This window comes from Thermobia domestica, chromosome 11 (genome assembly GCF_964235325.1).
Source record: "Thermobia domestica chromosome 11, izTheDome1.hap1.1, whole genome shotgun sequence".
NCBI classification, from domain to species: Eukaryota; Metazoa; Arthropoda; class Insecta; order Zygentoma; family Lepismatidae; genus Thermobia; species Thermobia domestica.
This window is the reverse complement of record NC_137464.1, coordinates 161,965,127-162,037,215: the sequence shown is the minus strand read 5'-3', so window position 1 is coordinate 162,037,215 and position 72,089 is coordinate 161,965,127.

The following is a 72,089-nucleotide window of genomic DNA, read 5'->3' as shown; positions in this document are numbered from 1 at the left end:
CATGTTCATCACTTACTGCTCCACAATCTTCGGGAAAGAAGTCTAAATGTGAATGAAGAAAGTGGAGTTTCAGAGACATATTGCAACCAAGATTTTCGTAGCACAATAACAACTTTGCTACCAGTTGTTTGTAATTTGTTGCTCGGTGTCTTCCCAAGAACTGTGAACAAACACTCTTCAAGGAGAATTTCGTCGAACTTGTGATCTTTGAATAGTTGCCTAATCTGTGGCCCTATGAAAACACCCTCTTTAACTTTGGCATAACTTAATCGAGGGAATTGTCCTCTTAGGTACTTATAGGCCTCAACCTCTTGGCTCATGCTCTTAACAAAACTTTTCATAAGACCTAATTTAATATGTAGAGGGGGAAGCAAAATTCGGTTACGATCTACCAGTGGTTTATGCTGCACATTTTTCACTCCCGGCTGAAGAGTTTCTCTGGTACTCCAATCACTTTTGCGGTAATGAGATCCACGATCTCTACTGTCCCATTCACATATAAAGCAACAATACTTTGTATACCCTAACTGCATACCTAGCAACAGTGCTATTACTTTAAGGTCACCACAAATGAGCCACTGAAAATCGTAATATTTAATGGCTTGAAGTAAACGTTTCAAGTGTTCATAAGATTCCTTCATATGAACTGCGTAACCTACAGGAATTGAAGGAAGTTCATATCCAATATGTAAAAGCACTGCCTTCAAACTCACCTTGGACGAATCTATAAAGAGCCTCCACTCCGTAGGTTCGTAATTAATTTTAAGTGCCCTCATGAGACCATTTACATCTGTACATGCCACAAGTGTGTCTTCCATAGTAAAAAATGAAGTGAGCATCTTCTCCCTATTCCGATACACTGAAATATTTACTTTTTCCTGCAATAAATTCCATTGCTTTAAGCGTGACGCTAAAATTTCGGCTTTGCTTTTCGAAAGGTCCAAGTTTCTGATTAGATCACTTAGTTCCTCTTGAGTAAGTCTATGTGGTTCACATGGAGGTTCTTCTACAACAAACGTAGGGTCCTTCGAAGTACTTAATTCAGGAGCTTCAACTTCTTGATCATCATCAGAAAAAAGATCTTATTCTTTAGGTGGGTCAGGAACAGGTAGTCCTTCTCCATGTGGAACAGGGCACATTGCAGAAGGAATGTTAGGATAGATCAAGGCCCGCTTCTTCTTCGTGGAAATTCCCCTCTTGACGGAAGGAACCGTACAAAAATAACAGTCTCTGATGTGGTCGCTTGGCTCCCTCCAAATCATGGGCACTGCAAAAGGCATTGAGCGCCCCTTCCCATTAATCCAATTTCTTAGATTGCTGGCACAAGTGTTACACACAATGTGCGGTGCCCAAGATTTATCTTGGTCTCCAATTTTACAACCAAAGTAATATTGATAGGCTTTTCTTATTAGTGGTGTTATAGTCTGCTTTTGTGAGGAAAATGTCACTTCCCCACACACGTAGCAGAAGCTATCCGCACTGTTTACACAATTTCGCGGCATTTTTATTATTATTGAAATCCTCAAAATGTCACTTGAAATAGTTCCGACAACTATTTAAAAATAAACATTCGAAATACCAGTATTTTTGCGTACTTGTAGTTGTATTTTTATGTCCTGCACTATACAAACGTCACACCCAAAACGCTGATAACTGCACTAAACCTGTCTTTTCTAACAATAGCAGAACACTACTGAGATAAGGAACACAATGAAACCAAGCGTTCATATAGTCTCTCCAGTGTTGCCGGATCAGTGTAACATTTTACCCCAAACGAAGCAAATATATTTATTTTTAAAGCGTTATTATTAGACATGCCTGTAAAACGAAAAGTAGAGCTAATATTCAAAAATAACTTTCAAATTCGTGATCAGCACCATAAAATCAATAAGAATTAACTGATTTTGTTCAATTTATATTTTCGTTGTTGAACAGTGTAATTTATTCTGACGATTCATCGTATATAAAGCCTTGATTGATTTTGCATTGAATTAATTTCTTCTTTCTATGTGAATTCTATTTCGGGAAGCATTTGTACATATCTGATTATATGACAGTTTATACATACCATCTAATAACAATTAACCTAATATATCTAATCTTTTGATTCCTACATAATAAACGCAATGGCGTATTCTGTGGGCTACCGGCGGTAGCCCTAGAATAATACAAAATAAAGGTATTATAATAAAAACTAATTTATATTGATAATATTATACTTTAGTATTTTCTGTCAATGATACAAATTTGTGAGAACTTTTTGAATTTAGAAATATCCGCTAGTTTCTTTGCAGGGAGTCTGTTTCGCTTCTTAAGAAATCTTCGACTTGGCAACACAACAGGAAGCAAACCTTCTCTTTCAGCAAGAATCATGTAACAAGAATCAGCGCATTCTTCGCTCCACCTCCCACCAAAGCTTACGAACGGGCTGCCAGGTAATCGGTTTCTTGGGCGTGCGCGAATGGTAAAGGGAAGTTATACGAGTAATGACAGTGCATTTTGGGGGTCGATTGCAATTGTCACGGACATTGTGAGCCCCTTTCCGTAGCGGTTTGCGCCAACGCAAAACAACTTTTGTTGTACAGTATTTTGCGTTAGTGGGTTGTGGACATACCTGTTATAATTACACTAGTCAACAAAATTTTGGCACAAAAATGAAAATACCTGAATAGAACTTTTCACGTAGAATTCGAATCTGCAATCAGTTTTTCTCCATCACCTTCAGTTTTCCCGTGACAGAGGGATTTTCGGGAAATTTCACCTCAAATTTCCTTTTTTTTTAAAAAAAACAATTTTTGTACCTGTAGCTCGGGTACCCTTATGTATATAAACACACAAATTATATTGTATGTTAGCTTGATTTATACTTAGTAAACCCTCTAAGTTTCATAAGAATCGCATTATCTTTCTAGAGAAATAAACATATTTATATAAAAATATGCTATGTGTACTGTTCATTTTACCATATTCATTAGTGCAGATAAAATCGCATATAACTTCCACGAAAATTACAATATAGACACGGTTTATACCTCATTGGACTTCCAATAAAACATATTTTCAATAATGTGTACACCATGTCGCCATTTTTGTATAAGGGAATTTCTAGAAGGACTTTGTGGGAAATTCCCTGCAAAAAATAGTTTATAAATTTTTTTGTCTCAACTTGCTATTTGTATATAGTGATACAGAAACAGGAACTGCACTAAAACATAGTTTTATGTCTACTTAATAAATAATGTTAATTTCATGTGAATCGCATTATTCTGTCTAGAAATATAAACTATTGTGTCTATTTATAGGTAAGAAAGAATATACTATGCAAGACTTTTACTAAACACAAAAACCTAACCTTGACGTATTATTGTCGGCACATAGATGAATACTCAAATACAAGCACAAATACACGCATGCTTTCTGTGGAAAATAAGTCACTTTTTAATATTTTGATCTGGAAACAATGCATAAAAAAATTGATGACTCACTTAGCCTGATGACTGTTAGTAGTGTTGAGTGACGGTCCAAGCTGGACGTGTTGTAGATGTGGCCGCGTGTAAGTTGAAGTGTTTGTGCATTGTGGAGTTCGAATAGATTGTGTTGTGTGGTGATGCACTGAGTTAGATTACGTTTGTGCTACTTCATGATTGATGGAGTGTAGATTCGTGTGTGTGTGTGTGATACCTTACAGGATACAAGATGCCGAGAAAGTGTGTAAATCACCCGGACAATTTCTGTTATGTATGTGGGGAGCTGACATTTAAATCGCAATGTCGATGTTTTACTCCACTTGTGAGGAAGTGTTATCAGTTATATTTTGGTTGCTGTGTAGGAGACCAAGATAATAATTGGGCTCCTCACTACATTTGTTGTACTTGCGTGAAACGTCTGACTGGGTGGGCAAATGGTGAACGACACATACCGATGATCTGGAGGGAACCCAAAGACCATTCTTCAGACTCCTACTTTTGTACGACACAGATAAAAGGAATAACTAGTAAATCTAAGGACACAGTACAGTACCATAATTTGCCATCAGCAATTAGGCCAGTTCCACACAGTGCAAAATTACCTGTACCAGTACCTCCTGCTCATCTTACGGTAAATGAGGATTACGTACTTGAGGGAACTACTGAAGTTCCAAATGAAGAAGATGTTATGTAGGAAGGACATCTACATTGGGTCCCCATCTGATAACACAGGGTGAACTAAATGACCTTCTAGACTTAAAGGCTGGAATCTGCTCAATCGTGACACTAAAATGTGTATTTTTCGAAACCGTCATACAATTTCAAAACTACTATTCTCAAGAAAATGATTTAGTGTATTGTAATAATGTCTGTGCTGTGATGGATACACTCGGATATGCACATAAAGTACAGAGTGGAGATTGTTTATTGACTCTTCCAAAACTAGTATGAAGGCTGTCCTTTTGCACAATGGCAACAAATTTCCTTCAGTGCCTTTGGCTTATGCAACTAATATGAAGGAAACCTATGAAAACATAAAAATAGTGTTAGAAAGAATTCAGTATGAGAAATACAAGTGGACCATTTGCTGTGATTTAAAAGTTATTTCTTTGTTAATGGGTTTGCAGCTTGGTTATATGAGATATTGTTGTTTCCTCTGCGAATGGGACAGCAGGAACAAAGCGGAACATTACATCAAGAAGGAATGGCCAAAGCGTGTATTTACTCCTGGACAGAAGAATGTTGTTTATTCCTCACTGGTGAGCCCTGATAAGATAATTCTACCTCCTCTTCACATAAAGTTGGGGCTTTTCAAAAACTTTGTTAAGGCAATGGACAAAAGTAATGCAGGATTTTGTTATCTCAAGGAAAAATTTCCTCGGGTTAGTGACGCTAAAATCAAGGAAGGGATTTTTGTAGACCCCAAATAAGATGTTTGATTCGTGACCAAAAATTTGAGGATCTCTTAACTCCGGTTGAGAAAGCAGCTTGATGTTCATTTAAATGTTTAACAGAGAATTTTTAGGGGACCAGAAAGTCCCAAATTACCGTGAAATTGTGAGTGATTTCCTGCAATCATTTAAAGAAATGGGTTGCAAAATGCCCCTTAAAGTACACTTTCTAGAATCCCACCTGGATTTCTTTCCTGAAAACCTTGGTGCTGTTAGTGATGAGCATGGGGAACGTTTTCATCAGGACATTTCCTCCATGGAGAAGAGATAGCAGGGACAGTGGAGTTTACAAATGCTAGGTGATTACTGTTGGACACTCAAAAGAAATGTTCCAGAGGCCAAACACAGAAGAAAGTCGACAACTAAAACATTTTAGTTAAGGTAAGTAAGTGTTCATTTATTATGAAGATACCACTCACTGCTTTTGTATTATTTATTAAGTAGACATAAAATGGTGACACGGTATATACATAATTGAAAATATGTTTTATTTCAAATCCAATGAGGTAATTTTCGTGGAAGTTATATGTGATTTTATCTGCACTAATGAATATGGTAAAATGAAGAGTACACATAGCATATTTTTATATAAATATGTTTATTTCTCCAGAAAGAACAATGCGATTCTTATGAAACTTAGAGGGCTTACTAAGTATAAATCAAGCTCACATACAATACAATTTGTGTGTTTATATACCCAAGGGTACCCGAGCTACAGGTATAAAAATTGTAAAAAAAAAAAAAAAAAAAAAAAAGAGAGAGAGAGAAAGAAAGAAATTTGAGGTGAAATTTCCCGAAAATCGCTCTGTCACTGCAAAACTGAAGGTGATGGAGAAAACTGATTGCAGATTCGAATTCTACGTGAAAAGTTCTACGTTAGAATCAAGTATTTCCTTCCGTGTGCCAGAGAAAAAGTATTTTTTCTGTCGACTAGTGTTATCTGTTGCTTATTTGCATTACGTTGCGAAGGCTTACAAACTGAGACTCCTTCGTTGGCTAATCACCTATTTCAGCGTTCTTTTGCACAACTTTCATTTACTCTGATGGGTAGAGTTACCACCTATCCAAAGCAAAATATAGGGACACTAAATGCAGCACATGAAGGTAGACATGTATGATCTTTTTTCGTAATAGCCAATGAGATAACATAAGTCTTTCTAAAGACCAAATCTTATTTATCTACTTGATAAAAGGAAAGTATGTTCTAAGGTTTTCTGTTATTTTGAAGACTGTATAATAGCGTGGAAACTAAACTCCAATAATAATAATAATAATAATAATAATAATAATAATAATAATAATAATAATAATAATAATAATAATAATAATAATAATAATAATAATAATAATAATAAGTATTATTAATGTAGAGGTATTATAAAGGTTGGTGGTAGCCCAAGCCATCAAACCAATATACGCCACTGAATAAACGCGCACACAAATATACGTAAATTCAACTAACAATTAAGAGATAAAAAGAAGCAAACACTGCAAAATCTCTTTTGGCTTCAACAGTTTCAAACTAGCGTTGTCATATTCAGATATTGCAATTAAACAAAATTTGAACCTGAATTGTAAAATATTTATACCAATTACTGGTATCTATAAAACTTTCAGAAATTTTATAGAAGTAAAATGCACACTGCATTTAAAAATGGCACGATAGTGCTAAGTGTTTTAATGGTAATATTGTTGAGATATTTCTCCAAATATATCTCATCGAAATAGTTCCAGCAAGTGAAAAATTCTTAGTTTTCCTCACATGTTGCTTTGAAGCAACAGCTCCACTATTTTTATTTCAGCCGTATTAAGATGTGCTCCTCTATATATTGTTTCATAGAGTTACAACTTCTCTTCCCCAAATTTTCAAAAGTGAAACTACAGTATTTATAAATTTGATTACTATTGTTGATTCAAATGCTGATGTGTTTCTACAATTTAACACGAAAATATCTTGTTGAAAGGAAAATATGACATTTCTGAATATGTGCAGTTTGTTCAGTAAAAGTACCAAAAAGGAGAGGAGCAATAAACGTAGAGAATGTTGAATCACAAGCAGGGTTGGAAAAATATTTTTTTAAAAAAGAACAAAACATGTGTTTATAACATGAAAAAGGTGTTCAAAATGTTTTAAACATGTTTTAAAACACACACGAAAAAAAGTTTTAAACGTTTTGAACAGTTTAAAACATGTTTTTAAACATATTTCAAAATCGTGTAATAACGTGTTTATTAAGACTTTTTTGCTCTTGCAACCGATCTTTTCATTTATTTTATTCTCGTTAAGACTACACTGTGTTGGGTACAGAATATTTTAGTATAGATTAGTAATTCTCAACTAATTTCATATCACGACCCTCTTTTAGTACACCAGTGACTCTCGTAAGTACTTTCTTGGTTATAATAAGCTTTTTAGATAGATTTTAAAATCTACCTACTATAGTGATTTCACACAATATATTAATACAAATGGCAAAACAAAAGTCCTCATCATCCTTGAGCGTTGAGAACTGGTTGAGGGAAAATGATGGAACTTGGAAGTGGTCTGACACATCAGATAATGCTATCAAGCATCATGGCGAACGTCTTGATTTGGTATTCGAAATTTCAAATGCAAAGAGAGTAATGTTACATGTTTCAAGGCTAGAATTTTACCAGAATTACGGTTGTGCGGAAATTTTAGCCCTAAAGTAGGTCATTTCAGAGTTACCGCTTCTGAAAGTTTTCTAGTTATGCCTTTAGAGGCTAAGCTCGCGTTTCATGAAGACGGGTGAGATTTTTGTTGCAAAATTTGATTACTATTTCAGAACACTGATGCTAATAAAATTATTTTAAAATAATAACTTTTCGATAAGTAATGCTTGAAGCACATTTAATGTTGTGCTAACTTTAGAATATTTTCTGCAAGCCTATGTAATTGATTGTTTTTCGAGCCAATAACTTATTGAAGAAAGGTTATATTTGGTCCGTTCAGAGCATAATGGATCCAAATCCGTTTTCTGGGAATTCTGTGGCTCAGTGGTAGAGCGTTCACCTCCGTGCTAGGGTCCCGGGTTCGATCCCACCTCGCGACTTTGTGGGGAATAAACACTGTCCTCGTGGATTTTCTCGGGGTTCTCCCGTTTCCTCCCACTTTCTTCATACCACCATTTAATTCATTTCTCATCTTCACCGTCTCCATTAGCCTAACCGGCATAATCGTGGGACGTAAAACTTAAAGACTTCATTTCATTTTCCAAATCCGTTTTCAATAAAGTTCAGCTTGGCTCAGCAAATGAATTTTATTTCCAAACGTAATATCTTCGCAGTCAAGAGTCCTCAACAAATGTAACTAAAACCACGCGAAAAGGCGTCGAATAGTTTCATATGACAGCCTCTAGACAGGGGGCATCAGTGGGACAGGAGGCCAACCGCTTCCATCCCCATCCTGAATTTTTGATTTTGGAGGCAGTAAGGCAGTTTTAGAAATCTTTTGATAAGCAAAGGTCAACAGAACAGGCCTGAGGTCCTTACACCGAATAAATACGAAGAACATACAGATGATTAAACCTGGAAAGTTGCTTAGGCCCAATTTTCAGAATTTTAAGCAGGCCTGAAACTCGAAAGTAGAGGCACCTTTCGAATCTTTGGGCCAAATATATACAAGAGAGCAAAATAGGCCTATAGCTCCTTACGGCCAATGGAAACTGATCAAAATCGGTATTACGTTGGACTTCGCTCAGCAAAAGATTTCTAAATCTGCATAACTGCCCCCAAAATCTGAAATTCAGAGTAGGGGGCGGATGACCTTTAAACGAGCGCCCCTCTCTAGAGACAATCATATTAAATTCTAGATTGCATCTTGTCATGTAGTTTTTCTTTCATCTCGGATTCGTAGTTGTGAAAATATGACTTTTCCGTTGGTGTATTCTTTTTGACACACCCTTCATTTATTTAACGTATTTATACATCACTGACTATGGCATTCGGAGCTTGACTTGTTAATCAATCCCACGCTGCAGCGCACAAAATATAATGTTAATATCTTAAACTTATGAGCAAGGAGGGGGAAATTGGCCCTCCTTCCCCGTTCCATGAAACTCTAGTCCACAAACTTTCACGTGGTTTTTGTTTAATTTATTTCGTACCCTCGGCTACGAAGATATTACGTTTGCTGAGCAAAAGTGAACCTTTCTGAAAATGGACTTGGATCCCTTTTGCTCTGAACGCTTCATATCTAAAAATATTTTATAAAAACTGAGTTGGAGCCAAATTTATCGTGCAACCCAAGTTTGTTCGAAACGCATAAAATGAGTTTGTTTAGTTTGATTGATTATAGTCTTGCATCAGTAGGAAGGCAATATGAGACAGGGCTTTTTGTTTGAATTTGAATTCGAACCACTAATTTTGAATTTTACGTCGGGTCGCAGTCAAAATCTATACAGCAGGTTACGACGTCTCATGCCTCTACCCTCAAAATTTAATGTTAAATACTGAAAACTGCGCCCTGCAGCGTGGTGCATACATACAGACAGACAAACAAACTGAGGCCAAATTTTCCCAGACACTGATGTTAGGCACTGATGTTACAATAAGTATCACGTTTTAATGGTTTGTTATGCGGGAGACTGTCATACCTTGCACTTTCCTCCTTGTACTTCTCTCCTGGTCTCTTCATACAAGCTATGCCAGGGTGTAAAGTTTTTAAGAAAATTTAGGAAGTGGTGAAGAGAGACGAAATACAATTATCATAATATAATGAAAAAGAAATTGGTGATACAAAATTAATTCTTATCTGAAGCTCTCAGTTGTATCTCAGCCACTTCAATGACGTTAGAATCATCAGAAGCAATTTTCGGATCAATAATTTTACCATTTGTTTGAGTTTCCAATTTTTCACAGCATTGCATTTTTCATAATGATTCTTCATTCTTTGAACTAAACCAACCATTTCTTTCTTACACGTTTTGCAACGAACTCATATGGTCGTTTTCTTATCTGATGGAGATTGAGTCACTTTAATAAATTTGCTCCAAATGATGTCCTTTCTTCTTCATGTAAAACTCATGTTAAATGATTCCAATTTGTACGGAGACTGAGAACCGACTTGTATTGTATCAACGAATGCCTACGATATTTTTATTTCAGAACCGCAATTTAGCAAATAACCTTTTGTTTGTTTACTGATTACAACACAAAAACTTATTTCCATGATAATTATTTTATTTATTTTTTAATATCAGTTCTACAAGTAGTTCAACCTTCGACTACGACACTTTCTCGCAAGTTAACTGAGAAGCATTTAAACAGTACAATATACGTTAAAAATGAGGGGAAAAAAGATACAAAATAAATTGTAGATCACCACATTGACCTGCTGTAGCCACGAGAAATCAAAACATTCAAATGAGAAGAAAATAGTCGTCTGAATGAAGAGCACTTTTTGACAATTTTCTTTCTCTGGCAGATTTTTTTTTACAAAAATAAAATAAAATAAAAATAAACATATGTTTAAAACAAGTCTTAAAAAATACACGTGTTTAAAACAAAAATGTTTAAAACGTATACAAAATTTGTTTTAAACAAAATCAATTGCTTAAAACAATTTTTAATAATTTTTTTTAAACATTTAAACATTTGTTTTAAAAACAACACTGATCACAAGAAGAATTTTTTTAGAGGAATAATAAACGTGGAGAATGTAGAATCATTAGAAGAAATTTCTTAAACAATGGTACGAGAATATATCGCTCACCAGAAATTTGGAGATCGGTCTCTAAATTTAAGAAACTGCTATACCAAAAAGGTTGGTTCATTCAGATATGGTTGTCTGAAATCTGTTAAGAACATCTTTAAATTTCTGACAAAGAGTAAACTATGGGTAACGAAAGCGCATGTATTTGCAACTCTTTTTAATAAATGAAAACTGACACAATATTGTGATAATCCTCTTGGTTATTTTCAATCATAAATCTTTTTTAACTGCGACGTAGACTTTCTTTCAACTTACATGATATTATTTGTATAGCCTAATCTAGTAATAATAATGAATGAATTATCTTCTTCTGACTTTAAGAAGAGACTATGATATATTTAGACCTAATCTTTTTTATTTAAATGTAAATATAAATTTCCAATTTTTTTAGTGACTGATATATGATACTCTAAGAAATATCTACTTGTATTTCTACATTTTCTTCATATATTTTTTTAACTTTCCTATTCAGTACAAATTGTCCGCTTGTTACATCTCCCATCAAACTCTCTCTCTACTTTCAAAGTCTCAACCCTACCAAATTATTTCTTTTCAATATGACGTTTAAACGTTTCATGCATACATTATTTACTTTTTATTTTTTCATTTCTTCCTAAGTGTTCCCCTCCTTCTCTGATGAAATATTTAGCGAAAGACTTTTGTATGTCTGTTTCCAAAATTGTACGATAATATTTGTCATACTTTCTGTAAGTAATTCATTTTACATAGATAATCAATTCGTTTCATGTATAAAAGAATCTCGAAACAAGCACAGAAAATTAATTAATTACTAGAAAATAGTGAAAATATTATAATACAACACTAAAACCTACAAATTGCCAAAACTTCCATCAGATTCGCAAGAGGAAGCGAGAAAAGTATTACTGAAGAACAAGGAAGTAGCTGTGAAGCGTCTAGATAAACATCACATGGAAGTGAAGCCATATTGTATTGTCGCAGGTTTAGTGAAGAAAAATAAAAACTTAAACGGGTGAAACGGTAAGAGCAAAACAGAGTCCGAAATTTAATTCAACACTAAAATAAAAATGAGAAATATTGTCAAACATACAAGTGGAAAAAGATAGGAAATTTGAATGTGTAATGAAACACTGAATAAATGAATAAATAAATAAATATAAAATACTGTAAATAATACATAAAGGGGAGAGAAAACATAAATAAGGCTAATGAAAAATAGAGAAAAGACAGGAATACAAAGAATGGATAAAGCAGTAGTTTTTGATGAGCAAATTTGTTTAATTTTCATGAGCACGTTCATGCAATAGTCCCCTTCTCGCTGGTCTAGTGGCTAGTGTATGAATATTTGGCACATGAAGATCTGGGTTCGATTCCCGAGGAAAACATTGAACACACTACAATAGTTCAAATTCTAGTTTTAAATTATGCATGCTAGCTGCTGACAGAGGACATAAATACAAAACAAATAAGCATGAAGTGTCTTGGCATAACAATGTATTCATAATGCCCATAACTAAAAGCAACTCTTCAACTTTCGTAAAATTTACTGCATTGCATGTTGTATGTATACTGTTAAGGCTGTTAACCAAGCTCATTACCACTTTTTCTTTAGCTTAGTATATAACTTAAACGTAATGAGGAACATGTAAAAAGTAGAACAAAGAATAATTACAAAACGAGGTTATATTAACTAATAATTGTTTTCAAGATCTTTCATTTTCTTATAGTATATAAATGGTGTCCCACAAAGAACGCAACTTTTGAAATACCTGCCATTTCTGTTCTAGTAAGTTGGCAGCACTGAACATTACAAGATTTTCATCTATTGTTTTTGTGGTTGGCAGTCACAAAGCACCTAATAGCGCATAATCGCCATCTGTTTTCTGTACGTGTACTACTAATGGTGATATGATTACTGCTATATTGCAAATTGTTTTGTTATATCAATAACATCTGGAGTCAAGCAACGTGTGCTTGTGGGAGGAAGGATTCAAATATAGTCGTCTTTTTTCCCTTCGTAATGCCGCTTTTAACCCCTTCCTTTGTTCTTACAGAGTGGTATATTCGATTTTATAAACATTGTCGAAATGAATGATTTGGCAAGAACTGTACATAGCGAAACAATAACATCTAGACACCACTTTCAACAAAGGCCGACAATTTGGCGCGATGGTGTCGTTTCTAAGAAATCAAAAGTAAGTGCTGTATATACTGTTTCCCTTCCACTACGACTTTAAAAGAGTAAAATTCAATAACATTCATTGCCAGGGAAACGTTCATAAAGAGCATGGCCCGCTATAAACAATACCTTTGAGCTCCTTCGTGGCTAAGCGGTTAGCGTACGCGCCTTTGGCGTGGGAGTCCCGGGTTCGATTCCCGGCGGGAGCTCATGTGGTTCGGATTCCACGTTAATCAGTAGGTCCACGTCTCATATAGTCTCGCTGCTGAACGGGACGTAAAACTCAAAATCAATCAATCAATAAACAATACCAACTACCCCTCCACTCTTTCTTCTACATGCCATGTCTCCATTTATCGACACAGGCCTCCTAGTAGTATGAAACTCTCTTCTTCCATGGTGGAATGGAAAACGATGATGTGATTGATGCTACTTTACAAGAATATGAATCAAATATTCAGTAGAAAACACATTATGAAATTTACGTTTTGAGGCTCGTTTTGGCGTCCTCCTGACTGTGGCGCCCAGGGCAGTCGCCCGGATTACCCGGCCCTTGGTCCGCCCCTTGTTGGGACAAAATCAAGAGATATGGTAAAAAGGGTTTATTGAAATATGTAAACTAAGAGGTATGTATAGACATCAACGAATTTAAGAAAAGATGAAAAGATTCCTTTTATGATTTACTTAACACGGAGCCAAAAGCTAATGTTCGTGAGAAGGGGAAACGCACACAGCAGAACAGTATATTTCAGTGCTTAATAGAACAGAAGTAGAAATTGTTTAAAGAAATGAAAGAAACACAAATTTCCTGGTATAAACAAAATTCAGACTGAATTAATTTTAGATGGAGAGAGAAAATTGTGGAACAAGATACACAAACTGTCTTTTCTTATCTGGAACAAGTAGAAACTCACAAGAGTGAAGAGAATCATTCATTGTTCCTATTCACAAGACAGGCGAAAAAACTGATTGTATAGGAAATAGTTATTGGACATATTTCTTTTGTAATTGGGTAAACATCTTATAAAATTCTCTCAAACTTTCTGTTAGCAAGATTGAACTTCATACACAGATGGAATTGGAGATTATCAATGCGGATTTAGGCGAAATCGATCAACTATCTACCAAACAATACTCGAAAAAAAATTAGATACAATACTCGGGTAGATCAATGACTTATTGATTTTAGAAAGGAATACGACTACGTTATGAGGGAAACATTGTACAAGATTCTTGCAGAATTTGGACTACTGGAAAAGCTAGTTAGATAAAATAAGATGAATCACAAATGATGATTAAATTTTAAATGAATCACAAAGAAAAATCTGAGTAGGAAAACATTTGTTCACAAGCTTTCACGTCAAAAATGGCCTGAAACAGGAAGATACGTTGTCGCCATTATTATTCAACCTAGAGCTGAATGGTATTCACCAGGTTATTGTGTATGCGTATGATATAAATATAATAGGGAATGCTAGGAGAACGATAAACAGAAATGCAAAGGTTTTATTAAATACTTGCGGGAGAGCATTGGTTTAGAAGTAAATGCAGAGAAAACTAAATATATGGAAATTTGCCGGGATCGTAATAATGTGATCATGGATATATCAAAATATGAAATAATACTTTAGACAAAGTGGATACTTTCAAGTACCTAGGATCAATATTAACAGACCGCAATTATATTCACGAAGAAATTAAATGTCGACTGAAAGCAGGGAATTCATGTTAGGAATTCATGTTATTATTCAGGTCAAAACATTTTGTTTTTGTAAAGTCTGTCGAGTAATTTAAAGCGTAAAATATATAAAACGATAATCATACCCCTTATGATGAATGGTTGCAAAAGATGGTTACTTACTTTGAGGGAAGAAGGCAGACAAAAAGTATTTGAGAATGAAATCCTAGGGCGATTATTCGGACCCAAGTGGAAAGGGAATGGAGAATGGCGAAAACTTCATAATGAGGGACTGCATAAGAGATATCCAGGCCATGTAGGCAGAATGAAAGAAAGTAAGAAAGCTTTCAAAATTTTAACTGTTAATAAAATCGAACAACTATTAGGAAAACCTAAGCGGAGGTGGAACGACAATACTAGGATAGATCTTGCAGAAATAGGAACCAGATCCAGGTGGCCAGAACAGAAGTCAATGGAGAGAGCTTTAGTGAACGTGGCCATAGAGTTAGTTAGTTGGTATCCTAAGGGGGCATTAGGGGAGTAGAAAATTTCTGCTAAGAATTGAATATCCTATGAATCACTGAATTTATTGAGCTAAAATTCGGCATATAGACTCTTCATTAAGAATTAAATCAAATGTGTTTCAGCGTTTTGGAAAACTATGGGAAAAAGGATATCGTTTCAATAATATTAAAATTTCCATTGAAGCTTTCCTGGTGACGTATTGCAAACAGGTCTTCTCGGGTTAGCAGCCAGGTGACTACTGTTGTATCTTGCAACATTTCGAGGGCGTTGTGGAATATATATATTTCATGATACGTGGGGTGTGATTGGACCCTTCTGATTGGTGGTTGAAATAGGCGGCTTCTGATTGGTGCTTGAAATGGTAGGAGTTGATTGGCCTCCATGTTTGACTCAGTTGGAATTCTGTGCCTCTGTTAAGTTTCGTTTTTTCTTGCGTGATTGCAACAGCTTCTTTTACCCTTCTATCCTAAATTCTTTTGCTATTATTTTAGTTTCTATGAATAAAATCAAATGTTTCTGATTGATGCTATCATAGGCGCGGACTACGTGAGTGCTCCGGGCCTCCAGCACCCGCACAAATAATCTTGTGGGTGCGGTAGAAACAAAATAAATATTTCTCACTTGCTATTATTAAAGAATAATAAGCAATTAAAACATTGAGATGGAAGTTAAAATTTCTAACCTCTAAAACATAATTGTTTATTTCAAATGTGTTTGTGCAAAGGCAACCAAGCAACACATTCCCCCTTCCTTGTCTGTTTCTAGACTAGTCAAAGGCAGTCCCTACAATAAAAAATGGAATTATATTGTGAATAGAATCGAGCACAGCCCTTTATGACTTTGTTCATAAAAAGATTTTAATAAGAGGAAATCAATCAAAAGTATTGAGACTCCCCTGAAAACATATAACACATCCCGCCGTTGGATGCTATGCTCGGCCAGCCCGAATTTTTTTGGTTGGTTTAATCTGATGTAACTGTTGTGTTCTTTGCATCTGGCTTCAATGGTCAGTCATGTTTGTCCAATATATGCCTTGACACATTCACATGGGATGCGATAAACCTCAGATGTTTGAAGACCCAGATCGTCTTTAGCTGGTCCCAGTATGTTGTTTTTAATTTTTTATTTATTTATTTATTCATTTTTTTTTTAAATTTTTGCTGGAATATATGTATTGTTCTGATGTACCTGGCGAATAGTCTGCTAAGCTTTCCAGAAGTGTTGCCGGTGTATGGGAGACAGATTATGTTCTTCCGTTCTTCATTTGTAGGTTCTACTGTACTTTTTTGTTTACCGTTAATGTCCTTTGTTTTGGCTTTTCTTAGGGCCATATTTATATCACTCATTGAGTATCCATTCTGGAGTATAGTGGTATGAAAGTGATCAAGTTCACCTGTTAGAAAATCCTTGTCAGAAATGTAGAATGCTCTATATGCTAAGATGTTGAGCACTCCAAGCTGTTGAGTTTTGTGATGGAAACTCTTAGCATTCAGATATAAATCTGTATGTGTTGGTTTCCAATATACACTATGGCCTAGGCTACCAGCCGGTCTTCTGTATACCCTGATGTCAAGAAATGGGAGACGGCCTTCTTGTTCAACTTCTATATTAAATTCAATATTCGGATGCTGATTGTTGAGAAACTGCAGGAATTCCTGTAAAGCGTTGCGTCCATGTGGCCAGATAGTGAAGGTGTCATCAACATGTCTATAGAAATATGTGGATACAAGTGGTGCTTTCTTCAGGGCTTTATGTTCAAAGTGCTCCATGTAAAAATTGGCTATTGCGGATGAGAGTGGAGAACCGATAGCGACGCAGTCTGTTCAAAGTACTGACCACGGTATGGAAAGAAAATTGAAGTGAGAACATGCTGAAAGAGATCCAATATCTCAGGCCGGAAGTGATTCCCAAGAAGCAGATTTTATCCTTGATCGGAAACACCAAAAACCACCAAAGCTAACCATAATGTCATTGGATGAGATCTTCATCGTCTTGAGGCTTTTTACAAATTCTGTTGAGTTCTTCACGTGCTGTTCACAATTGCTCACGTATAGTTGGAGTAATGTTGTAAGATACTTGGCTGGAGAGCAGGTTGGACTTCCTATTGCACTAACAATTGGCCTTATGCCTGCTTTATGTATTTTTGTTAAGTTGTACAATCTCGGCAATATGCTGCTATGGTATAAGTTGTTTGTGTGTATCTTCGTCCAGTCCCGACTGTTTTAGTAATGAAGCTGTTCTTCTTTCTACCGCAGGTGTTGGATCTCGTGACAAAGTAGTGGATTCCGAAGAATATTAAAATTTTTCTTTCTTTATTCAGAAAGTGACAAATGTTAAAAAAGAAAGAAAAAGTTAAAACTGGCTCTCAGTTAAAAGTAATGAATCAGTGTCTCAAAAATTTCCGCTCCTAAGGGTGTCGTTTCAAATTTTCCTTTATTTTCTTTATTCTTAAATTTATGAATGTAAGGATACGTTTAAGTTTCAGGTATGAAATTCGCTTAAAAAAAAAAAAAAACTCCTAATTAAATTCAATCCTTTTTACTTGAGAAATTTCTTTGCTCTGTTTAGGTTCCTTTCTTTCTACCTTTTCTTCACTATTATCTTCTTCTTCTTCTTGGTTACTTTAGTTTCTACATCACTAGCTTTCCTCTTATCAGTTGCATAATGGTGCGTTCTTTTCTTTTCCATCCTAGTATTTTCTTTTTCAGAAATAGTTCGAACTTCTTTTTTTCTCTTACTTTTCTTCTCGTTGTCATTCTGGTCGCATTTCTTTGAGTCTCTTTCCTGTTCCTTAGAATCACTTCTGATAACTCTCTCTTCTTTTTTCTCTTTCTTTTCTTCTTTATACTATAGGGTTTTGTTTTCCTTATCCGTTGATTAATCTTCACTCTGGCTTTTGTGTCGTCCTTATTCTTTTTTCTCTTTTTTTCTTTATTTTCACTTTTATGTTTTCTCTCTTTGCTAGCATTACTAGATTTATCTTCTGTATCACTTTTGCTTTTCTTTGATTTCTTCTTTTCTTTTATATCTTTCATATTATTTCTTACTGTTTTATTCTCGTCTTTCTTTACATCTGTTGTACTATATTTTGCTATTTTCTTCTCTCTTCTTCTTTTCATCTGTATTCTCTCTTACTCATTTTCTTTCTTTTCTCTTCTCTTCAGTTTTATTAACATCTTTTATTTTTCTTATTTCTCCTTTCATTTTTACTTTTCTTCTTATTTTAATTACGGTTCGGAAGATCCTTATTCTCTTCCCCCTTCGGTCTACCTCCTTTTATTTCTTCACATTATAATTTGATAATATTCAATTATCCAAATACTACTGAAAGTTTTCAAACATAAACATGTACGAAATAATATTGGAGTTTTCCCATGTTATTCTCACATTTCTTTCAACCAGTACTTTTCTCCCACATTCAAATCCTGAAGACTGGGATTGCTATTTTGTAATACTCCTAGAGATGGAAGTTGCTAAAAACTGTAGTATAACTTTCAATCCTCGACGGAGTGAGCTCCAATAAAGTTCTGCAATGGCGTCAAAAAAAAAAAAAAAAAAAAAAAAAAGTTACGCTCTTCCAATCCTGTCATTGGAGTCGCCAAATTTTATCTGTATTATGCAGTATTTCAATTTAAATAAAAGGTCAATCTGTACTATGGAAATGTCGATCGTGAAAAAGAAATGATATCACTGTACTAAAATTTTAAGTAACCTGTTAGTTAAGCGGTCTGCATGTTGTGGGTCGACGTATAGAGATGTCATCAAGTACCCTTAAATTCCTTGGTAATACATCCATATCAAACAACAGTTCTAAGTTACAAACTGCGATAAAAGTTTACATTATATCCTCATTTATACGACGGAAAACCATTTAATACTTACTTACATGAACTCAATTAAAAGATTTGGTCCTGCACAGCGGAGACGCCACCCATTTCCTCTTGGAAAGATCAGAAGAAATCAAGATTTAGGGCAATATGGAGAGCAACAGCAGGAGAAAATTTCGTATATTATCATGACGAAAGTAGTAAACAGAAGTATCTTACTGTAATATTATACCAGAACATCTACGGCGTTAACATGTTAGAAATAATCCAGAGTACTAAAATAATTTCAGTGGCAATGTGTACTTTATCATATTTATAGTTTACGCAATAATATTTCATATTTTATAATAATAATAATATAGCAACAATATATCATGATCCAATTGATTATAAAATTGAAAGTGACTATGTTTGTGACTCTTAATCTCTTGAACCGCCCGACCGATCTCGATCAAATTTTCAACGTAGATGCGGTTCTGGCCTGGAAGTGTTTTCAGCTATTTACTTGAAGTTACAACTCAGGGTGGGGGAGGAGGGGGACAGAAAAAATAAATAAAACTTAATAACTCTTGAACCACCCGACCGATCTTGATCAAATTTTCAATGTAGATGAGGTTTGGCACTGGTATGGCTTTTATCATTTCACTTTGACGGATCAACGTAGGGGAGGGCGTGGAGGGGTAGATATATAAAAGTCAATAAATATAAAAATAAAAGTGACTATGTTCGTGAATTAATTACTTTTGAACCACCCGATCGATCTCAATCAAATTTTCAACATATATGAAGTTCAAATCTGGAAAGTTTTTTTTATTATTTCATTTTGACAGTAGATCTTAGGGGAGGGGGAGGAGGAGGGGAAATATATGGAAATGAATAAAACTTAATAGCTCTTGAAGCACCCGACCGATCTCGATCAAACTTTCAACATAAGTAAGGTTTGGGCCTGGAATATTTACTTCACTTCACTTTTTCAGTGGAACGAAGGGGAGGGGGGAGATATATGTCAAAAAGTAAAAATAAAAGTGACTGTTTTTGTGACTTCATCACGTTTAAACCACCCGACCGATCTTAACAAAATGTTCAATATAGATGAGGTGGTTTTTATCATATCACTTTAACGGTAGAACTTAGGGTAAGGGGAGTGAAGGGGAGAAATCTATAAAAGTAAATGAAACGTAATACCTCTAGAGCCACCAGACCTAGCTTAATTAAACTTTCAACATAGATAAGATTCGGGCCTGGGATGTTTTCGTTATTTCACTTTTACAGTGCAACCTAGGGGAGGGGGAGGGGAGAGATATATGTAAAAAAAATGGAAACAAAAGTGACAGTCTTTGTGACTTCACTCTTGAACCACCTGACCGATCTCAATCAAATTTTCAACGTAGATGAGGTTCGGACCTGGGATGGTATTTATCTACTCACTTTGACGATAGAACTTAGGGGAGAAGGTAGGAGGGAGAGATATATAAAAATAAATAAAACTTAATAACTCTTAAGCCACCAGACCGATCTCGATCAAACTTTCAATCTATATGAAGTTCGAACATGAGATGATTTTTGCCATCTCATTTTGACGATGTAACTTAAAGGAAGGGAAAAACATTTACAAATGATCGAAAATGACCAATATTAGTGTCGAATCTATAGTTTTTGAAGTCGCTGAGATGAACAGTGACACTTCTGATGCCATTAAAAACCAAATTCAGCCCCGCAAAAATTATGGGAGGGGAGGATATATATATATATATATATGTATGTATATATATAATCAAAATTACCAATATCAGTGTCGAATTCATACTTTTCGGAGCCGCTGAGATGAACAATGGCACTTCCGATGCCGTGGCCCGCAACATGGGGAGGAGAGGGAATATATAAAAATCATCGAAAATGACCAATATCAAGGAGCGCGTTAGTAATAGTAAAAAGTGACTGACTAACGAAACATATTACTATTTTTTTCTTAATTTAATCCAGCGAAGCGGGTAATATATATATATAGAAACCTCTCTAAAGCGGGCGGCCGTGGGGAATCAAAAATTGTCCACTATAGAGAGATATTCGTCTTAGAGAGGTTTCAATATTTTCTTACGTAAGTTAGTAAACAAGGTAATATGCAATTACAGACTATCGAAAGTAATTTATCCAACCGTTCTTTGACTGTGGGCATGTTGGCATCGAGCATGTCGGTATGTCGATTTTCCACAAAACGCTTTGAAAGAAATTTTGTGTCCAATCTGAAACTTCTCTAACCACTCGTTCGAGGCTTTGAAATCTGTAATACCCACTTCTGCTGCTACCTCTAAAACCTTAGCTTGCAGCATCGACCCCGGAATGTTTTAATTTCGCACTCTACCGAACCATTCAAAAATCAGTCATTCCACTTGCACACCAACTTTGTTCAAAGCACTGCGACATTGTTTTTCATTGCCATTTTGACATCACAACTTTATTAACTTGTCTTGATATTTTATCATCACAGCTGCTCGTGTTTTACCGATACAAAAATGTTCAGCTATTTTTCGCACACCTCAGTTTTCTTTTTAGGAAAATTCAATCAATTTTATTTTCTCTTTTAACATAAGAGCTTTTCGTGACATTTCGAAAGCTCACAACACTTACACCTTATTGCTTATTCAATGCAGAATGACTTAAAAAAGATTTCTTTCTACAAATAGAGGCACTGAGACAATATGCATATACGCGGGCAAAAATATACCAAACTTGTCTTCTGCTTGGTTCGAGATTCCAGCGGAACAGTAGCATGACGTGTCATCCCAAACGGCGAGCAACTGTCAATCACTTTTGATTCCAAAACAGGTTGAGTTGGAGTGGAACGCAAACAAAAGACATGAGGGTGTTGTTAAATAGAGACGCTTTATCTGGGTTGCTTAACAGCCAGTCGAGGCAGCAAAATGTTATCACAATGCTTTTTTATTGACACATGTGTGAATTACTGAAAATGTACTTTTACTGTACTTTTCAACTTGTTTCTAGAGAAAGTGTCCGCAATCGGAGGTAAATAATACATATGAAAGACAGTAAAGACTGTCCGTGTCCGCTTTAGAGAGGTTTGCTATTATCGTTTTTCCTAAATAATATAGAAAATCTAATTGTCAGCCACTAATCAAACTTCTAACAGAAAAAAAAAAATAGATAACATAATGGAAAGTGTTTTAAAGCAGGAAAATCTCGTCTAGCTCTATATCTGGTGGTGATTCCCAATATGGAGGCTACATTACCTCTTTGTACTGCCATACTTATTCTTTGAATTAGTAAGGTAATCACCGTATAAATGGGTGATGCGTTTACCTACTTCCTTTATAAAGTTGAGGCCTTCTTTACCTTACGATCCACTGGGTTCAATGGCAATGGTTACTAATTGGTACTTCTCTGTTAGGTTACTGTATTTTCTTCTTTTTTCCGTTTCTTTTCGATTGGCTGCATTGCCTGCTTGGAGTAAGGAGAAAGGAAGGTTGGAAGGGACAAAGGTGTCTGTGCACGTAAAATCCCAAATCAATGACTCTCTTCCAAGGTATTAAGGTCATCCCATCTGGTCTTTTAACATCTGTTCTACTACATCCATTTGGCTCCCTTATTGCTTGTATACCTGCTGAAATGAGTGCTCTGATTATAATGTCATTGACACTTGAGTTGCGGAGATAACTTCCGGTACTTTTTGTGTAAGAGAGTCCATGCAGTCCCTTTTCATCTACTGGATTCTTACATGCCTGACATTTATGAGGTTCACAAATTTTTGCTCCCAACCGTAAGGCAACTTGCTATTCGAAAATATCGTTACTGAGATGAAGGCCTAGAGGGAACGAAGGTAAACCTTTAAGCCAAGCTTCTGCTTCTATGGATGATGCCGCAAATAGTCTAGCCTTATCTTCTAGGCTGTCTAAAGACTGTAGTAAAAAGGAGAAGTGTGATTTGAAAATAGGTTCTTCCCATGTGAATTGCTATGCTCTGGTACTAAATTCAGATAATTCAGAGCCAACTAGCAATAATCAAGTGAAAGAGCACTTTTTAACTTCAGAATTAATGTGGAAGCTTATATCCTGTTTGATATCCAGAATCGATATCTATTAGGCATCGGGAACCATAGAATGATGCCAAGGCAGAAATAGCTAAATCTATGGCTCGTCGGATGCCTAATCTACCAAACCCACTTGGCAGAGAAGCCTGAAGCCATGTGTTATCCTAAAGGAAGCAATTTAGAATAGATTCTAAACCAGATTTTACGGTGTTATCAAAGCGTTCTAATAAATCTTCTTCCTTCCACGAAAGTGAACTTCTAGAAAATATGGTAATCTTGGAATAGTAAATGATGTTCTTAATAAATAAAAGGCAATATGTGCTGAGATCAATGATAGACGTGAGAAATACATCTCCAGTTTGGCTATCTTCTCTATTAATAAAGCTTTTCTTGATTCTGTTGAGAAGGCAATTCCTAGGAGATAAGCGTTTGAAGGAGGCATTAATTCAATGCCCGGAGATACCTCATTGTATGGTTTGAAGAGTGAGTGTATTTGTTCTTTCGTTGTTGCAAGAAAGCTAACTTCACGTTACAAAACCAATGTAAACCAATTGTAATTGCCTGTGTGTAGTTCATTTTTAATATATTTAATACGGTATCTGGATCTCCAGCTATGTTTCCATCACCTAACTTAAGTACCAAACATTCATTCCCATTATATTTCCATTATATAAATCCTATTCATAATTAAAATTCTTATTTACCATATACACTTAATTTCATTTCTTCTATACATTTAATAAAACTCATTTTCGCAGATTAACTAAACTCCCACCACAACGATCAACAACTGACATTTCTGCAATTAATGATATACTGTACGTACTTAACATGCAGCATCTATAATTTATTACGATTCTAGAATCATGCTTCCTGTAGGATCATACTTCTCGAAGTTTTATATATATTTTCAGAATACATTATAAATATACGACCTTGAGTTCATGGAATACCATTATAAAATGTTTGAACTCGTATTATAAAATCATATATATATATATATATATATATATATATATATATATATATATATATATATATATATATATAAACTCATTTATTTTCTGAAGTAACTGAAGTATCTGATAGTATCTGAAGAAGGATATGTTAGATGTGCGAAACTGTCACAGTTATTATTTTACTCAGTATGATTTAATTGATAGACGGTGGCCGATTTCATTTATAAACTTGAGGCCGCCTTCTTCCCAAGAACCGCTAGACTCAATTGCTATTGCAACAAAGCCAAAACCATAGTTATCCAGTAAATTATTATATTTATTCCTGTTTTCTTTTGCTCTTCGAGCAGCTAAGAATCCAGCTTGTACTGAGAAATATTGAAGGTTGGAGGGGGTATACCGGTAAGTATCTGAACATGTGAAATCCCAAATCAATGCCTTTTCTTTCTTCCTTGGTACTAATATAATACCATCAGGTCTTTTCCCGTCTGAATGGCTACATCCATTCCGTTCCCTCACTCCTGGGAGCCCCGCAGATATTAAAGCTCTTAATATTATATCATTCACACTTGAGTGATGTGGATGTCTGCCGGCGCTGCTTTTGCACGACAAATCGTGTAATCTTTTTTTTTTAATCTACTAAGGTGTTACAATTGGGGCACTGGTGTGGTTCACATATATCTGCTCTCAACCGTAGAGCGACGGATACTCTGAAGCTCTCATTGGATAAGATGTAGGCCAAGAGAAGGTGATGGTAGAGCTTGAAGCCATGCACCGTTTTCAGGGGACATGACCGCGAGAAGCCTGGCCTTATCTTCAGTGTTATTTGTAGTCTGCAATAAAGAAGCTACATGGTAATTAACGATGGGCTCGTCCCAGGCCGACTGATTGTTATGATTTTCTAACCCAACTAAATTTGTCCATTTAGCTTTGCAATCCAGCACATCTGGATTGGTGATTTCGTCGTTATCCCATTGAAAAAGAGAGCTAATTAATTGACTTGCACCATAGAAAGACGCAAGAAAAGACGGAATAGCCATATCTATAGCGCGATGGATTCCAAGACCTCCATTTTTGATTGGTAATGAAGCTTGTATCCAAGAGTTGTTATCAAGAGAACAATTGAGGATGGATTCCAGTCCAGTTTTAAGAGTATCGTCAAACTTTTCCAATAGGACATCTTCCTTCCAAGATGGAGAGCATCGAAGAAAATAAAATAATCTCGGCATTCCAAATGAAGCCCTTAATAAATAAAATGGAGAATGGGCTGAAAGCTTGGAAAGTCGTGGCAAAAAAAAAAAATCTAGTTTGGAGGTCTTGTCTAATAACATTTTGCCCTGTGCTTTTGTTGAGATAGCTGAACCTAAAAGCTTTGCATTAGTTGGAGTAAGGAGCTGAATACCAGGAGCTGATTTATTAAAGATATCATATAGGTTCTTAATTTGTTCTTCTGTAGCACCGAGGAATCCCACTTCGCATTTGGAGTAATTCAGCTATAAGCCAATTGATGATGCATGTGTACGAATGTTGTCTAATGTTTGTAGTATTACGTCTGTATTTCCAGCTATTGTTCCATCATCCAAATACCAGACAGTCATCTCTGCTTTAATATTATTATCAATTGGTTGGAGAGTCAAAGCAAACAGCGCTGGGCCTAACGGATCACCTTGTTGAAGGCCTCGCTGTGATAGAATAGTGTTATCTCCTATATATAGGTTGCTTGGCTGAGAATAGCATTGAGAGATGTACGAAAAATATGACGGAAAATTGTTTTTAACAGATAATAACATGGAATGGGCTGCATGTACCGCGGCTTCCGCCCCAAATGGGACGCAGACTCCTAGTTGGTGTGGATATAGTATGTTGATTAGTGATTCGCGCATCTTGTTGCAGATTATTTTGGCCAACAATTGTCTCCAAACATTGCCCACGGCTATTGGCCAAATACCACCACTTTCTTTCTTAAGAGCAAGTATGGACGCACCGAAGAATATCGGTCTCAATATGGTGGGTACATTTCCCGATATAATGAGGTGTAACAGTTCTTTGATAGCCGTAATGAGATGATCTCTTGATTCGTAATCGTGGGATAGGACTAAATCTTTTAAAATTGAAGCTCTGAGGTTATCCATTCCACCGGCGGATCCAGAAGGAAAAGATTTAATAGCTTTCAATAATTCAGTTGATGATACTTTAGTTGCTGATGTCTCAGGAGGTTCAGGGATGGCTATAAATTTGAGTGAGCTGGATGTTTTGCACTGAGTGCTTCTAACACTTTATTATCTGGCGTTGCTATCGAGTCTTCGGATGCTAGTAGTCTTACTGCTCCTCTTACATCACCGTCAGATAGTTTATTTTCAATATTCTTGCTGTGGAATGATGCGGATTTTGACAAATCACAAACTTTGTATAATTTAATGAATTCGACTGACAAAGCTTCTCGATGATTATCAGACCAGTTTCTTAGTATCTGCTTCACCCATGTGGTGAGGTTGGTAACTTTCTCGGCATATGACGGAATACAGAGAACCACATAAGAGAAAATTAAAAGATCTCGGCCTTGCACTTTTCTCGATTTTATCTCACTTTCTCTTAACTTTATTACATTCAATAAATCTACAAGTTACTTAAATTCAGCCATGGCAGAATAAGCCATATGCAGGGTTTTAGATATATTGTTCGATATATTATGCCAGGAGATTGTTTATAACACCACCGATTTTGAATTTTATTGCTTCAATTTATATTATTGTTTATTCCATTCCTTTTCTAGAAATTTGGTGGACGATGATAGTAGGGAGAGGGAGAAAGTCTCTTCGAATAAATTTTATTTTAGCACTTCATTATTTTATTTCCCCCTCAATGAAATTTACAATTAATTATCTCCTAAGTTATCTGTATTTATTTATTTTATTTTAAACTCCCATTCAAAGACGACAATTAGGTTGAAAATGTATATAATTTATCAAGAATCACCAAAACTTCCAGTTCCAGTTATCTCCCTTACGGGAGATTTATATAAAGGAAGTCCCGGACTTAGAGGAAGGTTACCAAAGAGCACGCACTTAATATTCATTTTCAAATAGCTCCGAAAGTAATGAAGCAAAAATTATATAAATTGTACAAAATTTTAATTGAAGTTTAGGCTACATTGTAAGAAATAGAAAAGTTTACTACTAGGTGTAGAAATGGAGATATACGTTAAAAAGTTAAAAAACTCAAATGCGTACTCTTAAGGACCAGTGTCCCAAAGAGTGCGTTTAGCGGTCCCTAAGAGGGCGCACTTAACACCTATCATACTTAAAACCTAAACTCCTTCGTAAACTTTAATTTACCCTAAGGTTTGCTTCCAATTGTTCGTATACAGGCGATTCTAAACTATTTTGCTTTTGCTTCCAACAATTTCTTGATTACACGTCCATGTGGTTTTAAAGAATATATTATGAACGTACACGAAATTTAAAACATTAAAGAAAATCTTCGTTTAGTTTCACCCACAAATTATGATTTTTATGAGTAAAATTAATGATGATTTTTTTAAAATTCTTAGTTCGTGATTTCATTACATTATTCCACCAATTGGAAAAAAAAATCCTGAACAACACCTTTAGTGTATGTCTTTTTAAATTCTTAGTTCGTGGTTTCATTACAATCGTAATCGAAGCCATATTTCACTCAGCATCTTCCTCCAGAACACTTCCAGGATCTTTATTTTGATCATTTCCTCACTACTTAGGACATCATCATCATACCATGAAAGGCAATGGCAAACTATCATGGACCAAAGGCCTACCTTCGGGCAGAACACCACATCATCATTGTAATTTAAGAAATTTTGTGAATTTAAAATACTTCTTATATATGATTTACAGTTGGTGCTTGAATCGAAGACAAACAATTACAAATAATTCTACAACCCATTCAAACATTATATTACACTCCGAGAGTAACTGATGAGAATAACCATAGTCTGTAATATGAATGCCGCTACCCACACACGCTATCAAAGAAATTCTCCCAAAGAGTACGTGCGCGTTCTTTGGTAACTCACTAACGCGCACTCTTTGGGAAACAGCAGTCAACTCGAGTAAAATTCATCCATGTGGCTGCATATGCAAGACCCCCGAAACAAAGCCATGGTAAACAATTCTATCTGCATTCATGTTTCCTACCATGCAACAAGAGTACTGTAGTTAGCTGCTATATCAGAATAATTTCTTAACTAAGAGTATTAAAATATTACATCAAGAATTCAAAAAAGTTATTTTTAGCTGTATTTTCTGTTTGCAGCGATCCGTTAACTTCCCTTTTCTTCGTATCAAATCTCACACAAAGACGCATCAAACAGCGTAGCAATAACAATTCTGTGTGTTACCACTTCAGCGTAATTGGCACTGCGCGCTCTTAGGGCGTGCGTACTCTTTGGTAACCCTCCTCTAGAGCCCTGTGGACTGTTTCACTAATGTTGTTTTCAATGAAAATTGTTTGAAATAAAATGATGTAGTCTATTAAGATGGCTCGTGCCAAAATGGCCGAATTAGCCTGTTTTAATTATAATGTTTTTTACACTGTTATTGTAATAAGGAAGGATAAGCGGCGCTTGAACATATTGAAATTGAATAACAGTATATAAAAATTGTAACAAATAACAAAATTGTCAAAAATATTAAAATGTAAATAGTAAAAATTGTATAAAAACTGAGAGCAAAGCTCCCCAATACTTATTGTTTACAGCGCCATCTCTTATCCCACCACCAAAACTTACTGATCTTCAAATTAAAATTACTTATTTTTATCACTGATCACTTTTCGATTCGAAAAATTATTAATTTCTTGTTTAAGTTATTATTATTATTATTATTATTATTATTATTATTATTATTATTATTATTATTATTATTATTATTATTATTATTATTATTATTATTTTACATCTTAGGTTACAGATCAAAATCCTAATCGCCACTTTCCAAATATCTTGTAATGCACTGAGGTGTAGACAGAGACTAGCCGTGCATTACAGTCTGTTGTGTGATTCGTTGGTTCCTGCCAAATCATGGGAACAGCGAACGGCATATGTCGCGAACCTTTTGCCCAGCCTGTCAGGAGTCTAAGAAATATCAAGCAGCATATGTGGCGCGGTATGCGCGCCGACTACGTGGGTGCTCCGGGGCACCGGCACCCACACAAATAATCGTGTGGGTGCACTTCACCCACAAGATTTTTAGCTTGGACCCAGGTTCAAACCCTTTTCTCTTGCGTTTAAGTCAACAATATTACCGACTGAGCTAGGGCAGCCCTAACTTATCCTTATAGAACCGGTGTATTTTACATTATTACAGCACAGTCCTTTATGACAGTGTTCATAAAAGATTTTAACTAAAAATAAATCAATTAAATATCAAGACTTCCCTGAAAACATATAGGCTAACACGTCCCGCCATTGGTATGCACCCACATAAATTTTGGAAAGTCGGCATTGTTGGGAAGGGGGGGAGGCATTTTTTGTTTTGGTCGCCAACCTTACACCAGAAATAAAGTCGTAGCACTCCTTTACGAGCGGTGTCAATTGTCGTTTTGCGACTTGACAGTTACCTCTCCACAGACATAACAAACAGAATTTGCACTATTGACACAGGTACGAGACATTTCCTTCTTCTGAATTACCACAACACTCAAATTTCACTAACCTAGATGAACATGCAACCACTTCCCAGCTATCAGAACTCACAATGCTGCGACACAGGTAGCAAGAATCACAACGCAATTATATGTGATTGAATATGACTCATCGGCAATGTTGCCAAACGTCATTCATTTCCTGGAATATGTTCCTTGACCTCAGGGGCATGCATCGGAATTCCTTGCACTTTTCTCGATTTGACTTCACTTTCTCTCAACTTTATTTCATTCAATAAATCTACAAGTTACTTAAATTTAGCCATAGCAGAATAAGCCATATGCAGCGTTTTTACCAATTTTCAAGGATTTCAATAAGAAGGGGTAGCATGTCACAAGAAAGCTTAGCCCGATAGAAAAAAAAAACTTATTTCATTTTCGAATTTAGCACCCTAGATTTAGCTTAGAACACTATTCAGATTCCTTGTGACAAAAACCTTGTTGGCCAGTGTAATGGGCTTTTTAGATTACTTGTACATGTCACCCCTTCTCACCCACAATCCTAGGAGTGTTAGGGATGTCTTACCCCTCGGATGACTCGAGCTTAAATGACATCATAACTATCACCAATCAGCTTATCAATATCGAAAACTATGGGTTTGACACAAAATATCAACCGTTTTCTATTATTTATGTTATCTCTTGCCACCCTCTAATGGGGTACTAAAGGTGTCTTGTTCTCAGAGTATTTTTCCAAACTTAAGTCATATGTGTATAGGCCTACTCCTGTTCACATAAACTTGGAAACTCGTTCAGAGACTAAGTTCAAAAAAGTGAGCTTAGATTCATCACAAGTCCCGCAGATCTCTTCAGAGGAAATTGCATTTCCCTCCGTTCTTTATATAGGCACTAGCTGCAAGACGTACTCCCACGCGCAAAAAAAAAAAAAAAAAAAAAAAAAATGCGCGTATACTGTAACTCACGATTTTTCTCAATTATTTTGTTTTCCATATGTTTATGGGTAAAATTTAGTTATTAGTAAGTGGAGATAATAGAAAGCAATCCATCTAAGGAGATATTTCCCAAAAATATAATAAAATAATAAAAATATAAGCAAAAAACAAAATTATGTTCGGTTTTGTGTATACTGGCAATAATGTTTTCGAGGGAATTTTTGGAGTAGCACAGCACGATTGCAGAGGGAATAACAAGATTGGTAGAAGAGCTGAATCAAGGAACTGGAAATTGGTGTAAAATATTGCATTTATTGGCTTAAATCTAGGGTGTAAATTGTCTGCCAGATATAAATTAGCTTCTGTAAGCAAGATGTTGTACGGAAATATATAAACAAAGAGAAAAACTGTTGTCTTAAGTTTGGAAGTGACATGCTCTGTAGCCATGAGCATTTATTTCTTAAGAAAAAGATAGGTAACGAAAGAAAATCTGTGTGGTCAAGTGGGTAGAGTGACGTACTAGTAATTCTTATGCTGTTTTGACCCCAGATCGAATCTCATCCGATCCCGTTCATTTTTTTTTACAAAATATTATAGAAGTGTATAATTTTTATGTTAATAAAACTGAAACAATACAATTAGGAAATAACTTTTTGTTTCCTCTGATGACATATTTATTTAGAATTAGTGTACTATTAGTAATACCGATTGCTTTCAGTTTATGGTGTTGTATAGCTTCCTTTATCATCCTCTTTTCTTGAAAAAAAATTGTCTCCAATAAAGTATGAAAAATATATATAGTCAGAAACAGACATCTTAGTATCAAACGTGATTTATCGTGATGAAATAAACAAGTTTCCCGTTATTAAAAAAGAAAACTATAGAAAATCATTGAATTTGGTCTTAAGGTTTTTATTATGCTATATATATTCTTTATAAGACTATACTTTATAAGGCAAGATGAGCGATCATACCCTCAAATTTAGCTAGTGAGTGAAAGATGTTTTCGATACAAATATTTTACAGGTTTAGGTGCATGAAACACCAATACGCCATGGTCTTGACCTTCGCTTATTTCACATTATTATCCGACATATCATAGTAGGTAAAAAGCAGCATCAATCGGCAAGAAGAACTGCAAGTTGTGGTCTTAGTCTGTTTTTGATGCTCCGGACTCGATCACCTAGCACGCTCGTCTATACCTTGACTCATATGTCTATCATTCAGTGCAGGCACATATCCAGCTTTTCTTTTCGGAGGGGACCCGACACGAATCCTCGTAAGCACGTAATTTTAATGTTTCAAAAATATCAATAATAATAATAATAATAATAATAATAATAATAATAATAATAATAATAATAATAATAATAATAATAATAACAATGCAACAGTTCTGTATTTCTCTTAAACGTTTCTTACTTGTCATTTATAAACCGGTCAAACTGAATTCTAACTCACAGGAAATCAAAAAATATTTTCTAGAGACATGTAAGGGAAACTTTCTGCTACGTATATCACATAACAAAAATAGCAAATGGCAATGAGTTTATCGTTCTAATACAGTAATGTTATAAACAGACCGGAAACGAAATTGTAATCCCATTTTTAAAAGTGTTCTTTAATTAGCCCTGGTATCAATGGCATTACGGTATATTCTTACAAGTAACACTTCCCAAGTGTAACACACTGATTTTGATAAAATTTCACAGGCAGATACTACACATAAAATAAACGAATACGTTTTTTTTTACTTTCTGCGGAAAAACTGTTTTACGGGGGCAAAAGCACTCACCCAAAATTTTGAAAGTTGACGCCCGAAAGACAAAAACAAGTGGACCAAAGTGTACGAAATTGTGCACAGATATGGCAGACGTAAAATGAAGGAATACGTGTTTTGTATTTTCCTGGAAAAAACGGTTAGGTGGGACACAGACCCCTCCAAACCTTTGATCATGAAATATCAAAAGTGCTAGTAACAATATGTCTGATGTGTGTAAAGGACGAAGAATTCCGATGACACTTTGTGTATGGACAATACGCAAAAACTAAACGAATACCTGTTTTTTATTTTCTGCGGAAAAATGGTTTTAGGGGACAAAATCCCCCATCCAAAATTTTGAAAGTTGACGCCCGAAAGGCAAGAAGAAGTGAACCGAAATGAATGAAATTGTGCACAGATATTGTAGACGAAAAATGAGGGAATATGGGTTCCGTATTTTCCTGAAAAAAAGAAAAACGTTTCGGTGGGACACAGACCCCTCCAAATATCAAAAGTGCTAATAACAGTATGTCAGAAGAATTGGAACGACACATTGTGTAGGGACAATACGCAAAAAATTAAAAAAAACGAATACGGGTTTATTTTCTGCGAAAAATTGGTTTTAGGGGGCAGAATTCCCCACCCAAAATTTTGAAATCGTGCACAGATATTCTAGACGTAAATTGAGGTAATTGTGTTTCGTATTTTCCTGGAAAAAAGCGATTGAGTGGGGCACGGACCTTCTAAGCTGTTGATTAGGAAATATCAAAAGTGCAAATAAGTATGTATACGTCAGAAGTTCCTAAAGAGTATGGAGAATTGCAACGAAACTTCGTATAGGGACAATTTGCAAAACAATAAATGAAATGCATTTTAATTTGTATGAAAAAACAGTGTTGGGGCCTAGAGCCCCTCCAAAAAAAGTAAATATTACCGTAAAAGTGCAGGAAGGAGTGGACGGAAGCAAATGAAATTGTGTGTAGATATTGTATAGACTGTATGTAAAATAAGGACTTTCGTGTTTTAAAGATGTCCCTATCAATTTTGGCAGATCAACAGCAAACAGGAAATTAATCGGCACGTGTTTTTGTTTATGCGGAAAAACATTGTAAGGGTTAAAGGTGCCTCGTGAAATACTACAAAATACGCTATACTGTTTGTGCTTGTTGTTGATCTGCCAAATTTGAAGAAATCTGATGGAGACACTTGTGAAACACGAGAGGCTTTATTTTTCATATCCAATATCTACAGACAATTTCATTCGCTTCGGTCCAATCCTTCCGACACTCAACGCCTCGGTCCACTCAAAAGGTTTTTTTCTCTTTTCAGGAAAATACGAAGCACGTATTCCCTCATCTTACCTCTACAACATTTGTGAACAATTTCATTCAGTTCGATACATTTTTTCTTGCCTTTCTTGCGTCAAATTTCAAAATTCTGGGTGGGACCTTTTGCCCCCTAAAACCGTTTTTTCGCAGGAAATAAAAAAGCCGAATTTGTTTATTTTTTGCTTATTGTCCTAACACAAAGTTTTGTTCCAATTCTTCATGTAAATTTAGGCACTTCTGACATACTGTTAATAGCACTTTTGATATTTCATGATCAAAGGTTTGGAGGGATCTGTGCCCCACCTAACCGTTTTTTCCAGGAAAATACAAAACACGTATTCCCTAATTTTATGTCCGCAATATCTGTTCACAATTTCGTTCACTTTGGTCCACTTGTTTTTGCCTTTCGAGCGTCAACTTTCAAATTTTGGGTGAGGGCTTTTGCCCCCTAAAACCGTTTTTCAGCAAAAAAAAAAATAATAATAATAATAATAATAATAAAAAAGCCCTTATTTGTTTATTTTATGTATAGTATCTACCTGCCAAATTTTATCAAAATCGGAGTGTTACACTTGGGAAGTGTTACTTGTTAGAAGTATAACAGCAACGCATTGTCCACAGTTTGGACACTGACTCAAAGTAATCTGACATAAAAAAAAAAAAAACTCAAAAGGGAAAAAGTAGGTTTATTAAAAAGTGCTTGAGGTTTGGTAAGGGACAGCTTCCAGGACCTCACGCTGGATACGTCACTAAGTCAATGCATTATATTTGTTTCTTGCAAAGATGATAATTAGATGCGTAATGTGTAAAATTATATCATAGTTTGACTTTTTATAGGTCTTTCCTTAACACATCCATATTTTCCGGCGTTCTGCCTGCCTGTTTTATGTCGGATAAGCGAAACTCTACTGTATTTTCAGATAGCATATACACAGGAGCTAGAGGTCTGCACGGGCCGGAATTTTTAGAACGGACCCGGCCCGTCCCCTTTAATTTATAATCTATAGGCATTAGCGGATTAAGGGCGAAGCCAATGGAGCCCAGGGCCCCCAGCTCAGGGGGCTCTTTAAAATCCCTCTGTTTAATACTTACGCTCGCGGTATCGCTAGATTTAAGTCTTTGCATCAGCAGCATTTACCTGTTAATAATGAATGCAATTATTTAATTGTTAATAATGAATTTAACTAAACTAATTACCTAGGTATTGTAAACTTGGAGCACATTCAAATATTACAGCATAGTTCTCGGTAGTTCCATAAGCCTATGAGGCTGTGGAAGGCAGCAAAGAAAATTTATGCACTGGAACTATTCTTAACGTAGGGCCCCCTTAAAATAGTCGGCTCTAGGTCCCCAAAAGCCTTAATCCGCCCCTGTCTATAAGCAATATTTCACGAAAAGCTGGTATTTTTTAACAAATGTGTTCGTCATCAAGTTTTCATAAAGTAGTTCCTTTCTCCTTTAAGTAATTTCAGAGACCACGGTGTTTCAGTGGTAGAGCGTTCACCTTTGGTGCATGGAGTCCTTGGTTCGATCTATGCTCGCGCCAAGTGAACCTTGTGCTGGACAAACACTGTGTGCGTGGGTTTTCTCGAGGTTCTCCCGTTTTATCCCACTTTCTTCATTCCACCATTTCATTCATTTCTTATCATCACTGTCTCCTTTAGCCTATCCGGCATACGCGTGGGACGTAAAACTTAAAAATTTCATTTCAAATCATTTCAATCAAAAAACAGTTGCAGGAAGTATGTAATTTCGAATAAAACAAACTACTATATACAATTCTGAGTATATTGTTCTTTTATGAAATTCTCGCGAACCTTATTTCTAAATTGAAGGGTAAGAAGACTAAATTCATTCTCTTATTATTATAGATCCATTTCAATTGAAGCAGTTGGAATAGTTGGAAAAAAAATTAAAAAAAAAAAAAAACATACCCTATATTCCAGTGTGCCACAATCGGTATAACGCGCCACACTGGTGTGTCCAGCAAAGTGAACAGTGTGTCGCAAACTTTTTCCTATTATTTGCAAGAATATTTGTCGAGTTCCTGTTATTTATTATTATTATTATTATTATTATTATTATTATTATTATTATTATTATTATTATTAACGATTTTTCCATGGATCAACTGTCTGTATACGGTTAAGCAACCACAAGTATCACATTGAAGGAATGAGTGTAATTATTTACTTTAATAGTAATACAAAAGTCTATTTGCTTGTATATTCTACCGGTAATAACTGCATCCGTCTAGAAAGCTAGGACTAACAACAAAGGGATACGAAGTTGTGACCACACACCGTCCCAAATCGTGGGTGGCACAAGTTCTCTTCTACGCCTTAGAACAATAAGGGCTGTTGCGTTCGGGGAGAGAGAGAAACAACTTAATTCCATTGCAGTTATATGCTTATTAAATGTTAACTTATATTTATAAATTATGTAAGTGATCGTATCGTTTTCTGTTTATTATTATACATTTCTTAATACGTTGATTGCCATGTGTATGGAATTCCATACACACGGCTGTCCTGTACAGTAGAGCGTGATTATTTTCCATACGCAAACAATGTAGATATTCCAAGTTTGTTGTGTTCGTTCTATAGGTGTGTATGTAATTAGATACATATGGCGTAGAAATCAAAATTTAATGTCCATGCCACGTATATGCAAAACCATACACAAAGACATTTATGAACAAAGACATTGAGTTTGAGTTTAACGTCTCGTTCAGCAACGAAGCTATATGAGCCGTCGGCCTACTGATTAACGTGGACTCCGAACCACGTGAGCTGTCGCCGGGAATCGAAGCCGGGTCTTCCACGCCAAAGGCGCGTACGCTAACCACTAAGGAGCTTATGAACAGAGACATTTATGAGCTAAAATAAAGGCGAAAACAAAGATGTGTGATGTGATTTTGAGTTTATCGTCCCTTTCAGCAGCGAGGCTATATGAGACGTGGACCTACTGATTAATGTGAAATCCGAACAACATGAGCTCTCGCCGGACGAAAACAAAGACCTTTGGAATTGACAATTGTTTGGACATTCCAGTCGAACCTACCTAATATTAACAACGTTTCTACGATAATTTCGTAACATTGTATTATTTCTTTTGTTGATTAGCTTGGTTAGGCTTATTTAAACACTTTCTTCTTTGCACCGACGTGTCACATCTCTTGGATGAAGATACACTAGCTCTCACTGGAAATCTAATCCAGAACCAATGCACTTGAACCATTTGACCACAACAAGGCACTTTAAAAAGAAGTTTCGATTTTGCTCGGAAAATTGTGATTAGGTGTAACATTTAAAAATAAATTTAAGAAAGGGTACGGAGCAAACGCACTGTACTTTCTCGCTCGAATTCTTTACACTGACTTATGTTAGGCTGCAACTGTTATTGAAACATTTATTTGGGAAATTGCGAATAAAATAATGTTTTGGAAAACTTTGCTAGAAGAAACTTCAGGCCCAAAAGTAAAGTACCCATTGGTCATATTTACGTTAGAAATAACTTGATCCATATATTAGAATTATAAAGGATATAATTGTATGTGAACTATAAGCAAAAGCGTCTGAGTAATTTCTGAGAAAATTATGCAAAAAGTCACCCCCAAGAATAAATTATCCTTTGTGGATCTTTTCAGGACAAACGAGCTATGCTATATTGTTAGTGTTTTCATAAAACATTTATTTATGAAATACGAACACAATCGCCTGAGTCGTTCTTGAGAAAATCGCAGGGTAAAACTTACTGTCAAAAGTAATATACCATTTCTAGATTTTCCGGATGAGGGAATTATACCATATAGCTAGGTTATTTATGTAACACGTATTTATAAAATATGAACAACAAACATCTCCTGAGTTGTTTTTAGGAAGGTCATCGAGAAAAGCTTACCCCCAAAGGTAAACTCTTCTATCTGTAATTTTGACAGTATATCGAGTAATTTTTAAGCAAATCGTCGGGAAAAATTTCGCTGTCAAAGTAAATTATCTCTTTTGGATTTTTCTTTTCGGAACAAGCGAGTTATACCATATTGTAAGATTATTACAGAAAATATTTTTACTGAGATTAGAACAAATTTGTCTCAGTTATTACTGAGACAATTGTCCAAAAAAATCAACCCTTGAGAAAACCACTTCTTCTGTATGTTATCGGAATAAACTATTTATGCTCTATGTTAGTTTATTAATGAAATATTTCTTTAAGAAATATGAACAAAATTGCCTGAGGCGTTAATGGGAAAACCATCGGGGGAAAGCTCACCCTAAGATTAAGCTACTCCTTCGAACGAGTTGTCATATTGTTAGGTAATTAATGATACGTTTATTTATGAAATGTGGTTGAGAAAATTGTGCAAAAAGAACGCATACCATACAGTAAATTACACCATATATATTTTTTCAGAAAAATTATTCATATGTGGTGGAGATTTGTTAATAAAATATATATTTATCAAAAGTAAATAAAATCGTCACAGCTTTTTTTTATTTGAGAAAATTAAATTATTTTAAATTTTAATCCTTCAGTAAATTACCCTTGCTTTTAGGTGTCGAAGGACATAAAATTCGAAAGATATTATGTTATTAAAACGTTATGTCTAGAATTCGGTGCAGATACATTGAACAGTATGGCCTCTATTTGAGTGCGTGTAAAAGCGTGACGAACCGGGAGACAAATAGATGGACAGACATCGAAAAATCATTTATTTCGATATGTAGAAGACATGTAACTTGAATTTATTGAAATCTGGTATTCGGTTTTTATAACTATCACCACACTTCCTTCTTTCGTCGCTCGAATGTGAAAAGGAATAGGCCTACACCGACACGTAATGTGATAATTTGTAATCCCAAAAATTCAATTCCTTATGTTTAATGTGTGGTTACTCTAAAAAAAAGTTTATGCATGTTACATCATTTTATTATCAGTTTTTCACGCTACTGTATAATTCGGTATGATTATAGTTAATATTCATGGCATCTTTTGGAAGCATTCGCGTTCCTCACAAAGAGAGCTGTAAAATTTAGTTTTGTTTAAAGAAAGCACTCTTAATTTTTTTTACACAGACTTGCATTTGTTGCACTTGTGGATATGAAACAAAAGGAGAGAGAGAGAGAGAGAGTCAATACTTTAAAAAGAAACACACACACAGAAACACTAGAACAGTTTTTTTTCTTCATGACAACGAGCTATCGCTGTGACTGTGTTCGTCACGTTGTGTGTAAAGCTGCAGGTTGCGCTTGTTTTGTTTTTTCCTGTTCCTGACTCACAGACACTCGCAGTGAGTTGAAGTTGTGTAAAAACGGAGAGGGAACGGTTAAGCATACCATACCATAAGCTAAAAACAATCGCTATTAATAATAAATAGTAAGCTAATTCTGAATAAATACGTCATCAGAAAAACAAAAAGTTATTTCATTATTATATTATTTCGTTTCTTATTAACATAAAAATTATACACTTTCTACAATGTCTTGTAAAGAAAAAAATTGAACAGGATCGGATGGGATTCGATCTGGGGTCAAAACAGTATAAGAATTACTAGTCCGCCACTCTACCCACTTGCCCACACAGATTTTCTTTCGTTGCCTATCTTTTTCTTAAGAAATAAATGCTCATGGCTACAGAGCATGTCACTTCCAAACTTAAGACAACAGTTTTTCTCTTTGTTTATATATTTCCGTATAATGGGGGCGCGGTGGCTCAGTGGTAGAGCGTTCACCTCCGGTGCTTGGGGTCCCTGGTTCGATCCCAGCTCGCGCCCTGTGGACTTTGTGGTGGACAAACACCGTGCTCGTGGGTTTTCTCGGGGTTCTCCCGTTTCCTCCCACTTTCTTCATTCCACCATTTCACTCATTTCTCATAATCACCGTCTCCTTTAGCCTAACCGGCATAACCGTGGGACGTAAAACTTAAAAAAAAAATCCGTATAACATCTTGCTTACAGAAGCTAGGAATTTATATTTGGCAGACAATTTACACCCTAGATTTAAGCCAATAAGTGCAATATTTTACTCCAATTTCCAGTTCCTTGATTCAGCTCTTCTCCTACCAATCTTGTTATTCCCTCTGCAATCGTGCTGTGCTACTCCAAAAATTCTCTCGAAAACATTATTGCCAGTATACACAAAACCGAACATAATTTTGTTTTTTGCTTGTATTTTTATTATTTTATTATATTTTTTGGAAATATCTCCTTAGATGGATTGCTTTCTATTATCTCCCCGTACTAATAACTAAATTTTACCAATAAACATATGGAAAATAAAATAATTGCGAAAAATTGTGAGTTACAGTATACGCGCAATATTTTTTGCGCTTGGGAGTACATGTGCTGCCGAGCGTGGTGAGGCACTAAGTTTTCATAAAGAACTTCTGAAACTTGAACATAAATGGTTTGAAACTCAGTCTCAGTTTTTATTTTTTTAAAACATTTTTTAAAGATTAAATAATGAAAAATGTAATATTTGTTACACATGTAAATTTCAGATTTAATGCTCTGGTGCTGGTTTGTTGCTATATTTCATTTTTTGTTTTACTTTTAGTTCCAAAACAAAACAAAAACAAAAAAAAAACTTCTCGGTTTAAAATATCTAGACTAATCAGTGACACTTGAATGGGTATGAAATTAGACTGAAATAAGCATGTAATTAGAAATTTATACATCGAACTAATTTTATATCTGATAAAATACATTCCTGCTGCAATCATACCTAGGTATTTGATAAACAATTAATCATACAATACTGACAAATTAAAAGCAAAATATATTTTAGATAAATTTCACTCACTGCAATGAAGATAACTTTATTTTCTTTACTACTACGAAAATAAATATCCATCACTTATTGTAGAACGAAGAGTTGGGCTCCCAGCTTTATGAAGAATTTCCATATTCTTTTTGCCTTTTTGTAAATAATCGTCCGATATGAATTTTTAAAATATTTGGTAATTTGCTAATAAAAAGGGGTATGAAGTTTCCGCAAATAAGAACCAATATATCTTTGTTGTGGCGTAACGTGTGAATAAAAAGTTTGAGACAACTGTTAAGAATATAAACTGATCATCCGACATTCAGTCAGTAATTATCAGCCTCTGTCTTTTAAAAGAGAATGGCTGCCAGAAAAAATATTCCCAGGTCTTTTACGTTGAGATTCTCAACTTTCACACTCTTTCTTGAAGAGAGAGGCAATGGAAGTTTAAAAACTCACGAAAATTAAATGGGGCATATTATTAAGCCGTTCTAGTAAGCAATCTTATAGAATCGAAATGTTATGTATCTGGTATGGTTATATGTTAAGAAACGGAACAACAACATTCACTTTTTCGTAAGTTGTAAATATTGTATGATATACGAGCCAGGCAGTCCCGTTTTGAAATAGCTTGTTTCGGGGCAGGGTGAGAACTAATAGGGAAAACGCGCCTCAAACTAAACGTGTCCTTTTGCTATTGTAAGTGTAATTATCATTATTAATGAAATAAAAGATAAAATATTCATGCAAACAGTTATCTTGACATATTTAATAAATACCAGCTCTGGAAAAAGTGGCTATAAGAATGGGCTCTGAGTCTTCCATAAAGTGTAATAATGTAGAGTTGGGTATAATAATTTTTGTCACTCACTTGTCAGTGTTGCTTCATTAGATAGTTTTCGCATAATTCTATTGACTTTATATATAAATAGATCGTATGTAAGCAAGTATGAATTTAACATCTTTGCCTCTTGGAAGGATTTTCAGTTTTTATTAAAACACTGGAAATAGATACTTTTCATGAAGCAATCATACTAGTAATGACATTTTGCGACTTTTACTCTAGTTACCTGACAGTGAATAGTTGGATAATTCTATGCCATTAAGAATAATTTGGTGAGAATATATATTATAATCCAAAAGTGATGCTGAAGATACTAGTGCTTTCTTTAAAGCAATGCTAGATGAAAATCCTATCTAATGGTTGCTGCTACCCCAAAGTTGAATGACATTCAGTGTCGCACATGTTCAAACTTTACTTTAACGAAATCTTTGAAACAATATTATGATGGAAAATGTGATTGTGTCTAAACGCCGTATTCGTTTAAGTGAAAGAACAAACTTAAAAATATTTTTCAAACACCACACATAATGCGGGATAATATTTTTGGCCTCACAAGTAAGGTGTGTGACACTCATTGTTGGAGGCGTCTATTACCCTTAGCGGGAGACAAATAACTGCAGATACAATCTGTTAGTTAATAGAGTTCAATTTTTCAAACATGTAAGTAGTAAATAAATAAATAAACAATCTGTGCCAATATATATATAACTAATATTATTATTGGTAAAGAACTCACATTTTTTAGTTAGAGTTTCTTGACCAAATTTTGTACAAAAGTTTCGAGCCGAAGATCATGTCTTCCATTTGTACTGATTCTTAACTGTGGTGCATTATCGTCTGTCATATCCGGACCACTATTTCCACACGTACGAATTTCGGTTGTCCTATTGATAGTGATTATGATTGTGACAAAGGATACATTCTTCTTGGTGGTTCTTGCGTTCCAACTGAAGCAACACTGCGATTGGCGAAGGTGTGTATAGCACTCTAGAAGTTCCCCGTGCGATGGTGCTGGAGCTCAGAATCGGAATATCAAGTTTCTTATGCATAATCGATAGGATGAAGAAGCGTTCAGTTATCGCTCTTGTAACCTTATTCTGGACCATTTGAAGGAGTGAGAGGGGACATCTTGTGGCGTATTTTCAGGCAGGATAGGCGTGCATGATAATTAGGTTGATGTACATATTACAGACGAGATTTTCAATAGTAAATTGAGAGCCGAGAAGAATGAGAAGCAGGGATCTCAGACATCCGGAACTTCCTTAGTAGTCACAGCGATGTGGGTTGCGAAGATTAGGATGTGGTCCAGAATGACCTTCAAGAGGCACCAGGGCTGTAACGTTCAATGTCCAGTTGAACTGCTTCAGAATTTCATTTTTGATGAAGTCAACTAGAGTTGTCTTTTCTGTGTTGATTTGGATGTTTCAATTATCGTTCTACTCCTTCAGAGGTTCAGAGATGTGCCTTCTGAAGTACAATTAATCGTACCAATAGTTGCTATGTCTAGCGAAAATGTGTGTATCGTCAGCGAATGTAGTCGTAAGAGTAGTCGGTGTGGTAGGAACATCTGCCGTATATGCGTGATACAAGAGCGGCAATAGACAGGAATCTTATGGTACTTTGGCGCTGATAAGTCTTTATTTTGTTATGCATCCCGCATGTTCATCATGGAAGGTGCAGTCTTGTGGTTAGATGGGGGATTACTTTCACCATACAGCTGAGAAATTCTTTGCTAGGAAGTTTGTGTATGAATCCAACATGCCACACCTTATTGAATGCTTTATCTTACCAAGTCCAAGGTCTGGCCCCATTTATTTAATTGGTTGCTTATATTGGTGTATTACTCTTACAAGTTGAAATGATGTACCTACTATGGCCAGAGTAAAACACAAACTGTTTATTGCGTTTCCTTGTACAAGGCGCACATTGCCCCGAAAAATGATCTTTTCAACGATCTTGCTAACATGTGACAACAGACGAACGTTGAAGAATCAGGCTCTGTCTGGTGTGCACCAGTCCTAACAATGAGGATAAATTGGACTTTCTTCCATACGGAAGAGAAGTAGCCGATTTGTAGGATTGCATTGATGATTCGACAACGTAATATCACAGCCGGGATACGGCTGTTTCGGTGTAGGATGTTTCGGTATAGGACGTTTTGGTGCAGGGCGTTTCGGTGTAGGACGTTTCGGTGTACGGATTGCTCGGTGTAAGGACGTTTAGGTGTGAGGCTGGTTCGGTGTAAAAGTTCTAATGTTTACACCGAAACGTCCACTCTTCAAAATGAAAATTATTCGTTAGGGAGAAATAAATTCATGAAGTAGAAAATATACATTAATAAATAAAATAAAAATTAAATGCTGCTGTAATTGGCAGGGATTATTTATTTATAGTGAGTCCCCTTGCTTCACTCATGTCACAACTTCTTATATCCTCAAATGTTATAATTATGAATTGATTGGGAAAACGTTTTACGGTAATGATATATAGTAAAAAAAAGTGTGTGATGCATAAACATTGTGTACACCACACACACCTTATTGCGGCAGCAACTGTGCACAAATCGCAAAATGCTGCACAATCTTTGAAAGGAAATTTTCAAACACAGTTGGTTCTTCCAAATAACCGCTTTTATATCATGCATACACAATAAGATTAGCAAATATAGGAGAAGAAAACTGATTATGAATCAGTGATGGGATCTTAATTATATTATTACGGAGATGTAAATTCATGTTATAGTTGTAGAGAAGGACAGTGTCAGAAAAATGTCTCAAGAAAATTTTTTAACGGCCTAAAGAACAAAACAAGAGGTTGAATCCTACCAGTTGTTCCTGCAGAAATGGTTTCTATTATGAGTTACTCTTTTGTTCTTAAAATAGGTTCAAAGTTGATTCACTCCACGAAACTAACAACAAAATGGACTTTGCATTAGACGCTTGAAGAAAAATCACTTGGAACCATGATCTCACAAGCCTTGATGCTAATTTTTCCAGGTTTGATGCTTTCACAAGGATATTTTCAAATTTGAAGAGGTTGTATTGGACTATAAGACCAAATGTTCCATTGTTTCCCTACAAAACAATTAACAGGGATGATAACAAAACACTATTTGCAGAAATTAAAGGCTATATGATGTAGCTACGAGTCATAGAATTTACTGACTGTGCCACACTTTCTACTGTTTGTGTCCCTGTAAACACTAGAGTACGTCCCGTCTGCATTTCCAAATTAAACCGTATTAATCAGAGTTATAAATATTTTCTTTTCCAATAACGTGAGTTGCTTCATATTCGCGACAAATGCATTGGAACTGGCTTCTAACTTTTTTGGCTATAGACTTAATCAAACATCCTGTTAAAATAAGTACAAAAGGGGTTTCAAATCAGTCTGCAACTTCTCTCAGTAGCCCCTGCCAATTATAATTGTTCTTAGCTAACTGCAGAACATTCCAAACCAGAAGACTATTTGTAATTGTAATCATCATATTAGATCCGCCCATTTGAATTTTGTAATTTTAACGTCAGGTTCTAAATCACCTGTCCTAAAACCCCCTTGGCAGTAAGCTGGCTGTATCATTTAATCTTCTATTTTAATGATTATTTTCTGTTTATGCTTGGAGGCCACCTCTAACGTTCAAAGAGTGTTTCTACTCTTAAACCCGCACCATTGCCAAAATAATAATAAAAAACACGTGACGATTATTTCTTGATATTCTACAAGTATGGAAAGTTTCATTTAAATCAGTAAATTACACTTCCGTAAGTCTCCTTGTTAGTGTTGTTCAAATGAAACAAATAAGTTAATTGGCGGACATGAAGTCAGAACAAAGAAAAAATACGCCGATGTTACGAAGAAACTGAGCAACGTTTGTGAAAATTACAAATCTGATGATGTAATTACAGTCTTAAAAGGAATTGAGTACAATTTTAGATTCTGAGTTGAGTGATTCTATACAATTTTAACTTTTTCAACAAAATTCCTTTGAGGTATTATTCAGTTTGTATATATTATTACTGTGTCTCAGGAATTTTGTGCAATATATTTATTTCTATTTAGAAATGATGATGAATACTTTGCAGTAAATTTGATTTTTGAATTAGATTTGATTATTATTCTATAAAACTCGCCTATGGACACATCTGAATCGAAATTATTTTTACGAATGGATTGGTGTTGTATTATCATCCTGTCTCAATAACAATGTTAATCAGTTTACACTATTGCAGAGTGGCTACACTATGACACTTCATGACTGTTCATTACAAGCATATGATTAATGCAATCAGATATTAGGATATACACCGAAACGTCCTTTAGCCAAGCGTTCTTACACCGAAACGTCCTTACACCGAAACGTCCTTACACCGTAACGTCTGTACACCGTAACATCCTACACCGAAACTTCCTACACCGAAACACCCTAGACCCACCACAGCCTTCACCGTGCATTCTTCAGTGCCAGTCGGAGGTTCCATATGGGCCTGTCGTTCTGTGGGAGTGGAATCTCTTGATAACTATTGAACCTTACGGGTAGTTGACAGTAACTCAGCCGAAAAATGTGTTATTGTTTCTGTGACCTGCCGACTCTACTGCACGTTTGCTTGGATGTTGGGTGGCACTTGATGTTATTCTCAGGAAAATTTTCTTCAAATGGTCAGCAAATAAATTTCGTACTTACGGCTGCTAGAATATGACCTTTTAATGCAATCTTGCTGGCCAAAGTTTTGTGAACTATGTGAAATTATTAAATATGTACATTTTCTTAATAACTAACAAAGACGGTTCAATTGACAGTTCAGAAATATAGCATCAAAAGATCACTTATAGTGCGTTCTTCTCATATTAGGTATTAGTATTTCTATGAGGTTAAACATTTACCATGCATAGTCTATTTCTTCACAGCAAAGAGTTACTCGGAGTTGCATACACACTTAATCTAATGTTATTCGGCACTCATGCTTTCAATTTAATTTTGATTCATATAAGTACATATGAATCGCATGGCTTAAAGCAGTAACAACACCAGAAGAGGGAAAAGAAGTGAATGCCACCCTGGTGGCAATATCTGCCCCAAATATCCTAGGTAGGCCTATATTGTATTATGAGTAGGTCAAATAATATATAACTATCTTTTCGGTATATGGAAAAATAGCTCTAGCCTCAAAATTTATTTTTCAATTACGTTTGCTGCCCAACCGAAATTAAAGTTTTCGCAACTCGATACAGAAGTTACGAGAAGTTAATTTTGCACAATATTGCAGACTTCATCGGACATTTTATGAGAATTATGTTAATTATCATGTAGTTAGATAATTATGTCATTGTGTTAAATGAAAATGACTACGTTTGTGACTTCATATCTCTTGAACCACCCGACCACTCTCGATCGAATTTTCAACATAGATGAGGTTCGAGCCTGGGATGGTTTCTATCATTTTACTTTGACGGTGCAACCTAGGTGTTGGGGGACGGGTAATATATACAAATAAATAAAACTTAATAACTCTTGAACCAAGAGACGATTTCGATCAAATTTGCCACATATGTGAGGTTCGGGCCTAGGATGGTTTCTATCATTTTACTTTCACGGTGCAACTTAGCGGAGAGGAGGGAGGTTACTTAAAAATGATAGAAAATGACCGACATTAGTGTCGAATTCATAGCTTTTCGGATCGCTGAAATAAACAGTGGCGCTTCCGATGCCGCTTAAATCCAAATCATCCTCGCAACTTTGAGGAGGGGGAGATATATAAAAATAAGGTGCCGAATCCATAGTTTTCCCGGTCACTGAGATGAACAATGGCATTTCCGATGCTCTTTAAATCCAAATTCAGCCCCATAACTTGGGGGAGGGGGAGATAAAAATGATTGAAATGACCGGTAAGACAAAAAACATCAAATATCCTACCGCGTCTATCAGAGAGCACTTCAATAATGGTAAAAAAATGACTGACTACTATTTTTCTTATTTCAACCGAGTGAAACGGGTAATTGACGATAGTTTATTATACAATTCTTAGTGCATGAATGGCAACTTTTGCTTTAGTGCCATAAGCATGGTTTTTGTTCCTGGTTTCATTGATTCATTGCAATTCAACACCCGTTGAGCCGAGCGAAGCTATGCAACAGGAGATATAGTGGTTAAATTTGAATCCAAATTAATATATGTTTTTTTTTTTTTCGGAAGAAAAATTCCTTCCGGAAATCGATTCCGGGATCACGCCCACAGAAAACTACCCGTTTGCCGAGAAAGAACATTGGATTTCTCGTGTAAGTTGATTTGAGTTGGGTCTTAAGTTAAACTGTCACGCTTCCGTAATGTGAGCCATGTGCTGACAAACGAAGTTAAAATACAGACAGCTAACATTGCAAGGTCAATTTCTGTTCCGAAAGAATATGAGCCATTTGATAAAGACAAAAATGTCGCGCACTTTCTTTCTTAAAACTCATAAATAAGAATCAATGTGGCTACCCGTCCCCCCATGCTAAACCATAGAACCTAATTACTTGCTTAAAATCTTAAAAAAAATAAAACATTTCTAATTCTACCAGAGTAATTTGTTACCGAAATTACAGTTAATGCATAGAAATACTCAATTTAATTATAAAAAAATCTCCGTGTTCAACATGTCTAATTATGTATTACCTACTCGGTGGTAGGGCTTTCACGCTTGCCAAAGGTGTTCTTTGTTGCGGGTTTTTGGAAAACTATGATATAGGTGCGACACTCGAGGGATTTTTCTGAAAGAAAATGTACACAACAGACAATAAAAGATTTACATTTCAAATCTGTAAGTATACAAAATGAGGTTGTCACAGGAGGTGTTGGAAATGTCTTTTCTGAACATTCAAATACAAATCAAAACGACGTTTCTAGATTGCCCTCAAATAAAATTTAGAAATACCTATTCTGAGTTCAAATAAATACTCTTTATAAAATTTTCCTTATATCGGAAATTTTTACGTAAGCACGAACTTACATATGATGAATTTACGTAACTCGGTTAATGTTTGTACTAATTTGAGTGTTAAAATACGAGATGATTTTCTGTTCGTGCTAAAGATTATTATATTTTTCTGTTTATCTCCTGTATTCTGTATCGTCTAGCATACTCATGTGTTATAAAGCCTTGCTTTAAGTGTCCTTGCATGAATACCATAAATGCTTTTCCAAACCAAAATGTGGAAACTGAAACTGGCAGCAGAAATTCTTATATAAACCGACTATTTACTTTAGTCGAAAACTATACAGAACAAAGAGACAAAACAATATCCACTTGAAATAAAACTCTTAAATACAGGCTCTTGTTGATGAAACTCGTCAAATTAAAGGTTATTCTACAGGATGTCCAATATACAATGCAACCTGGAGTTTTGGATAGTAGAACTTTTGAACCTGAAGCGATACCAATACTGGTTATGCCCATGCTTATACATTTTTAAACTAGGAAGCAACGATTGAAGTGCACCAGGAACCATACAGTGTTGCCAGATGCAACCGAAGGTGAAAATCAATTTTTTTGCAAAACATGTTAATTGACTCATAACTCATATGTATGGATATTCTGTCGTTAATTTTCAGTTTGTTTAGTTGGAATAGCTTGGAAACTATGGAGCAGAAAAAGTAATTTTTCATTTCTACTGATAACTAATCGGATGTGCCTATGTAAGGAGGAAATAGGGAAATCGTAGTTTTTTTTTTTTTAAATAAATTAACACTGAATTGGCAATACAGCTGATGCTTCAGTGCATCAAAATGTGTGTTAAGGATCTGTCTACATTATGCAATTCCTCAAAACAATGAAGAAGAAACTGAAATTATCCTGATAAAACTTTTACTTATATACACCTGGCAACACTGCTAATAGCGCGAAATGAGTTATCAGCTCTACAGCAGATGCTGGAAGTGACCTATGTTTGGATTCAAACACTGGTTCACACGTTTAACCATGTTGGCGGCAACTTTACGAAGAGTAGAAGGTGTTAATATTCTCAATGGCACTGTGAATGAGCGTTACTAGGTCTTGTGTAGTTCGGAATTGTTCTTGTATACATTTTGCTTTAAGTAGCCCATAGAAATGAACAGTAGTGTTGCCGGGTGCATGTAAATAAAAGTTTTATCATGATAATTTCAAAGCTTCTTTTTCGTTGTTTTCAGAAATTGGATATTGTAGACAGATCCTTAACAACTTTTTGGTGCACTGAAACATCAGCATTGTTGCCATTTCACAGTTTTAATTTATGAAATTCACGATTTCCCAAGTTCCCTCTTACAGAGGACTCACCCGATTGGTTATCAGTGGTAGTGAAAAATTCTTTATTCTGCTCCATAGTTTCCAAGCTACTCCAACTAAACAAACTGAAAATTAACGACAGAACATCCATACGTATGAGCTATGAGTCAATTTACGTGTTTTGCAAAAATTTAAATAAATAAATAAAAAAGATTTTCACCTTCGGTTACATCTGGCAACACTTTGTGGTTCCTAGTGTACTTCAATCGTTGCTTCCTAGTTTAAAAGTATATGCATGAACAAGGTTTCATTTTGGTATAACCATTAATGGTATCCCTTCAGTTTCAAAAGTTCTGCTATCCTAAACACCTGGTTGCATTGCATATTGTACACCCCGTATTTCTCTTGTTTCGACAGCAACTAAATCGAACAAGCCTTCAAATACAAGGGACACTAATATACTTACACTATATAATAATAATAATAATAATAATAATAATAATAATAATAATAATAATAATAATAATAATAATAATAATAAAAATAATAATAATGGCTTACGTGTGTGTATTCACAGAGAAAGCTTAAACTCTAGTATTTGAACTGAGAAATATGCCATACTTTATGTATTGGATCAAATATATGGACCGTTTGGATGCCAAGTGACCTGAGGCCAAAGTTGAATTTTTGCAGGAGATAAATTTGAATTTGCTAACAAAAGTAATAATTGTGGAGTTTATGATCTTATATCTAACTGTTTACAAAAGTCTTTTAAAGAAGATGCTATTTATATAAGTGAATGAAGGCATTAGTCCATGTTCTCAGATTTTAGACTTACTGCAAGTCACTCGGCATCCAAACTGTCCATATAATCATACTTATGGCTACCCGTCCCCCATAATTAGACATATTAAATCACAGTATCTAACTATTTACTTTACTTCCCTCACCATGAAATTTAGTGAAAACACAGTAACAAATCAGAACATTCAATAAAAACACATTTCTCTGTGACCAAGATGTCTAACTATGTATTGTCTACTCGATGGTAGGGGTGTCACGCTTGCCAAAGGCGCTCATTGTAGCGGGCTTTGAAAAGCGATTATACAAGGTTAAAAAAACAAAAAAACAAACAACAACAACAACAACAACAACAAAAAAAAAAACACTACTTGAAAGATACACAGTAAAAATGGTTGTGTTAATTCAACTCAATTTTAACACAGAGCAGTGGTTCCAGCGTGACTACCACTATAAGGTGTTAATTCAACACAGACCCCGCGGTGTTGGCGTTTAACACAGGGGGTGTGTTACGTCTATAACACACAACCGGTGTTGAGCGGTGTTAAATTCGGATCTGTCTTAGTATTTTCGGTGTTCACTCGACACCATGTCAGGGTCGGTAGTGTGGAGAAAAGTGTTGAGTGTTACTTGTGGCAGTGTTGCATCAACACGAAGAAAGTAACACAGTGTGTAGTGTGTTAATATTACACAATATCAAGTATCAATATAACACAGTCCCTGCGTTACTTCAGCCTCATTTCTTATTATTTCAACGCACAATCTGTATCATAATTCAAGGTCAAAGCCGTGTAAGTAACACCGTTTTGGTGTTAATTCAACTTCCTGTGTTAAAAGTTAAGGTCAGACCACTAGATTAACACCATTTTTGGTGTTAGTTTGACTCCATTTCTGTGTTACCACGACACTTATTTCGATGTTGAAATAATTCCGTGTGTGGTGTTGATGTAACAATTTTTCTGGTTGGAAAGCTATGTGGTGTGCATGCTTACGCTTACCGAAAATTCTAATTTTAAAATAAGAATAGTAAACTACAGAACACTTCATATAGAAAATCTTCATAAAAATTTTTATCGTCCTCCCCAACATTTATTGTGAAGTATTTCTTGATGGTGCGTAACCCAACCTTCAACAACATCTTGCTCAAGAATGATAGGAAACTCTTACCTATATCCTTATAATATGTTTGCCTCTTAATCGTGATTCAACTTGTTTTCCGCCATTTTTGAAGCACAGTCCCCGGTGCTGACTGGTGAGCTCTAGTGCAGTGTAGAAGTGACAAAGTAATACGATGTTGTTTCTCGCTGTTGACATATTTCTTCAGAAACATTATGTAAAACAATTGAAAACACATCGCGCGGTTTGCATGTTGAAATTTTGCGTATACCTGGATTTGTTTCAGTATTTCTTTCTACTGTGTTTGTCTGTAGCTTGAATTCATAAGCCTTTATAATTAGATGCCCAACATATTTGGCAATCACGCAGAAAACAACACCGAAGATTCTATACTTGTGTTAATTTAACACACAGGCTGTGTGTCATTTCAACAACTGGCATTTGACACACAACCCCAAATGGAGAGTGAGTTGTTTTAACCACATGTTTGTGTTATATTTTAACACAATCATGTTAACACATGTTCATGTTGAAATAGCACAACGATTTTTTACAGTGTATGAAGATAAATGACAGGATGGCTACATGTATTTGTTCCTGGTCATGTTGAGGAGCTTCAACCAATTTGTGGTTCAACCGATAGAAGGGCTACAAGCAAACATCAAAGAAGTAAATTTTTAAGAAACAATATGTATTTTATAATCGATTAAATATAAAAGAAAATGATTTTAATACTGATATTATTACTATAGCAGTAGTAGTGCAAGTAATCTAGTAATATTAATAGTAGTAGTTAATCTTTATCAATAAACCATTATCATGGCCATCAGAATGATGTTCAATACCGTAGACTTAGTCGATGTCCTAGCTTAAGAAAATTATAAATTGTACTGGAAGATTTATAATGGGGTTCGAAAACAAAATCTTTCTCTCTCGTGTATTGGCCGATTGTGGCTAGGAAAAACTGGACTGATGCTACCAAATCTTTTACTGGACATTTTGCACAATGGGAACTCTATCACCTTCAAAGTACTCCCCTTCACGATCCATACATCGTTCCATATGACTCTTCCATTGTTGGAAGCAGTGTTGCCAGTCATTTTTGAAATCATGTTCATGACATCCGTCGCTTTTCTTTCCACAGCTTCTACTGTCTCAAATCTGGCTCCTTTCAGGGCTGACTTCACTGTGGGAATAAAAAAAATCACACGGAGCAAGATCCGGCGAATATGGCGGGTGATCTAACACTGGAATGCCATGTTTAGCCAAAAATGTCTTAACTGATAGGGCTGTATGGACAGGAGAATTGTCTTGGTACAGAAGTAATGACTTTGCCAGAAATCAGGTCGTCGTGTTCTTACTCGCTCACGAAGGGTTGTCCGAACATCAAAATAATAATATCGGTTTACAGTTTGATCCTCGGGTACACAGTGAACGTACACGATTCCACGGATGTCGAAAAAAAAAAAAACAATCATCATGGCTTTGAATTTCGACTTGCTCATTCGAGTTTTCTTCTGGCGTGGAGAACTCGGGCTCTTCCAATGTATTGATTGGCGCTTTGTTTCAGGATCGTACGTGAAAAACCACGATTCATCACACGTAATCCCTTTGTCTAAGAATGTAGGATCCTTTTCAATGTTTGTCAAAATGTCAGTACAAATATTCACTCGAGCTTCTTTCTGTTCCAATGTCAGGTTTCTTGGCACCAATTTTGAACACACTTTACTCATGTTCAAATTCTCATGTAAAATTTGACGAACACTTCGTCTATTCCTGTGATGTCAGCAACAGCTCTTCTGCTCAATCGACGATCTTTCCGAATCACATCACTCACTTTTTGAATGTTCGTTTCTGTTCTCCAACGCGTCGTCCTGGACGCGGGTTGCCTGTGATCATTTCCCTTCCCTCTTTAAAACGTTTAAACCTCTCAAACACTTGTCTCCGTGATAAGCAATAATCTCTGGTTTTTTTGAGTTTTACGTCCTACGGTCATGCCGGCTAGGCTAAAGGAGAGGCAATAATCTCCATACACTGATTTTAACATATCGTACGTTTCTGTTTTGGATTTTCCCAGTTTGCACAGAAACATCACATTAGCACCCTGTTCCATTTTAACACTCAGGATTTTTCCGACGAAGTACATACGTACGTTCCGTTTTGTACAAAGACCACAGCAAAACTGACTGACTTGCATCCAGGACAGTCTGTCACTCAGTAGGCAGGGTATCGTGCTATAGGATTGTATGGTACATTACTTTACCTTCATGTACAGCGGCCCACAAAAATTCTTGAGGTACAAAGTCCGTGAGTTAGGCAACCCAACTAACGCCCGCTACAAGATTAATTATGCCTGTTAGAGTAGCTAGAACAGCAGCATGAAGTTGCCCCACCTGTTAAAAGAACAAATCGTAAAGTGTGTTTTTCTGCAGGAGTGAGATGAAACGCTGCCTCACGAAATGAGAAAAGGGAGTCTTTGCATACTTGCACTCACAGTACACAGCACAGTACCAGAAAAAATATACGGACACCAGAGACGCCGATGAGAAGATAACAGTCGGGGAATATAAGTAATTTTATAATTAACTCAAATGAGGGATTATACAAACAAGTTAACTTACTTCAAATGACTATTCATACATGCGTATCAAATAATATACGGATAGGTTATGTGGTATATGTATTAATTTATTTTTTTAAAATAAACATACAGCCTTGCGCTGAGTTTTAAAACTAATAACAGTGGTCCTACCTGCAAATAAATTAAGGTATGGATTTATCATTCAGGGGAAGAACCCAGCCCCTAATGAAAATTTTCGGGGTCTAACAGGGCCTGAGCTCCTAGGTTCCGGCGCTACTGATTCAAACGTAATGTTACTTCGAAAGAAGAACTTGTCTGATTTCATTCTTCGATAAATAATTTTTGAAAATGCAAAATATTGTTATGCAGTAATTTATTTGTAAATATTAAAAATGCAAAATTCGATAACATTTAAACGAGTTGGAGAACTTAACCGTACTAAGCGTATTTCTCCTTAGGTTGCAAATATAACTGAGGATTCGTGATTTGTTTAATATTTGTGCAAATTTACACATTGAGATACAAGGAGAAAAAAGGAAAATATAGTGTCAATAAACAACAATTTAAAAATGCATGAAATTGACGGTTAATATTAAATATAAAACAATTAACAGAATTAACTCTGTAACTCGTTTTCTCCATTCATTTTCCTTGCTTTATTTTCAGGATTCCATCATCACTGATTTTCTCCACTGGAGATTATCTTTCATTTAGCAGCATCCAAATGGAGCTCAACCTTGTAAATGAAACATTTTAAAAAGGGTAAACGGCGAAGGCGGGAATCGAACCCTGGTCGCCAGATTAGAAAAGCTACAACTCTAACCACTCATCTTTTTTTAAAAAAAATCTTCCTGACTTATTTTCTACTTTCACCACTTGTCAGGACTACTAGACTCGACAAGGACACGAATACAGAAACATCGAGGACAGTTAGAATTCCACCCTTGCTCTTCAGAGGGATTCGAACCCCCAATGGGTTTCACCTCACGATTGTCAGTCTAACGCGTCAGACCGCTCGGCTACACCCACCGGCTATATTAAGCGTTACTTCTTCTTGCTCGAATAAATAAAGAGTCTTTTCTGTTCGCTCAAAACAGTAGCTTGTTAATAGTCAGATTGATTGGCAAAATACAGGAATCTGTAATTGACTTGGAAGGCATTATATCACTGTATTCACTAAATTATCAACATTACAAAATTTTTAAAAACAAAATACAAATCTTCTTTATATCGAATCAAATACGACGCGTGTATTATACTCGTAAACAAATTAAAGACAAATCAATTGCTGCGTAGTAATCGTGGTTAAGTGGTCAAGGTGCTCGATCAGTAATCTGAAGGGAGTCGAATCAAATCGGATCCACAAACGACCATTAGATTTTTTATTTACTTTAGAATTTTTGATGGCGATTGATCGGCGATGACACACGTTTTATTTTCTTCTGATATTTGAATACTTTGATGTTTCAATACTTGAACTATCAAATCTTCAGGAATATTATTATTATTATTATTATTATTATTATTATTATTATTATTATTAATAATAATAATAATAATAATAATAATAATAATAATAATAATAATAAACTAATAATAATAAATATTATCTCATAGAAGATTAAAAGTTAGGAGCTTATTATCGCTCAGGGCATAACATTACAACCTGAAATGTAATATTTGGCAAGAATATTCCGGTTTTGTTTAGTGTTGCTCACGAGAAGAGGAATTTCTCACCTTTTTGAAACAGAACAAACAAAAATCGAGACGAGAGTTAACATTTTACATTCAAGACGAGACAAGGCTAACTCAAATTATCGTCTCGTTTTGGAGATGGAAATCTAGACGAGACGAAAAGTATCTTAAACATTTCACTTTATCTCGATTTTCGAAATAGTGAGAGATAGTGATAGACAAATGATAAGAGAGATTAGTGTCCGAAAGGAAATGAAAGGGGAGAAAGAAGGTGTAAGCTCCTGGACAACATTAATATCGAAACTTCGGATGCCTAAACAGAAATTAAGTAGGATTTGTCTTCACCACGGTACATAGTAACACGCTTTCTTTCGCTAAAAGACTTTGAATTATGTATGCGTTATATTGATATTTTAACAAAATATACATACCAATATTAAAAAAATAGTTCATATTTACAAATTTTGGTTGAACGGATATATGGAACGTGTTGGAAATGGCGAACGAAAATATTATTATTTCTAGCAATAGGAGCAATAGTGGAAGACGTTCGGAATAATTGCTCGGAAATAATATCGTTCAGACACATTTATGACTCATACCTATAATATAACTCGTGATATCAATATATTTATGAAATAGATCACATGGGGACAATTGGGGAACACGAATTCCCTTATTTTACATATACAATATCTACACACAATTTCAATCGCTTCGATCTACTCCTTCCCGTACTTCTACGATAATATTTACATTTTGCAGAAGAGGCCTTGGCCCCAACACTGTTTCTCCGCACAAGCTAAAAACAGATGTTTGCTTATTTTTTGCGTATTGTCTCTACAAATATTTCGTTGTAATCCTCCATTTCTTTAGGCACTTCTGACGTATACTTATTAGCACTTTAGTCAATTCGTAATCAAATGTTTGGAAAGTTTTTTTTTTTTTCAGAAAAATACAAAACACATATTGCCTCATTTAATGTATACAATATCTGTGCACAATTACATTCACTTCAGTCCACTACTTCTTGCTTTTAGGGCGTCAACTTTCACAATTTTTGGTAGGGTTTTTTTTCACTCTAAAGCAGTTTTTCCTCAGAAAATGAAAACAAAAATAAACAAATATTCTTTTCCTTTTTTGAGTATTGACCCTACACAAAGTTTCGTTGCAACTCTTCATGACCTTTAGGCACTTCTGACATACTGTTATTGGCAATTTTGATATTTCATCATCAAAGGCTTTCCGGAATCCATGCTCGCCTAATCTTTTTCCCAGGAAAATATGAAACACATATTCAATCATTTTGGGTCTAAATATCTGTGCACAATTTCGTTCGCTTCGATGCACGTTTTGATTTTCGGGCATCAAATTTCAAAATTTTGGGTGGGAGCTTTTGTCCACTAAAACCATTTTTTCCACAGGAAATAAAAAGGAAATAAACAGGAATATTCGTTTATTTTTTTGCGTATTGTTCTACACAAAGTTTCGTTGCAACTCATCATGTCTTTTAGGCACTTCTGACATACTGTTATTAGCACTTTTAATATTTCGTGATCTTTGCGTTTAATGTCCCACGATTATGCCTGTTAGGTTAAAGGAGACCATGATCAAAGCAAGTGAATTATGATGGGCAAATTAGTGGAAGGAGAAAATGGGAGGAAATTGGAGTGTCCCGAAAAAAAACCCACGAGCACGTTGTTGTCCACTTCAAGCTTACTTGCCTTGGGAACGAACGAAGTACCTCACCCTCAGAACAGAGTTGGAATGGGTCAGTGGGTCAGTGAGTCGAGTTTTCTGAGTGGATCAGTGGGTCGAGGGTCAACACCATGTGACCCTCTGCGACACACCACCCACCATGACCCATTGCGATCCACCGACCCACTCTACTTACTGCATTGTAGACAGTATCTTCTGAACAGTATACTTTTATTTCACCCTCGACCCTAGCCATAGCAACTAAATACACGTTTCTGATTGGTTGCAGTTTGCGATTGACCAAACCTTCTAGTGTATGTATTGTGTATTATAGTAATAGAAGAAAATTGTCACTTTGTTGGAATTAAAGAAGAAGAAAATTGAAGAAGCAGCTGAGGTAAAATTGATATCATGACAGTCAAGCTGGAATAAAACGAGCCCTGCGGGGCTTCTGACCCGTTGTTACTTCCACTACTATACTATGGATTTACTACCTATACTATGGATTCGTGTAGGAAAACTGCACGCGTAACGTAAGTAAATAACTTTTTTGAATATTCTTTATCACATTTTAATGGAAATCGTGTTATGGAAACTTAATAAAAAAATAATATATAAGAATTAAACTAGTTTCTCTGAGGCGGGTTTGAACCCACGCCAAAAGTAATTATAATTACTAGCCACTTGTGCTAGCAGTCTTCCTTTAATTGTATTTATTTACAGCAATATAGAATACATTCTGTGCTACAGTTGCGTGAGAGACATATATAGAGACATATTTATATGGATAGGTTTAAATCTAAAGACTAATATGAACACCTTAAATATATGTGCAAGGAGAATATACAATACGAACAACATTGTAGTTTAAGAGTAAACATCGAGAATCATCTGGAGAAATCGGGCGAACATTCTTTGCTCGTCTAGGTGAGTAAACTGTTTTTTCCGAACTCGGTTCAAGTATGCCAGATATAGATGTCGGTCATAGAAGGGTCGGTAGTTGTCTATAAATAAAATAGTATAGCGGATGAGCCAGATAACTGCTCGTTGTTTGGTAGGCGGGAACTACTGACATTCCGGAAATAGAAGGAAATCAAAGATGAAGTATCTCCCTGAACAGCGACAAATCAGCCCAAGAAAGGAACATAAACTTTGCCACGCAGGTCGCGTAGCCGTACATTGTGTATATCGGTGTTCTAAAGTGTCCACCTGTTGACAGAAGTCACATATGTCGCACGTACTCCTACCCATTTGTAACAGTCTGGCTTTTGTGACAGTCAAGTTATTTACTAAACGATACCATTCTTCTTGCATTAGTGATATAAGATACGGCGCTTGAATGGTACGCCAAATAGCAGGCCAATTGTGATGCGATTCTCTGACTTGACATAGAGGGGTGGCATTTATCAATTCAAATTGCAACAATGTGATATAGAGAGATTTAGGAGTCCAAGACGTAGAAGAATTTTTACTCGGAACCATCGACCAGGCCAGGATGAACTGTAAGATGTATGTTGGACACGATTCAGGAAAACGAACGTGGGCAGGATTGTTCCCTGGGAAAAGGCGATCTACCCAGCATTGGAACCATTGCGTAGTGGGGGAGGAGGCATGTTCCAGATGATGTAGGGCGGTGAGCATGTAAAGAGCTCAACATTTTAACGCACACTGATTAGATTTAAACCGTCACGTGTAGTTGGAAGATATAAAACGCGTCGTTACACGCGGAACATGTAGCATTTCGAGATGAACCAACCAAATAATGAATCAATTTGCCGCGCATATTTGTTGGGCAGTGGAAAAAGATGCGCTAGGAACTAGAGTTTAGAACTAATGTAAATATGCAGATAGTAAATGCGTTGAGCTAGAGTAAAAGTTCTTGAGCGGCACATTCCTAAGTTCATACGCAGCACCTCGATTAATGGCTGCCAAATATGGTCATAAGACGTGCGGCCTACGACTTGAAATCGGACACCTAAAATAACTGATTCTGTCGTGCAAGTCAGAGAGTCTTATACAGGGTCGCACATATGTCACGCATGGGTTTTAATGCCTCATATTTTGTTTGGTTAAGTTGTTAATGGAAGTTTTTCTTTTTCAAGATTGTAAAGGAATCATCGGACATTCATCATGGAGAGATTGAGTCCGGAACAACTAACAGTCAATCATGCCTTCAACTGGTTTGCCGACTTCAGCTGGTAATAACGTTCCCTTGACTTAACTGCTCCACATTTTTTCCTTTGGGGATATTTCAAAGACCGTGTATATGTCAAGAAACCAACAACTATCGAGCAACTCAAAAACAACATAATGACACAGATCCGTGCATTACAGCCAGCAACTCTTCGTAAAGTTATGGACAATGTACTGAAAAGAGCCAACCTTTGTGAGGCTGCAATGGCGGGCATTTGAAGGACATAATTTTTCACATATAGTGCTTTCAAATATCCCAAACATGCACTTCTTTCCTGTGACAAGAGTAATTACTTGCATTTACAAACACAAACGTTATACGCTGTTGTTTCAACCCTGTACGTCCCTGGGAAGCAAGGTCTGAAAGTTATTGACCGTCAAAAGAGTTGTTTTGTGTAGGTTAAGTTGCAAACAACTCGCTAGGGAAAAGCTTTCGATTTTTCGTAACGCTGATACAAGTTGAGCAATGGTAGCACAGAGGTACGTTTAATCATCCATATACGAAATGGCTGCCAATTCATGGAAACTGTGAAGAGCTGATGTAGGAGGGTACTGAAAATGATGAAGGAGAGGATCTAGTGCAAGGCAAAACAATATTTCCGAGAGAGCGCAACCTTGTCTGACACCTTTATGAATTCCAAAAGGGGAAAAAGATGGCCATTAAGTTGTAACCTGGAAGTAGCATTGTGATAAAGGTGGTGCAGAACAGTAAGTATTTTAGGAGGGAAGTGATACTGCTGTATGACTTCAAACAAATAAGAGTGGCTTAGGGTGTCAAAGGCTTTTCGAAAATCGCATGCAAGAACTCCTACGGGAAGAGATTGAAATTGAACATAAGTAAGGAAGTCGCGAATAGTCGCAAGTGGAGTATGAATATTGTGGGAGGGGGTGTAACGCCGTTTGAGCGGAGCATATGTACGGAAGGATAACTTGCTTAATACGAGTGGCTAAAAGCTTAGTAAAGAGTTTGTAATCTGCGTTTAGAAGTGTGATCGAGCGATAGTCCGCCACGCTTGTCGGATTGCCGCCTTTGGATAGCAGAATGATAACGCCTGCATGTTGATAGACCGGTCCACCTTGCAACAGAAAATTAAATAATTCACAGAGTATTGGACCGACTAGTGTAAAAAGGCTTGAATAAAAGCGGTACCAGATCCAATCGCTGCCCAGAGATGTACTCCGTTTAACTTGGGAGAGAGTTGTCTCTATTTCGGAAAGAGTGATGGGGGCAAGTAAAGAAGTGCAGTTTTGTTCGGATAGGTACGATGGGATATTGGTAAGGAAAAGGGGAGGTACTGTATTAACGTCGGGTAATGAGTACGATGACGTGTAATATTCCTGAAAATGCTCGTACAAGGCGTCTTTAATAGTGAGCTGTTGCCCATCCGAGGTAAACACATGAGAGATAAACTGATTTTGGCGATTGAGGCGTTTAACACAATGATACAATGACGAAACTTCAGAAACAAGTCTATCTGCCGTCCCGTCGTCGATGTGAACGCTCAGAGATTGGGCATGTTGCACCCGTTTCAATTGGTGCTTAACACGCATGATCGCCGCCATATTGGAAACGGTACTTGGTTGGCTTCACAGTTCGCATAGGACACTGTATAAGAATTCGTGCATCTCGCGATAGTTTTGACGATGTAATTTCCCCATGCCTTGAAAGAAAGTTCGAATTTGGGGTTTAATGTAGTGACACCACCACATGTGATATTCGCCGCTCGTATCTTGAGGAAACATGTGACAATTCATGTCTCTAAGAAACAAAATCGGATATCGTGTAAAAGGTAGCATGTCAACAACTTCGCGATAAAAACGTTCGCGGACCATACGCTGATTTGTCCCTGAGGGCCCGTAGACAGCCAAAATACATATACCATCAATAACACATCGAATGGCCCGCCCTAAAGAGGATAGGTGGATATGCGTGGCATGGAGGCCTCGCTTCACAAGTAAAGCAGTGCCCAATGATGGGGGCGCAATATTGATAATGGCAGTATAATTAGACACGAAGGATAAATCGGGATCTTTTACCTCCTGCAAACAATAAATATCAGCATCGTGAAGCGTTATGAAGTGCGCTAATAGCTGTTTATTCGGCATGGTGCTTATAGAATTAATGTTTAAAGTTAAATACGAACGGGAGTTGACCCCAGCGCAAGGTGACCAGAATTTTCACTTGCAAAAACGGGACGCATACGAATCACTACGGGGGGATATCTGACTTCCATATTGCATTTTGGGACTCAGCAATGTTCTCAATTTACAAAATACACAAATAAGAGTGATAACACACCATTTCTAACTTTATGTGTACCACACAACAAATAATGGTTCCCGATTGCAAGTTCTACCCAATAAGTCTTTTTACTAGTTGAACACTCAGAATTCCCACTCAATTCCCACTTGAACCACGAACACTCAATTCCCATTTGAAAATTCAGAAGTTCTAGACACGGCTGAACCTTGGCAACGAGTGTTTGTACGGAAGAGAGTAGAATTTGCATTGACGATCTATATTTTGAATAATAATTACGGGACACCTAGGTCATTTTACTTAGAAACGGGACATTTAGGCGTCCCGTTCGAGAATCAGAAAAAACGGGACAACGGTTGGAAAAAGGGACTGTCCCGGCTAAAACGGGACGTCTGGTCACCTTGCCCCAGCGTTCATTAGGTAAAACGCAAGAAGCGTACCCACAACATGAACATGTACCTTAAGAGGCCGTAAAAATATCCAGGACACATACCTGCAAATGTACCTCGCCCGCAGAACCATACATACACTGAATAAATCTGCTATACACCATACATATTGGTGACCACATAGAAAAAAAGGAAAAAATAAGCACTGGATTGTAAACACAAAACCATGAACTTCTCGAAAATAGATTAATATCGTTGCTATACACAAGCAGGAAAAATTCAAATTGACATAGCTTTCTCACATAACGCAAGTAACACAAGCAGGAAGCAAAACACCAGAACAGCATACAACTGGCGATGACGAGACGAAGCAAAGAAACCAATGAAGTCCTACCACAGTTGCTATTCCACAAGGTTAGGCGTTTGGAGGTCACTCACCCTTTCCCGTATATTCGGTTTACGTTTTTTCACGTGTTTTATTGATAATATAGGCGAAAAACAGTTTGTATCATCACTAAAAGCGTGATCGGGCAGAGGTACAGCTGGACGGAGCACTAAATCCTGGGTCATGCCATGCTTAGCAGAAGGAAGACATGTCGCTGGATCATGAAGTACTACTGTTGCATATGAAGCGAGAGATGAGGGTGGTGTACCCTGGGGGGGCCTCGGGGAACATGGCGTCCGGTCATCCAAATCAGTGGGAACTGAGGGTTGCTTAGCTGTTAATGTGGAAGCGGATGAGTCAATTGACGTCAATTGGGGAAATCAGTTCTCAAGTAGGCAGCGGTGTTGACACTTGTTGGGACGTAGCGTCGGAATTTGTAGCATTAACAGAGGATGTCAAGGGCACAAGTCGTTCGGGTCCATGACGTGTAGTTTTTATAACTTGACACAGATCTGTCATTACAGGGGTGTCCCCTTCCAGATGCATGGACCGGGCAGGACGTCGCCGCTGTTTACACGTGGAAATTAGGTGATCGAGTGATCCACAAGCGTGGCAAGTTTGTAACTGTCCTGGATAGGAGACATTGCCTTTAATAGTCTTGAAATGTAATCCAGTAGGGATAAGTTTTTTTTTAATGTAATCGAAAAAATCCTGTTACCATTATAAAGGCGTGTAGGGAACACAGTTTTCCAGACTTCATACTCAACACTTTTAATTTCACCATATTACATAATACCTGAGACACTTGTTCATTAGGAAAATCGAATGGCAAGTCCATAATTTTAACTCTCGTGAGATTAACTTCTGCGTCCACAATATACACATCACTGACAGATTGATCAAAATGGGTAAAAGGTAATTTGTCTGGAGACTTAGACATAAACTTTTCGTAACTATCACTACTTTTGAATTGAAGAAACATGCAATACTCTTTGTTATGGAGCTGTAAAGCTTGGATATCCTCAAATATGTTGGGAAAATGTGTACATAACCCTGCATCTAATTCAGCCAGGCTAGGGCATATCGTGCGTGTGGTTTTAATAATAATAATAATAATAATAATAATAATAATAATAATAATAATAATAATAATAATAATAATAATAATAATAATAATAATAATAATAATAATAATATAAAGTTAACATTGTTTGTAGCATGATAACAGAGAAATCGTTGAACCATTTGATTTATTTTTGAACATAATTAACACTATTCTTGAGCCGGATTTTCATCGTGTTGCTTACATATACATAAATCGTATCATAAAGAAGAGAAAAGATTCTTAAAATTTATGCTGAAAACGAATATCTCAGAATATTCTCATGTTAAGAGGACGAAACTCAATATGTAAAGTACTTATTAAAAATAAGTAGTAATATGTCCCAGGATTTGCACAAATTCAGCTCGTAATGGAGAATGGGAGCAATTTGTATTACATTTTTGGCAAATAGACTTTGTGCTGGACAAACAATGTGTGCGTGTATTTTCCCGCGGTTCTTCCGTTTTCTCCAATAACTTTTCATCCTTCCATTAGATCATCACCGACTCTCTTAGTCTCAGAGTATACTGGAATGTTAAACTCAAAGTAAAAATCAAATCTAGTATTTTCTCGCTATACAAGCATAAACTCTAAAATTGTTTATCATACAATCACAGGAAAATTCCGAAAATATCTGAAGTGGACTTAGTTAGCACTTGGATCAAGCACTAAACTTTCCAAATATTCTATGCATAAGTGTCGGAAGTCTCCGCCCGTCCCTTTATCTGTCGATAAGTTGCAGAACAAAAACGGTAAGAAATATTGAGAAGTGACTTCTCAAAATTGATTCATCGTTCAAAGGATGGGTTCTATACCTCCTCTGTTGACCAATATCCAAACCGGAAATGTTAGAAATAAATCGTTTCCTGTTTCATCCTTGGTCACCTTACAACGAAAACAATAATAGAAGCGACACGTGGGTATTTGGTATCGATTCAACATCTCAAGAAAAGAGACCATTTCCACGAGTGTCATTCTACTGAAACTGGATATGATATAAATTGATTACTGTTTCCGGTTTAAATATTGCTCTTCATAGAGGTAAAATGATGAGACATCAAAAAACTATTTTACTCGAAGTGGTAATCAATGAAGTTTTCCAAGAGAAAAAAAAAGAACTTTCGACTTCTATCCCTGTATGTCAACCGGGTGTATTGGAAATCTACGATTACTATCATGATTATTGTGATTAATAATGATTACAACCAAACCTCTGAAACATTTAAGAATAATTTGAGCGAAAACTAGAAATGACTCAACTACTTGTAATTTATATAAACCTATATAATAGATTTATGTAATAGATTTTATAATAGATTTTTTCAAGGCCATAGAAGAAATGATAGTCAGTGTGAGAGAAGTCATAAGAATACAGTGAGTAGGGATAGTATATAGACGAGAGTTCACATAGTCTCGGTTTTGTCTCGAGTTGAAAATTGCCGCCTTGTTCTTGGCCTCGTCTTGATCAACAAATGTTTGTCTCGATTTCAGTCTCGGTCTCGAGGACTATGTCTCTCTTTCGTCTCGGTCTCCTCACGATAGTCTCGAATAAACCGTTAACAAATAAAAATATCTCCAGACATGAAAGTACACCAATCAATTAATCTGAAGATCAGTGTTGTAATATTTCTGGAAATTTTGAACCTGTTGATTAAAAAAAACGTTTTTTCCGCTTTCTTTTAGGAAAAAAATGGAAAAAGAACAAAAATCTTTGTATTACGTTAATTTTACTAGTAATGGAACCATTTTTTTTTCGAACGCGTGAAAAATGTAGGTTGAGAAATTTCAATATTGCGAATATTAAAAAAAAAAAACATTCTAAATTAAACTATTGCAATTATTCTTGAAAATTAATAGTCTGCACTCATTTCCTTTATGTACTTTTTAGTCGTTTATTGTTGGATGTGGATTAATTACAGAACGTTTAAAGTTACATGCAAGTTTACTATCATGAAGTGTTTCTGTTGCAACAACTTTGGCCCTCGAATGAAACTTGAGTTCCTAATATGCTCTTTGATCGGTGAAGTTTTGGTAATTTTAACCAAATTACTTCTTAAAAGAAAGAGCAGTAGGCAAATTTCACTAATGCTCATGCATCTAAAACATATAATTCCTATTGTTTAATATTCTAACATAGGCTTCCTGTATGTAAACCAATGCCTGTTTTCTAATTATCTATATAAATGAAAATGAATGTGGCTATGTTTGTGACTTAATAACTCTGAACCATGAGACCAACCCCAATCAAATTTTCAACATAGATGAAGTTCAGACCTGGGATAGTGTTTAACATTTCACTTTGAATGTGCAACTTAGGGGAGGGGGAGATAAATAAAAATCTATATAAATATAAATGAAAGTGACTATGGTCATGGCTTAATAACTGTTGAACTACGAAAACCGACCTCGATCAAATTTTCAACATAGATGAGGTTCGAGCCTGAGATGGTTTTTATTATCTCACTTTGAAGGTGCAACTTGAAGGAAAGGGAATGGGGAGATATATCGAAAATGCTCAATATTAATGTTGAATCCATAGTTTCCGGGGGTCGCTGAGATGAACAGTGTCTCTTCCGATGTCGTTTAAATTCTAATTCAGCCTGCAACTTAGGGAGGGGGAATGAGGAGATATATAAAATGATCGAAAGTGGCAGATATTAGTGCCGAATCTATACTCTTCGGAGTTGCTGAGATGAACAGTGACATTTCCGATGCCGTTTAAATTGAATTTCAGTCCCCATTAGTACTCCTAAGGAGGGATGATGACATGTGAAAATTATTGAAAGTGACCGATATTAGTATCGAATTCATAGTTTTCTGGGCCCCTAAATTGATTGCTGCCCTTAATGTCCAAAATTAAACGTAAACGTATTCTCCCCATGCGAAGAACGTGCATTCTGCTAATCTGTAATAATAACGATCGAAAGTATCATATACTCAACCCTTTAATATATTTTTCGATGCTCAAATTTACTCATTTATCCAGTGTATATGTGAATGTATAAATAAGATCATATATCTTTCTGACTTGTTTGAAAAATATACAAATAATAAAGATTGATTTTACCAGAAATCAGAAAACTAAAAAGTAAAATTAAAACCTGTTGCTCTAAGTGTCTTTTTTCTCTTAGCGAAATACGAGTACATTGTGTATATGCTGAAGACAGGTTACAGTAAGTAATATTAACATCAGGCGAAGAAACAGTTTATAAAATTATATTTTCCAGTGTTAAGCAATATTTCCGAACAAATATATATATATATATATATATATATATATATATATATATATATATATATATATATATATATATATATATATATATATATATATATATATATATATATATATATATTTTCTAATGGGTTCAATTTCTGGAAATTTTACATAGGACAAGAAAGATATCTCTGTAAAATATATATTTGATTTTAGCATACTAACTAAAATTATTCAGGTCCCGTTATTTTAACACTTCTTTCTCATCAAGCGGGAGCTTTATAAGATAGTTTAAGATAATTTAAATTCGTCTACATTAATTAAGCTAACTAGAATTATATTTTAGTTTCGTTTGTAGCCATAACTCCATTCTAACACGGTGTTAACTTTAAAGTGTTTGAATGAGTGGTGCACATATATTTGTTGCCACAAAATTTCCCTATTCTAATACAAGGAACATAATTAAGTACTCAATGATTTCAAATGTATACTAGTAAGTACAAAACGTCGTTCAAGGTTGACCGGGATTTTCATACATAAATAATCGATGATTAACCGGATCATGATGAAACTTGCGGGTGGCGTGATGTATTCCTTCTCCATTAACTAGCACCCGGCATGTCGTATTTGGCGCTTCCGTAGCAGTTGCAGCGAACATGGCGTCAAGCAGTGTGTCTGTGGCTGTGGAGCGGCGGTGTGAATCAAATTTCTTGTGAAGGAGAAAGTTGAACCAGCTGAGATTTTCAGAAGATTGCAAGCACAGTATGGTGAACAAACGATGTCACGGAAAAGAGTGTACGAATGGTGCGAACAGTTTCGCGAAGGACGGGAGCTGGTGACAAATGAAAAGCATTGACACATTCGCCCGACTGCAGTCACACCAGTGAATATCGCACGTGTTGAGCGAATGATTCTTGAGAACCGGTAACAGTGCGGGATATTGCTGCCGAGGTGAATATCAGTGTCGGGAGTGTTGAGACAATCATTCACGACCACCCACGTTTCCGCAAAATCTGTGCAAGGTGGAATCACCGTCAGCTGACATTTGATCAGAAGTGGACACGCATGACAGTCTGTAAACAGCTTCTAAACCGGTTTCGAGTCGAAGGTGATGAATTGTTGCAATCCATCACCACGTGTGATGAAACATGGTTGCACAATTCAACCCCAGAGACCAAAAGAAGCAGCATGGAATGGCAGCATAAAGGTTTCCCGCTGCCCAAGTAAAGCAAAACGCAGCCATTTACTGGAAAGATCATGGCAAATGTCTTCTGGAACATGAAAGGTGTTATCCATGTGAATTTTCTGGACAAAGGGAGCACAATTAATGCCCAGTATTACTCCACATTGTTGAATGGTGCTGTACGGAAGTCCGTTCGCAGGGAAAGACCTGGGATGTCGTCTGGAAAAGTCATTCTTCTGCACGACAATATCCGCCCTTACACGGCCAATATGAGAACAACAACTCTGGCTGAAATGCGCTGGGAATTTCTGCCCCATGTCCCCTACAGTCCAGATTTAGCCCCCAGTGATTGTCATTTGTTTACACCCTTAAAGACTATCTGGGAGGGAAGAATTTCACGACAGATGAAGCACTGCGGAACGAAGTCCTCCAGTGGCTACGACAACAACCAAGTTCTTTCTACGCCAAAGGAATCAGGGAGCTGCCACAACGATGACAACGGTGCCTCGAGGCGCACGGAGAATACTTTGAAAAACTGACATAGTTTGGTGCTTTGTGTGCTATCTCCTTACTCTGAAGAAATAAAAGTCCCGGTCAACATTGAACGACCCTTGTATAAAACAGTTTTCATTTTAAAAGCATAATGTAGTAAAATATTCGTTAATTTCAACTTTCCCAAACTTTCCATCTTTTTACAAGCTCGAGAAAAAACGTAAAAACTGTTTTTTTAAACCCAAAATTTCCGTTTTTTTCTGCCTTCACAACACTACTCAAGATATGAATGTGAGCTCTGATGAGTAGTTTACGAGAAAATAGTGAGGAACGATCTTTTAGTAAAGTTACAATTGATACTGTACTACAAGTACGCCATCTATAACATGAAAGTGACACTGAAGTATACTCCCATCAAACTTTTCATTATGTCTCCAGCAAGAAAACAGTACACAGTTTGGTAATTGAGATATGGGTAAAAATTATGATTAAAAATTTAAGTTTCATTTATTTAAAAGTTAAAATATAAAGATATATATATATATATATATATATATATATATATATATATATATATATATATATATATATATATATATATATATATATATATATATATATATATATATATATGAATCAATAGATCGTATCAAATTAGTTAAAACGAGATGTTTGGAAGTAAATTTCCATGCGTCATTTTAAGGAAGATGAATTTTTATGTGGGCTAAACGGCATGTTATTCATGCCAAAAGCAATTGATAATATTTATCTGCAGGAATAGATTATTTACTTATTGCATATATAACAAAATTATGTATAATATATGCAAACAAAGTTTCTTTTTGACTTGCGGTTAAAAAAAAAACTAATATATTATATCCAGTAATTGATATTTGATTGTTTCAAATGTTATACATACAAAATCAATAGATGTCGATACAAAATACTGATCGTATTAAAAACATTTTCAAAAAAACAGGCAAAAATATTGCTGTCTATACCTGCTGTTAATGGGAATACATATAATTATTTTCTAATGTTTATACCCACTTTATATATTAAGACTATAAATATATTCCACTTGTTGTTCTTTCTGGGTTTTGCAGTTGATCGTAGAAATAGTCAATTGAAGTTTTTCATATTATTCAATTATGATCATGACACATGTAACTTCTTCTTCCAGAAAAAAAAAACTTTTTAGAGGGGCATAATATAAAAGCAGTGCCTCAATTATCTAATATACCTAACATTTCATCAACTGAGAAAACCCTCGGCAGAAATTGTTATACACTACTACTGCCAAGAGTCCTCTCGTGCTTGGTACTTTTCTTTTTGATGTTTATAACCACTTTATATATTAAAACTATAAATATATTCAACTTAATGTTCTTTCTGAGTTTTGCAGTTGATCGTAGAAATAGTCAATTTAAGTTTTTCATATTATTCAATTATGATCATGACACATGTAATTTCTTCTTCCAGAAAAAAAAAAACTTTTTAGAGGGGCATAATATAAAAGCAGTGCCTCAATTATCTAATATACCTATCATTTCACCAACTAAGAAAACCCTGGGCAGAAACTGTTATACACTGTTACTGCCAAAAGTCCTCTCGTGCCTCGTACTTTTCTTTTTGATGTTTATAACCACTTTATATATTAAAACTATAAATATATTCAACTTAATGTTCTTTCTGAGTTTTGCAGTTGATCGTAGAAATAGTCAATTTAAGTTTTTCATATTATTCAATTATGATCATGACACATGTAACTTCTTCTTCCAGAAAAAAAAACTTTTTAGAGGGGCATAATATAAAAGCAGTGCCTCAATTATCTAATATACCTAACATTTCATCAACTGAGAAAACCCTCGGCAGAAATTGTTATACACTACTACTGCCAAGAGTCCTCTCGTGCCTGGTACTTTTCTTTTTGATGTTTATAACCACTTTATATATTAAAACTATAAATATATTCAACTTAATGTTCTTTCTGAGTTTTGCAGTTGATCGTAGAAATAGTCAATTTAAGTTTTTCATATTATTCAATTATGATCATGACACATGTAATTTCTTCTTCCAGAAAAAAAAACTTTTTAGAGGGGCATAATATAAAAGCAGTGCCTCAATTATCTAATATACCTATCATTTCACCAACTGAGAAAACCCTCGGCAGAAATTGTTATACACTACTACTGCCAAGAGTCCTCTCGTGCCTCGTACTTTTCTTTTTGATGTTTATAACCACTTTATATATTAAAACTATAAATATATTCAACTTAATGTTGTTTCTGAGTTTTGCAGTTGATCGTAGAAATAGTCAATTTAAGTTTTTCATATTATTCAATTATGATCATGACACATGTAATTTCTTCTTCCAGAAAAAAAAACTTTTTAGAGGGGCATAATATAAAAGCAGTGCCTCAATTATCTAATATACCTAACATTTCATCAACTGAGAAAACTCTCGGCAGAAATTGTTATACACTACTACTGCCAAGAGTCCTCTCGTGCCTCGTACTTTTCTTTTTGATGTTTATAACCACTTTATATATTAAAACTATAAATATATTCAACTTAATGTTCTTTCTGAGTTTTGCAGTTGATCGTAGAAATAGTCAATTTAAGTTTTTCATATTATTCAATTATGATCATGACACATGTAATTTCTTCTTCCAGAAAAAAAAAACTTTTTAGAGGGGCATAATATAAAAGCAGTGCCTCAATTATCTAACATACCTAACATTTCATCAACTGAGAAAACCCTCGGCAGAAATTGTTATACACTACTACTGCCAAGAGTCCTCTCGTGCCTCGTACTTTTCTTTTTGATGTTTATAACCACTTTATATATTAAAACTATAAATATATTCAACTTAATGTTCTTTCTGAGTTTTGCAGTTGATCGTAGAAATAGTCAATTTAAGTTTTTCATATTATTCAATTATGATCATGACACATGTAATTTCTTCTTCCAGAAAAAAAAAAAACTTTTTAGAGGGGCATAATATAAAAGCAGTGCCTCAATTATCTAATATACCTAACATTTCATCAACTGAGAAAACCCTCGGCAGAAATTGTTATACACTACTACTGCCAAGAGTCCTCTCGTGCCTCGTACTTTTCTTTTTGATGTTTATAACCACTTTATATATTAAAACTATAAATATATTGAACTTAACGTTCTTTCTGAGTTTTGCAGTTGATCATAGAAATAGTCAATTTAAGTTTTTCATATTATTCAATTATGATCATGACACATGTAACTTCTTCTTCCAAAAAAAAAACTTTTTAGAGGGGCATAATATAAAAGCAGTGCCTCAAATATCCAATATACCTATCATTTCACCAACTGAGAAAACCCTGGGCAGAAACTGTTATACACTGTTACTGCCAAAAGTCCTCTCGTGCTTCGTACTTTTCTTTTTGATGTTTATAACCACTTTATATATTAAAACTATAAATATATTCAACTTAATGTTCTTTATGAGTTTTGCAGTTGATCGTAGAAATAGTCAATTTAAGTTTTTTATATTATTCAATTATGATCATGACACATGTAAGTTCTTCTTCCAGAAAAAAAAAAACTTTTTAGAGGGGCATAATATAAAAGCAGTGCCTCAATTATCTAATAT